The sequence below is a fragment of the Cynocephalus volans genome, chromosome 10 (assembly GCF_027409185.1).
Source record: "Cynocephalus volans isolate mCynVol1 chromosome 10, mCynVol1.pri, whole genome shotgun sequence".
NCBI classification, from domain to species: domain Eukaryota; kingdom Metazoa; phylum Chordata; class Mammalia; order Dermoptera; family Cynocephalidae; genus Cynocephalus; species Cynocephalus volans.
In genome coordinates, this window is record NC_084469.1 from 43,651,474 (window position 1) to 43,722,914 (window position 71,441).

The 71,441-nt window shown below is 49.9% G+C and overlaps 1 protein-coding gene across 1 annotated transcript; it reads left to right on the forward strand.

Annotated features, from left to right (window-relative positions):
- Positions 1–2,862: 2,862 nt before the first annotated feature.
- NT5M (5',3'-nucleotidase, mitochondrial) lies at positions 2,863–25,572 on the forward strand. Its single transcript, XM_063112155.1, has 5 exons — positions 2,863–3,120; positions 4,603–4,703; positions 10,969–11,029; positions 23,207–23,321; positions 24,748–25,572. Exons 1-5 carry the CDS (start codon positions 2,863–2,865, stop codon positions 24,888–24,890), a joined length of 678 nt encoding a protein of 225 aa, XP_062968225.1. The 3' UTR covers positions 24,891–25,572.
- The last annotated feature ends 45,869 nt before the right edge of the window (positions 25,573–71,441 follow it).

The following is a 71,441-nucleotide window of genomic DNA, read 5'->3' on the forward strand; positions in this document are numbered from 1 at the left end:
ATCTATCTATCTATCTATCTATCTATCTAATGACAATATCACACATGGAATGCCTTTTCCCATCCTTTAACTTTCAACCTATTTGTGTTTTTTTATCTGAAGCGTCTCTTGTAGACAACATATAGTTGGATCATGTTTTTTTTCTATATCCATTCTGCCAATATATGTCTTCTAATTGGGATATTTAATTCATTTACATTTAATTAATTAGCAATAAGGCAGAATTTGTGTCTGCTAGTTTGCTATTTGTTTTTAATATGTCATATCATTTTTGTTCCTATGTCTATTACTATTTTCTTTTGAGCTAGATATTTTCCAGTGTACCATTTTAATTCCCTTGTTTCTTTTTAATTGTAATAAATTTACCATTTTAACCTTTTTGTTTGTTTGTTTTTGTCTGTTTTTTGGCAGCTGGCCAGTATGGGGATCTAAACCCTTAACCTTGGTGTTATAACACCATGCTCCAACCAACTGAGCTGACTGGCCAGCCCCCATTTTAACCATATTTAAGTGTACAGTTCAGTGGCATTGAATACAATCACACTGCTGTGCAACCAACACCACCGTCTATCTGCAGAACTTTTTCATCATCACACACTGCAACTCTGTACCCATTAAACAATAACTTCCCATTCCCCACTGCCCTAAGCCCCTGGTAATCACTGTTCTGCTTTCTGTCTCTATGAATTTGACTATTCTAGGTCCCTCGTATTAGTAGAGTTATACAATAGTTGTCCCTTTGTATCTGGCCTTTTTCACATAGCATAATGTCTCCAAGGTTCATCCATATTGTAGTATGTGTCAGAATTTCATTCCTTTAAAACTTTTTATTTTTAATTGTGGTAAAATGTACATAACATAAAATTTACCATCTTAATTTCACTAAATTTCAGAATTTTAATAAATATGTCTTTATTTTCCTGGATGCTTTCAAGATTTTCTCTTTATTGCTAGCTTTGAGCCATTTCATTATGATGTGCCTGGGTGTAATTTTTGTGACCCACAATAATTTAAATTTTAAAAATTCCCAATAGTAAAATACTTAGGTATAAATCAACAAAACATTTGCAGAATCTGTGTACTGAAAACTATAAAATGCTGATGTAAGAAATCAAAGAAAACTTAGGAGAGATATACTGTATTTGTTCATTGGAATGCTCAATATAATTAAGACGTCAGATAACATCAAATTGATATATAGATTTAGTGCAATTCCAGTAAAACCCAACAGGACTTTTTTTTTTTTTTTTAGGTATAGACAATCTCATTCTAAAATTTATGGAAAGGCAATGAAACTAGAATAGATAAAACAATTTTGAAAAAGAAGTTGTAGGACTGACACTAACCACTATTAAGATTTACTGTGAAGCTATAGTAATCAAGACAGTTTGGTATTGACAAAGGGAGAAACATATAGATCAATGATACGGAATGAAGAGTCTAGAAATAGACCTACCCTGGTATGACTTATGGATTCTTTCTTTTTCTTGGCGGCTGACCAGTACAGGGATCCAAACCCTCGACCTTGGAGATTTTTTTTACAAAGATGGAAAGGCAACTCAACGGAGAAAGAATAGTCTTTTCAGCAAATAGTGTTAGAACAATTGGACATGCAAATGCAAAACATTTACTTCACACACATTAGTATAGCTAAAGAAAATAAATGTTGATGAGGATATGGAGAAATTGAAACCCTTGTGCATTGCTGGTAGGAATGTCAACTAGTGTAGCCACTGTGGAAAACAATATGGCAGTTCCTCAAACTATTAAACACAGATTTATCTTATGATGCTGCAATTCCACTACTGGGCATATATCCAAAAGAATTGAAAGCAGGGTCTCAAAAAGATATTTGTACACCCTTGTTCATACCAACATTAGTCACAGTAGCCAGGAAGTAGGAGCAACTCAAACGTCCATTGAAGGAAGAATGGATAAATAAAATGTGGTATATACATAAATGGAATATTACTCAGCCCTGAAAAGGAAGGAAATTCTGACATATGGTATAACGTGGATGAACCCTGAAGATGTTTTGCTAAGTGAAATAAGCCAGTCACAAAGTAAAAATACTGTATGGTTCCACGGATATTAGTCTAGGTACCTAGACTGGTCAAATTCATAGAGGCAGAATGTAGAACAGTGATTACTACGGGCTTAGGGCAGTGTGGAATGGGAAGTTAGTTAAACAAACGGGTACAGAGTTTCAGTTTGCGATGATGAGAAAGTTCTGGAGATGGATGCTAGAGGTGGTTGCACAGCAGTGTGCATGTATTTAATGCCACGGAACCGTATACTTACCAATGCTTAAAACTTCTCTTTCTCCACTGCTAAGGCAGAGAGGCTTTCCGAGTGCATATCACCCTGTTTTGGCTCCTTCATCCTATTAAAGGTAGGTCCCAGGATGGCTGGAACCATCTCGGTTTTGTTCACAGCCTGACGCAGTAAGTACTCAATGAATGTCTAATGACACAGGCCTGCTCCATGAGCGCGCTCGGGTCCTCCATCCTCCGCTGCTGCGTGGCAGGAGGTAGCCCAGGCCCAGGGTCCTGGGAGAAGACACTGGTGGAGAGCCAGAGAGCGTGGCCCTCCCGGGGACATCCAGGCCCCAGGGCTCTCTCGAAGCCACGCCCCCGGCCCCGCCTCCGCCAGGCGCGTGTCCCTTTAAGGGCGGCGCGGCCGTGTGTCCAGGTGGAGCGCGCGCCGCGGCCTCGCTGTGGGGCCGGAGCCTGCGCGCTCGCGCCCCGCGCCCCCCGCACGCCCGGGCCGGGGCCGCCAGGGGCTCCTGGGGGGCGGGGGTCATGCGTGCGGGCGGGGCCGGGCAGGGCGGAGTGGCCCAGGCCCGGGCGACCGCGAGGGGCCATGATGCGGCTGGGCGGCTGGTGTGCGCGGCGGCCCCGCGGCGCGGCGGTCCCGGCGGGGCGGCGCGGGGCGGCGGGGCGGGCGGGCGACCGCGCCCTGCGGGTGTTGGTGGACATGGACGGCGTGCTGGCCGACTTCGAGGGCGGCTTCCTCAGGAAGTTCCGCGCGCGCTTCCCCGAGCAGCCCTTCATCGCGCTGGAGGACCGGCGCGGCTTCTGGGTGTCGGAGCAGTACGGCCGCCTGCAGCCCGGGCTGAGCGTGAGCATCCCCCGCCCGGCCCCGCGCGTGACCTTGCGCGGGTCACCGCCCGAGCCCCGAGTGGTCCCCTTGGGAAATAGGTTCCCGGGGAGGAGCAGCGGCCACAGCGCGCGGGGGGGTGGCGCAGCCCTGCACTCGGGGACTGTGGCTGTCACCCAGGGCTTCTGAGAATGCAGGAGAGTGCGGAACAGAATAGACCTAACTCTCCATCTTCAGCTGGCTTTTTAATTTTGGGTACAGTTGGCCTCAAGTCGTTCGTTAACTTTTTTTAAAAAATAGAATAAACGTTATCAGTGAAGTCTCTTTCACCCCCATCACAGTCACGTTCTCACTTCCTCCTCCCCGTGGATGTGATGGGTGTTTCCACCGTTCTTTTTCCCCCCCTTTTCCGTGGAAGCATAGCCTCTGGTGGTATTTGAGGCCCAGAAAGGTCGAGTGACTTTCTGGGCGTCACGCAGTGAGTCGGTGGTCAAGGGTCACACTGTAAGGGCCACTGTTTTGTTGTGTGACCTCAGGTAGAGGACCTCATTCTGAGCCTGTTTTCTCATATGGAAAATGAGGATCTCATATGTAAAATGATTTTTGCTTTCAGTAAAAGAAGCAGAGTCCTTTTCTTTTTCTTTTTTTAAAAGTACTTATTGGTGTCCCAACACATAAAACATAAAAGCAGAGCTATTCTCGTTGATGTGAGGAGGAGCATGGAGCTCTCCCAGTTGTCATTTAACCCGCCTCCTCGTCCCCCTTATCCCTCACGACACAGCAGTGCACTTAAGGATCTTAAGTCTCTCCAGCTCTCAAGTTTAGTGACTACTGCATGGGAGGAGTTGGTCCACGCTCAGAGCCTCTGCGATGCTCCTGGCCATCTGAGGCAAGCCTAGCAAGCATGTGCTGGTCTGATGATTGCCACAGGTCCCAGAGAGTGCCAGCGGTGCCTTCCCCAGACTCAGCAGCTCTCTGCTGGATCCTTACAGAAGTCAGATCTCTCCTGGAGGGGGGCCTGAACCACACACAAACGCATGTGCTTCCCACGGAAAATACAGTGGCCTTCCTGTCCATAGGTCCATATCCATGATTTCAGCCAACTGTGGATGAAAACATATTAAGGAAAAAATAACAATACAACAATAAAAAAATACAAATAAATGATACAGAAGAACAACTATTTACATAGCATTTATGTTGTATTTGGTATTATAAGTAACCTAGAGATGATTTAAAATATATGGGAGGATGTGCATGGATTATATGCAGATACTACTCATTTTATGTCAGGGACTTGAGTGTCCAAGGATTTTGGTATGGGGGGGTTCTGGCACCAATCCCACCACAGGTACTGAGTGAGGCCTGTATGTCCTTGGGTGAGCATTTGGGGCGTGAGCAAGCGGAAAATGGAAGCCTCCCCACTCTAGCTGCTCATCCTCCCTGAGGGGAGGGCCATGAGATGTGGAGGACCCTGGAGGTAATGCTTCTCTCAACTTCTAGGAGAAGGCCGTCAGCATATGGGAGTCGAAGAACTTCTTTTTTGAGCTTGAGCCTCTGCCAGGGGCTGTGGAAGCTGTGAAGCAGATGGCCAACCTACAAAAGTAAGTTTGTCTTCCCGGCCTGGCCCGCCCCGTCTCTCTGCAGCCCTGCAGGGTCTCTCTTGCTCCATCCTCACTGAACTTGGTAGAAACCCAGCGGAGTAAAACCTGCATTAGTTTGTGGGCCGTGAAGCTGTTTTGATCCAGTAACTTGAGAAAATACAGAGTTTCATTTGATCTGGTTCACTGGGTGTTCAAAGCTCATTTATTCAGCAAATATCTGAGAACTGACCCTGTTAGAACTGACTGAGCTGGGCACCAGAAATTCAGAAATGAGCAAAACATGGCACTTGCTCTCAGGGAGCTTACAGTCCAGCTACGGCAGGCATCCAACAAAGAATCAGAGCAAGGTCAGTTGTAGATCGTGCCGAGAGCGGAAGGAAAAGAGGTGTGCTGAGAGGCCTCACTTAACAGGGGGGTTAAGGAAGGAGGAGGGGTGTTGTTTGAGATATTTCTGTTTTGTTCTAGTGAAACGAGAGGTTCTGTGGACTGAATCCCCCCCTCAGTAAGCATTACACACGGTCCCCTGAAAGCCATTAACCACTGCAGGTGATGTGCTGCCCTGAGGACTTTTTTTAGACAGCCTTATTGAGATATAATTCACATTCCATACACTTCACCCATCTAAAGTGTACAAGTCCGTGGTCTTTATATATTCAAAGTTGTGCAGCCATCACCACTGTCAATTTCAGAACTTTTTCATGACCCCCAAAAGGAGCTTCATACCCGTTAGCAGCCACTCCTCATTCCTGCCCTCCTGCAGCCACTGGCAACCACTAAGCTGCTTTCTGTCTCTAAGGATTTGCTCATTCTGGACAGTTCTTATAAATGGCCTCATACTATGCGTGGTTTTGGGGCCTGGCTTCTTTCACTCAGCCTCATGTTTTCAAGATCCACATATGTTGTGTCATGTATCATTTTTTGTGGCTGAATAGTATTCTAGCCATTGAATATATATGGTGCAGTGTGTGGATAAACTACATTTTATCTATGCATTCATCAGTTGGTAGATATTTGGGCTGTTTCCACCTTTTGCTATTGTGAATAGTGCTACTATGGATATTTATGTATTTGTTTGAGTACCTGTTTTCAATTCTTTTGTGCATATATCTAGGAAGAGAATTGCTGGGTAGTTCTATGTTTAACACTTTTGAGGAACTGCCAAACTGTTTCCAAAAGCAACTGTACCATTTTACATTCCCTCTAGCAACGTGTGAAGGTTCAGTTTGTCCACGTGATTGTCAACACTCATTACTGTCTTTTTGATGTTAGCCATCTTGGTGGGCGTGAAGCTGTATCTCATTGTGGGTTTTGATTTCTGCTTCTCTGATGGCTAATGATATTGATCATCTTTTCATGTGCTTATTGGCCATTTGTATATTTTCTTCAAAGAAATGTTTATTCAGGTCCTTTGCTCATTTTTTCAATTGAGTTATTTGTATTTTTTTATTATTAACTTGCAGTAGTTCTTCATATATCCTATATACAAGTCCCTCATCAGTTATATGATTTATAGATATAGTTTCTCATTCTGTGGATTGTTGTTTCACTTTCTTGATTGTTTCCTTTGAAACACAAAAGTTTTTAATTTTGATGTAGTCCAATTTATTTTTTTTCTTTTGTCTTGTGTTTTGGTGCAGTGGTCTTTGTGAAGGAAGTAAACAAGGTGATATGTTAGTGAGTGAATGGGAAAGGAGCTGTTTTGGGTGGGGTGGAAAGATTTCTCTGTGGAGCTGACATTTGACCTCAGACCTGGAGGGTGAGAATGAACAGGCCAGTGAAGAGTTAGGTCAGGGCATTCCAGGCCAAGAGAAGAGAAGGTGTAAAACCCTGAGACAGGCAAGGACTTTGCTTATTTGTATAAGATAAAGGAGACCAGTATGGCTAGAATTTAGTGAGTATGGGGGAGGGGGTGGGGTGATGGAGTGGAGGAATGTGAGGTTGAAGAGAGATTGACGTGAGCTTACTTAGTTTTTCAAATGTAGGTTTAGGGCATGAATCTGGATAGACATTTCTCCAAAGAAGATACACAAATGGCCAGTAAGTACATGACAATGTGCTCAGTATCATTAGTCAGTAGGAAAATGAAAGTCAAAACCACAATAAGATATCACTTTACACCCACTAGGATGACTATAATGAAAAAGACAGTGACAGTCATTGGAGAGGCTGCGGTGACTTTAGAACCCTCATACATGGTGGGTGAGAATGTAAAATGGGGAAGCCACTGTGGAAAATTCTGGAAAATATTTCCTCATAATCTTAAACAGAGCTGGACAGTTAGCTCAGCTGGTTAGAGCGCAGCCTTGTAGCACAAAGGTCATGGGTTCAGATTCCCATACTAGCCAGCTGCCAAAAAAAAAAAAAAATATATATATATATATATATATATATATATATATATATATATATTAAAAAAATTTAAACAGTTACCATGTGAGTCATCAGTTCCACTCCTGGATGTATACCCAAGAGATGAAAACACATGTCCATGCAAAAACTTGTACACAGATTTTCATAGCAGCATTACTCATATTAGTCAAAAAGTAGAAACAACCCAAGTGTCCACTGACAGATGAATGGATAAACAAAATATGTATATCCATACAATGGGATATTATTCAGTTATAAAAAGGAATGAAGTTCTAATTCATGCTGCAACATGGATCAACCTTGAAAACTTGATGCTAAACGAAATAAGCCTGACACAAAAGGCCATATATTGTATGATTCCATTTATATAAAATATCTGGAATAGGCAAATCCATAGAGACAGAGAGCAGGTTGGTGGTTATCAGGGGGAGGGGAATGGAATGTGACTGCTAATGGGCACAGGGTTTCTTTTTGGGGTGATGGAAATGTTCTAAAATTCGACTATGGTGATGGTTGTAAAACTCTGTAAAATAGTGAAATTCATTTAACTGTGCACTTAAAAAGGATGGTTATGATATATGAATTATGTCTCAATAAAACTTTTTAAAAATCAGTTCAATTTTTAAAAAGGGAAAAACTTGATACATTTATTTAATAATATGGATAAATGTCAATAATTTTGCTGGATGAAAGAAGCCAGAAAAAAAAAGAGTACATTCTCTGTTTCTATTTGCATAAAATTCTAGGAAATACTATTAGTATAGTGACAGAAAGCAGATCGGTGGTTGCCTGGGCCTGGGAGATGGGGAGGGGCAGAGGGGGGCAGGTGGGAGAGATTATAGAGGAGAAACCTGTGGGGGTGGCAGGTGTATTTATTATCTCGATTGTGGTGATCTGTGTTTCAAAGTTGTGTACGTATGTCAAAACTTAACAAATTGTACACTTTTAACACATGCAGTTTATCACATGTCAGTTGTACTGAGGTTTAAGAAAAATCAGTCTGGATGCTGGGTAGAGAATGGCTTGGAGGGGTCAGAATTGGCAGCTGAAGAGCCAATAGGAGGTGGTGCAGTAGCTCAGGGGGTGATGGTGCCACTTTGGACTAGGGTGAGGGCTGGAGAGAGGTTGATGGACTGAAGCATGCTTTGGTAGAACTGATAGGACATGGTGATGGATCTGATACTGGGGGTGGAAGAAAGGTAGGAAAAGGGGGTGATTTTTAGGTTTTTTTGCTTGAACAGCTATATATGGAGAGAGAAGTACTATTAACTTAGGAAAGACTGGGGGAGGAACAGGTTTTGGGATTGGGGGAATCACACATTCCATTTTGAAAATACTAAGTTTGAGGTGTATGAGGTGTCCAAGTGGCGCTATTTAATAGCCTGTTAAGGATATAAGCCTGATGCTCGAGAGCCTGGGATATACCAGCATATAGATGGTGTTTAAAGCCACAAGCCTTGATGATGTCACCTGAGCAGGGAGTGCAGATGGAGTGCCACCGAAGGCCTCGAACCAACCCCAAAGGCAGGAGAGGAGGAGACAGAGGCAGACCAGACTGGGCAGCTAGTGGGGAGCAGGTGCACCAGGAGCACGGTACAGAAGCCAGGATAGCAGCATCACAGGAGGGCGAGATGAGAACAATGCAGTGTGCCTTGGGTATGGGGACATGAGGGTCCTCTGTGACAAGGAGCAATTTCTGTGGAGTGAAGGAGACAGACTCCAGGCTGGAGTGTGTTGAAGTGGGGACAGGAGGTGAGGACATGGAGTCCACAAGTAGAAGCAGCTTTGTTAGGTATGTTATGTTGTGAAGGGAGCAGAGATACGCATCATAACTGGGGCTGGGGGGATATGTGGTCCAGGTTTCATGTGTGTGTATATTTTTTTCAAGATAGGAACTATCAGGACACTTTTAAATGAGAAGGACACTTTTTAATCGAGGAGGAGGAGAGAAAGAGGAGATATTGCAGGGGCAGAGTCCTTGTGACGGTAAGAGGGGACAGAATCGTGAGAGCAGGGAGGGATGCTTCTCCCTCTCATGCAATGGTAAGAGAGAAGAAAGTAAACCCACATAAAGGTGGGTTTCTAGATCTGCGGGAATGTGGGGGAGAGGGGACAGCATGGGGAGCAGCGCTGTGAGCACCTCAAAGGTGGCTGGAGTGCCTGGCTTTGTGTCATAAATTTAATTTGAAACAGGTTTAACTGATTATGTGTGGTTTTTTTCCTCCAGCAAATTCAGTTGTTTGGGTGCAGATGGGAGAAGTTGGTTACTTGGGTTCTTTCAGGTGCCTGGCAAGACACGCCTCTGTGGAGGAGGAGAAACGAAAGCAGAGTGGTCATAGTGATGACCGTGGAAGCTGGGCTAGGTAAAGGAGAAGATGCGCAGTGGGTGGCAAGGAACAAAGCAGGACTAGTGGGCTGCAGTGGGTTGCCTGTACGGATCAAGTGCAGGGTGTTAGAATGCATTTGCCAGAAGCCTCGTAGGTGGTGGCCAGAGAGGCAAAGCGTGACCTTGAGATCTGGGCAGATGCCATTCCAAGCTCTGGGCTGTGACAGTAGAAATATTGGAGATGGAGAGGGGAAGGTATTTGGAGGTGAGGGGGTTGGGAACTGAGAGGCACGGTGTTGGATCGTCACATATGCATGTACATGTGTGTGAACATGTATGTAATGTCACCGAGGAGGACGATAGATAAGGGATGGAGGGGCCGACGTGGAGCCAGCACATGGGTAAGGGATGTGAGGGTAGCGGCTGGCAAGCTGTAGGTGACGGCAGGCCATGGGCTGTGGCTGTGTGGCAGGAGCAGTGGACAGACAGTCTCCTCACCTTCCATCTCTGACATTTTGAGCGTGAGGAAAAAACAGCTGTCACTCAGAGGCATGCAGGGGAGGCAGACCCTTTGTGTGATGCCAGCTTTAGTGGAGGCAGGAGGAGAGAGCCCTTGAGGAGATGCTGAGTCTTTAGGGGATGGAGTGGCAGGTGCAAGGGGACAGCAAGGGCGGCCGAGGGAGTGCTGAGAGGTAAGCTGCAGGTAGGTAAGGAGAGGCACACGCTGTACCCGGGATGACTCAGGGACTAATCTGCCAAAGGGAAAGAGTCAGGAAAATGTAGCCTTCCACAGGCTCAGTCTGATGAACCAGTAGGTGCCTGTTCCAGAGACAGTTGCAGCTTTATGGGTGTGCTGGGACCAGGCAGTTCTGCTGGTGAGCACCTGGGGCCCTCTGGGACGTGGGGAGGAGCAGCAGTGGGAGGGAGGCTTGTCTGTCTGCGTCAGCTTCCCGGCCTGTCTTTTTTTTTTTTTTTTGCTTTTTCCTGATGAGAATTTTATTTTATTTATTTATTTATTTATTTTTAAATTTTATTTTCCGAGCCTGTCTTGAGGGGACTCACATCACTAGGGAGCTGAGCCAGCCTGGAGCGGGGCCCCTCCGTGTGCCCATGGCCAGAGCACTTGCGTTCGTTACCGCACAATGCTTTGCGTTGCATGCGGCCTGGTTCTCCTTGAAGTAACTCTAGACTCTGCAGTCTTTTAATGCTGTTCTTGTTGCCACCTGCTTCTTTCCCTCAGTTCTTTCCTATTCAAATTCCAGAGAGGGTTATCTGATTAGCCTAGCTAACCTTTTGGGTCTGGCTGTGCAAGCACTGCTGTAAGTCAGGTGCCAACCCCTGAGCTGGTTGCCTGTGGCTGGTTGGGGCCACACTGGCCACCCAGGGCAGAAACGCAAGGTGACATCTCTGGAGAGGAGACAATGCAGGGCAGTGGGCTTTCCCTTACCTTGGGAGGGCTCAGACTCTGAGTGGGTCTGGCCCAGGGAAGGCGAGAGGGCAGGTGGTGAAGGCCGTGAGCTGGTGAAGGCCACGGGGCCACAGGCTCAGTTTTCTTTCTCTTCTTGGCAGCACTGAGGTCTTCATCTGCACCAGCCCCATCAAGATGTACAAGTACTGTCCCTATGAGAAGGTAAGGCCTGCATCTTGCTTGGACGGGCCCTCATGTTGCATGTCACAGGTGAGGGCTGCTGGGCGTAAGGGCACGGACCCTCTTGGCACCGGGCTCTGCCAGCGGCTCCTGCTCCCACAGGCCTCCTCTTCCCCGGCACCAGCCTGGACTGGCCGGTTCCAGTGCGGGTTCTCTGGGGAAGGGCGCCCATCGCCATTTCAGGGAAATGTTGTCTGTCAGGTCCGCTAGGCCCAGGGCAGGCCTGTGAGGCTGTGGAGGGAGAGAAGTGTGTCTGGGAGGGCGGGGTCATGTGCACTTGAGAAGTCTCACAAGGGGAGGCAGCTGAGTCCCTTTTGCTGCACACCCACTTTGTGGTCTTTACTGAAGAGGAATGGAATTCTGTGAAATTAGGACTTTTCTGGAAATTGGGAACATGTGGTTGCCAAACCCAGAGGAAGGGTATGTTGCCCAGGAGGAGGGCACTCAGGCTGGGGTGATCAGGGCCTGGTCCCTCCCCTGGGGACATCCTGGCTGCTGTTCCCCAGCCTAGGAAAGCAGGATTTTGAGCCCAGAGCTTCCCCTCCTCGGGGGCTGTAGACCTTCAGGCCTGAGCTGCTTTGAGTGTCTTCATGCTGCCTGTCCTCTCTCCGACTCCGTGTGAGAAACTGGATGTGCACATTCAGCCAGCATTAAGTGCCTTCTGTGTGCGCCAGTGGGCAGGGAGCTCACACCGACCCAGTAGCCGTGCTGGTTTTATGCGAGCACCCACCGTTTTACCGCGCCCTCATGACACCCCCGTTGGTATTTACCCTGATGCCCTTTGAACATGCAAGAAGCATGTGTTTAATTAGACTTGGTGACTGAAGTGTCTTACTCATGGTTGGTAAGTGTGGCATTAGGAATGAAGGCCAGGTCCACTCTTTCTCATAGAGCAGGGACCCCAAAGTGAGGTCCCAGACCTGCAGGCTCAGCATCCCCTGGACGCTCGTTACAAATGGACATTTTCTGTCACCACCTTAGTCCTTCCCAATCAGAAACTGAGAGTAGCAACAAGTGGTCTTGACAAGGTGCCAAGTGAGTCTGATGCACCCTGAGGTTTGAGAACCTTGGTGCTAGAGTGACGCTTTCAACTGCAGTTGGCACTGGGTGTTCCAGGTAGTCGTCCAGCACTTGTTGGAGCAAGAGTAATACGATGGCTTTTGTTCATCCATTTCTGTGGATTGGAATATCACCTTTGTGCTGACCGTCCACCTGTGTAGCCTCCCCCCAGGACTGTGCTCTGAGCGCCAGACACTCAAACCTGATGTGTCTGTCCCTGGGTACCTGTTTCTCTTTCAATGGGTGGCAGTGCTGTCTTCCTCTCTGGCTGGAAGTTGGAGAGCCATCCTATGACACCTTCTTATTACCCCTCATGTCCTTGCGTCATGAGTCCTGTTTTTCTGTGGGTTCTGTTTCTAAAACGTACCTGGCATCTGTCTGCTTCTCTCTTCCCATTGCCACCACCTTAGTGTTTCTCCCCAGGGCTCCTGCTACCTGCTGTTTCAGTTCTGTGCAGAGCTGCTGTGGCCTCATGAGGCACACCACATCAGTCCCCTACTTTAAAACCTCTTCATGGTCTCCCTTTAAAAAATAGGCATACAAGCTCGTGTCCATGACCCACACAGCCTGCCTGCTTCTCCTCCCATCACTACGCTTCCCTCCCCCTGCTTCTGGAGCAGCTCTTGGCTTGAAATGTTCTTCTCTTTCCTGCGGGCCTGGCTCCTTCTTGTACCCGAGGCTCAGCTCAGGCGTCTCCCCCAGGTTTCCTGATAATCATAGGTAAAGTGTTTTCTTTCTCCACCTTGTCGTTCCACCTCCTGGCCCCCTTTTTCCTGCACAGCACTTACGACCACCTGAAGTGGTTCTGCTTCTCTTTCTATGGCTTGTTATTGGTCATTTCCCCACCAGATCATGAGATCTGCGAGGGCCAGGATTGCAGCCGTCCTGCTGGCTGTTGGTTCCCAGTGCCCAGTGCAGGGCCTGGCTTGCTGTGAGCCGTCAGTGTTTGTTGTTGGGTGAATAGATCCATTTGTTCAACAGAGTTATTAAACACCTTTTGGTAGTAATGCTTGACATTTATTTGGTGCCTTTAATATGCCAGGCACTATCCTTTCGTTATCGCTATTAAGACTTTCAGCTGCTCCCTGTGAAAGAGGAACACTCTCCTGATTGGACAGATGAAGAAACTGAGGCTCAGAGAGCTGAGGCAGCTCATTTACTGCCAGGGGCCTGGTCCAGACCTGGCTGTCCGAGAGCCATGTCCTTAGCTGCTGTGTGCTCCTGCCAGCAGCACACACTCACTGGCAAGGACTTGGAAACAGTGCACATGTAAGAGGAAAGGGATGTCAGTGAGGGCTCTTCAGTTGCAGGCAACATCAACAGCCTCTGGCTAACTTGAACAAAAGTAGGATTTATTAGAAGGATGTTGGTTTGCTCAGAGAATCAGGGAAACCTGAGGAAGCAGGCCTGAGACAGCAGAGGGGCCGGAACCCGCAGGTGGTCTGTCCAGAGAAGATGCTCCTAAGACATGAGCTCCACTGTTCTCCATCCTTGGGTTTCACTGCCCAAGGGTCACAGTCCCAGAAGAGAGAGGCCCATCTGCTGAGTGTGGGTCCATCCTGGGCTATGAACAGTGGAGCTCATGTTTTGGAAGCACCCCGATCAACCACCCTGGAGGCTGTGGCTGGTGGCAGACAGGTGGCTTCCCAGAGGAGAACTGGGGTGCTGTTGAAGAAGAAGGGGTGCAGTAATGGTGGATTTCCCAGCCAAAATAAACAAAAGGAAAAAAGCAAAAAAAAACCCCAAAACACCCCACATCTGCAATCCTAGCACCTAGAGATAGAAACACAGTTAACACTTTGATGTGCTTCTTTCTAGTTTTTGTTGTATTGAATGTAATATTGTATAAAAATATTTTAACAAAGCTTAAGTCTCATATGGTTTAGTATCCTTTTCCTGCTTAATATTATATTTTTAGCCTTTTTTCTGTCATCAAACACTCTTCTTCAGAAACATGATTGTTAATAAATGAGGCTTTGTATGATCATGTTCTTAGGATAAATTCCAAAAAATTGAATTCCTGGATTACACAAAGAGAGGTGGGATTCTGGTATGTGTTACTCAGGAAGTTGTATCTGTTTCTGCTGCACCAGCAGTGGTCAGAGTCCCCATCTCCCAGCGGAGGCCAGGCTGGGCCACACAGGTCAGCTGATAGAGGGAGTACCATGCTGAACACAGACACAAAGGTGCGAAATGTGGACTTTATTTGAGGAACTCTAGTGAATTTTGATGGCTGGTGGCCACAGGGACTGGCTAGAAAGTGGGGTTGGGCAGGCTAAGTGTGGTAGCTTATCCAAAGTCTCCCAACCACGCAAGATGGAAGTAGCCCCAAGTACCTGCTCGCCCACCATCCATGCCCTTTCCCACCTTCATAGACGGACACTTCTCTCCTTGGCTGGCAGTGGCTGAAGGCAGATGGGTGTTAGTGGTTCCTCTGCACCATGCCTGGGGTGGCATCGAAAGGCTGGACGCTGTCTTGGGACACGTGTGCACAGGACGCACACACTGCCTCCACAGCAGCCCCAGTCTGTGCTCAGGCTCCAGGCCACTCACAGAGTTCTGCCCTCGGCCCCTGTCCAGGAGCAGGATCAGCCTTGGGCATCAGAAGTGGGAGCTTTTCTCCTTGGTTCATTTCCTCGCAAGACCCAGTCAAAGGAGGGGGACCTAGTTGCTGTGAGCTCACCCTCTTTACCACATTAAGGGAGCCAGAGTTGGATGATGTTGAGATTATCAGAACCTTCTTTCTGATGGGGCTTGCTAACATTTTAAACTCAGATCTGCTTGCTGATAGCTGGCTATTATTGAGTTGGTAGTACATGCAGGCAAGGGCTCTCTCTGTAACATCCATTTAACCTTCATAATGGCCCCACCAAGTAAGTACTGTTATTATCTCCACTTTACAGACGAGGAAGCTGAGGCACAGAGAGGTTAAACTGCACGCCTGAGGTCAGCAGCAGGAAGGTGGGGAGTCAGACTCTGGAGCCTGTGGTCTGCTCCTCCAGACTGCGCTGCGTCTCTCCTCTAACTCCACCTGACTCGGAAGTGAAGTAGCATGATTTTTACCTTTTTTCCCCCAGAAGGAGATTAAAAATAAATCCACGGCAAGTTCTTCATGCACAGGCCACGTTAAAGTGAAATAAAACATGCTCCCTCACTTGGACATCTGGTGTCCAGATGACATGTCCGCCAGATTCTGTGTTGATTTCAAGAATAAATGTTGAGAATTCCCACCCCACGAGTGAGCCTCTTCCTTTAACCTCAAATAAAAATGTAGGCCATTTTTTGAACTTAAGGAGACAATGAATTGAATTTCTTCACACAATTCACACTGAATTGTCTAGCTGCTCAGCACGCGGACCTCTGCCAGACTCACGCTGAAAGGCCAGCACTTTCTCTTGCCATGTAGAGAAGCCACAGGTTCCTTAGGGACAGCAAGAGAGCCACACTGCAAAGCTTCAGCTGGTGGTGCCGTCTACTCTCCACCCAGGTGTCTCGCCCTGGGGCTCAGGGTGTGTTTTTGGCTCACACCAATATTTATAAAAAATTGGCTGTTCATGTTAATTGGTACAAGTTTCTTTTTGGGGGGATGGAAAAGTTCTAGAATTGGATAGTGATGATGGTTGCATAACATTGTGGATATACTAAAAACTACTGAATTGTACACTTTAAACTGGTGACTTTGATGGTATGTGAATTACATCTCAAATAAAAAAACTGGCTCTTCACATGGCTGGTAGTTGCAAAACTAACCCCACTCTTCTGATCACATCTGGTCATTTTATCATTGTAGTAGGGATTGTGGACAACGATACCGTTAAAGGGTCCTGGGCTGAACCATCCATCAGCTTTATGGTATTGTCTTCCAATTCATGTTATCCACCCCCAGCTCCTGTAGCCCCCCTCCCTGATTTGAGGCCTGTCCTAGGGTCTGCTCATCTGAGTGGAGCAGGACTCTGAGGAGGCCCCATCCAACATTTGCACAGCAGGGGCCATCTCTGAGCCGCGTGTGTGGTAATGGGTCTGTGAGCCACGCTCTGGAGAGGGTAGGGAAGTGGTGTAGGAGCCCTTGGCGTCTGCCCCTCTGTTCTTTTCCAGCATCCCCGCTTCTCCCATGCGCCATCTCTGTAATCCCTGAACTCTTTGCTGTCACCAGTGTTGGCTTCATGGCTTCTGCTCACACCCCTAGGTCTTGGAGAGCGGGCCTCTCTGTGGGGCTTTCCAGCAATTGTTTAGCTGCATGTGGTTTTAGATTCCATGTCAGATACCTTCTCAGATTCTGGTTTGGAAATGTGACGACATCATTTTACGTTTGGATTACTTTACACCCCCCTAGCTGAACTGTGTTATCCCCAGTGTTTTCAGGAACCAAAATGATAACCAGGCAAATAATGAGCAACCCTCCTCTTCCAAAACAGCCACCCATAAACCTAGCACACGATTCCTATTCACGTCCAGCCTTAGACTAAGAGGTGTTCCTCTGAGGCAAAGCTGAGCTGCACATACGCCCACCCCCAGCAGCGCGGTGCACCTGCTGCCCGTGCTGAGCCTGCACCTACCGGTCATTGTCGCTGGAGGCCGTGCATTACGAGGGGTTCACTCTTGGTGCTGTGCGCCCTGTGGTGTGGATAGTGGGGCCAGCTGTGCATGCGAGGGCAGCAGGTGTGTGGGAAATCTCTGTACCTGCTGCCCAGTTTTGCTGTGAACCTGAAACTGCTCTGAGCAATAGTCACTTTTTCAAAAACCCCATGGTGGGTGACATCCCTGTTGCTTCATATCCTCACTGGTGTTGGGTGGGGTCAGTGTTCTGGATTTCAGCCGTTCTGGTAGGTGTATAGTGGTAGCTCATTGTTTTAATTTGCATTTCCCTGATGACTAATGACATTGAACATCTTTTTAAGCAAATAGCTTAATATCTTCTGGGAGGAAGTGTTCAAATCTCTTGCCTAGTTTTTCATTGAGTTGTTTGTATTGAGTTGTGAGAGTTCCTTATATATTCCAGAAACAAGTGGTTTTTAATCAGATGATGCGTTTTGCTAATATTTTCTCCTAGTCTGTGATTTATCTTTTCATTTTCTTAACAGTGCCTTTTGAGAAGCAGTTTTATACCTTTTAGCTTTTATATTTAGGTTATGATCCAGTTTTAGTTAATTTTCTATTTTTATTTTATTATATTTTTAAAATTTTTATTGAAGCAAAATTGATTATACATATTTTGGGGGTTCAACATTGAGATATTTTGATCAATATTACTAGCATATATATTGTTACAAATCGTAATTATTCTTTATGCTCCTTGTCCAATCTCTCCCCATCCCCCTCTCCCCCCCTCCGACAATTACCCTAAATTTCTTCTCTCCTCCTGAAAGAATAATGATTACTTTGTTGATTTGTTGCCTAGGTGATCTGTCCAATGCTGAGGGGTGTGATCAGGTCCCCCAATATTATCATATAGCAGATGCTTCTTCTGTCACTCTGAAATGGGCTTTGTGGAGAGAGACATCCTCTTCTTTTCTTTATCTCTGCTGGTGATTCTCCTTGTGTCAATGCACTCCAGTGGCTGGTGGACTGTCTGCATGGTGGTTGTGGCATCTAGCTGCTTTTGCGGCAGCCATGGTTATTGTGTTGGCTGTGGTGGGCCACCCACATGGAGGTGGTGGTTTTGGCATGCTCCTTGGTGCTGGTGGTGTGCCTGGTTTTGGGAGGGGGGGTCTGGTCCCTGACTCTATGCCTTGGGTCCCTGGGCAGGTCCCAAGGCGCTGGCATGGTGTGCCTGGTTGTTGGAGGGGGTCCGGTCCCTTTCTCCATGCCTTGGGTCCCTGGGCAGGCCCCAAGGTGCTGGCAGTGTACCTGGATGTGGGAGTGGGGTCTGGTCTCTGGCTCCAAGCCTTGGGTTCCCAAGCAGGCCCCAAGATGCTGGCGGTGTGAGTGGTTGTGGGTGGGGGTCCTGTCCCTGGCTCCATGCCTTATGTTCCTTGATGGGCCCCAAGGCGCTGGCGGTGTGCCTGGGCTGGAACTGATGTTTTGTCCTTTGCTTACTTCTAACATGGGGGAACTTCCTGTGGGAACCAGTACTTGAGCTCTGTGGTTGAGCTAAATTGCTGCTTTGCTGCTGTTTCCCTAGGGAAGGCTTTTTGTGTAGTTCAGGATTTAATGGTTGACCTTATAGGTACTTCCAGCTCTCCATAGACCAGGTACATCTGGGTTGTGTAGAAACTCTGATCTGGTCCTGAGTTTTTTCATCAGACTGCACGCCATGCAATTCTGCATTCCCAACCAGTCTCCTCTGAGTGGTCCCGTGCTGATTTGGGGCAGATCGGCTGTCCTTGCTGTGTCTCAGTGTTCTCCCGGTGGGCCCGTCTCCCCCACCTCCTGTGCTCCAAACACTTCCCATGGGATATGCCCTGTGCTGGTCCCTTGCGTTGACTCACTGGCCTCTGAATGGCTCTACTTTTTCAGCTGTTCTGGCTCCTTGCTCCTGTGTGGGTCCATGGGAACCCTATTAGTGGTCTTGCTGTCCTGGGGGCCACCAAGGCCCTCTTCTCCCCTGCCATCTCCAAGTAACTCCATCTGAAGGGCACAGCTGTGGCTTCTGCTGGCTCCTGCTCTGTGTGCTTGTCAGCTCCAGCATTAAAGTGGCCGTTGCCCAAAAACGCTCTGAGCAGTTTTTTCTTTCTCTCATCGTGGTTTCTCCCACCTTCATGAACTCCACAGGTCTCTCCTCCTCTTCCCCTGAGCTCCAGCAGCCCCAGCTTGGCTGATGTTACATTTTTATAGTTGTAAATTGGTTGATTTGTGGGAGAGGGTGACGCTGGGGACCATCTATTCCACCATCTTGACTGGAACTCCCCCAGTTTTAATTTTCATATATGGTAGGAGGTAAAAATAGAAGTTTGGGGGTTTTTTTTGGCATTTGGATACAGTTGTTCCTCTGTTGGGAAGGCCATTCTTTCCTGACTGAAACATCTTGGTACCCTTGGGTCCATTTCTGAAACATCCTGTTCCTTTGATCTAAATGTCTGTCCTAATATAGATACTACACTACTTCAATTACTAGAGTTTTATAGTAACTCTTGAAAATAGTGTGAATTTTCCAGTATTATTCTTTATTTTAAAAATTGTTTTGGCTATTCTAGGTCCTTTGTGTTTCTATGTAAATTTTAGAACCAGCTTGTCAATCCCTACAAAGAGCCTGGTGGGAATTTGATTACAGTTGCATTGTAGCTATAGAGCATACAACATCTAATCTTCTGATCCATGGATATACATACACCTTCATTTATTTAGATCATCTTTAATTTCAGCAATTTTTTTTATAGCTTTTGGTATACTGGTCTTCCACATATTTTGCTAAATTTGTCTCTATTTCATGGTTTTTTTTTTTTTTGGCATAAAACCTATTTTTATTTTTTAATTAAAAATTCTTTATTGTGGGAAGTACACATAACAAAATTTACCACCTTAGCCATTTTTATCTGGACAGTTCAGCCTATTTCATTTTTAATGCTATTGTAAATGGTACTTTTTGTTCAATTGTAATTTTCAAATGTATAAGAATACATGTGATTTTTGTACATTGATCTTATATCCTGCTACTTTGGCAAATTAATAGTTCTAGTTGCTTTTTTGTAGATTATTTGGGGCTATTAAATTAGTTATAATAATAAGATTTATTTAGTACTTGCTACGTACCAGGCATTACTCTAAGTAGATTTCATTTTATTTCATCATTTCAACAACACTTTGGGGAAACTGAGTCTCAGGAGGCTCAATGACTGCACAAGTTCCTACAACTCATACACATCAGAACTACAGGGGTTAGGGGGACAGTTAGGGCCTGATTTGGGGGATAAGACCATAAGCTAGATCCTTTTCTTGAGTACTTTCTGTGTGCCAGGCACAGTGCTAAGACTTTCATGCACATTTTGCCACCAAATCCTCAGAGGAACCCATGCAGTTGGTACAGTTATTGTCCCTGTTTACCAGTGCTGGATTGGGAAGCTTGCTCGGGGGAAGACCTACTGATGAAGAGGCAGCACTAGTGGTCCTGGCCGCACTCTCCGGGTGACCAGGCAGGGAGCGTGGCTGTGCCACTCACATGACCCTCAGCAAGTCACCGACCCCCTCTGAGCCTCATTTACTTGCTCTGTACAGCACCTGCTCACTGCTGCTATGGTGTGTCATTTTCCTAAGGAAACACTTTATGTAGAGCTGCTCCATTTGTGGTTTGCAGGCTGGCACTCACCCAAGACAAGAGAAGCACAGAAACTAGGGGTATGTGATTGGAGACATTCATGGCTATTTGACATTAATGCAGCCTCCAAGCACATGATTTGATTTTATATCCTACGGAAATGTTCATCACAATGAATTGGAAGTTAGAAACACACAACAACACTGGTCCTTCTCCACAGATGGTTTGTGAAACACAGCACTAAGGGATCCCTGTGGACTTAGCATGAACGTGCATCTCCTTCCGTCTGGAGCCTAGGGGCGTCTGGCCCTGCCCCCCACCCTGATCCTTCTCTTCCCATGCCCTCATTCTCCGTGCTGCAGCCACATGGGTTTTCTCCTGTCTCCCAGACTCCTGAGCATGTGTCTGCCTTAGAATGTTTGCATTTGCTGCTCCCTCTGTCTGGAATGTTCTTCCTTGCCATTGGCATCCGGCACTTCTCAGAGAGGCCCTCTCTCCCCACCCCTGCCACAGCTCCTGTTCATCACAGAGCCCTGGTCCCCCTGAGCTTGTGTCTGTGGGTCTGTGTGCTTCCTCCCATCAGGATGTGGACTTGTGAGTCTCTCCTGTTCACTGAGAACTGTACCTCACAGGGTAGCGGTTGCATAGCTGCACAGATAAGGAAAATGCGCTGTCTTCCCAGGTTGTTGTGAGGCTTAGATAAGATGACAGGTGATATGTGCCCATGGGCTTGGTTTGCTAAAAATGATAGCTCAGGCCCCTGCCCCTGCAGTCCTCCTCCACACTTCCTCCCAGGCCCATCCCCGAGGCTGCCCGCCTGGCCTTCATGCCTCTTCTCTGTGGCATGGTACCTTGGAGGAGGTCCTCAGCCTCACCAGGTGGACAGTCCAGGTGTGGCTTGGTGACTTGGCTGCCCCTAAGCTGTTTTGTGAGGCTGGTGGCATCCTGTTATTTTATAGTGGGGGAGTTTTCTGAGAAGATGGCCAGCAGGTACCCATGGGGCTGCCCTCCAGACTTAGCCATGAGGTCTTCCAAATCAGCACACCCTCTCTCTTGGGCATGGCTGGCTCAAAATGACCCATTCCTTCTTTTCATGTATTTGTCAGTTGGTTTGTTCGGTAATTTCAGCAAGTAATCGTTGAGAGAGGGTCCTTATTCTGAAGGAACTTGCAATGTAATGGGGCAGAGAGGTGTGAAACAAGTAATTATACAAGTGGATAGTTACACTTGTGACCACTGCTGGGACAGATAACTGGAGTGTGAGGGTCAGGGAAGGCTGAGGGGACAGCTTTAGAAGAATGGGAGCTCCCTGGGCTAGAGAAGGGGTGTGTGTGCACATGTGTGTGTCTATGAGTGTGCGTGTGTGTCTGCGTGTGCGTGCATGCATGTGAAGGAACGTTCCAGTCAGAGGAAGTGGCACATGTGAAGCTGCTGAGGCAGGAAAAAGCTTGACACTGTCAAGAAATCTAGAGAAGGGCGGTGTAAGTGGGGCAGGCAGGTGAGGGAGCGCACAGGGAGTTGAAGCCAGCCTGGCTCTGCAGACTGGCCTGCTCTCTCTGCGCTGGCAGGTCACACGGTCCTGTGTGGCATGGGTGGCAGTCCACAGGCTCCTCTGTAAAGCCAAACTCCCAATGCACTGACTTCTCAGGGCAGTGGGGAGGCTTAGCACACCGCCCTCTTTACCTGGAGAAAGCCACCACAGCTCTCGTGTCCCATCCCCTCCTACTACATGGGGAAGAGGGGTCCCTGAGTGAGCAAGGACCTGCCTGGGGCTGCACAGCAGGACCACAGCAGACCACACTGAACGCTGGCTGGCATGTGACGGCTTCTGTGTGTTCTCGCAGGAACCAGAGGAGCTTTGGAAAAATGCACATCCTACCTGCCCCTCCTCTGCTTAAAGCCTGTCACTGGTTAAAATCCCTAGCTGTGACAAGGTCTGTGAGTTAGGGATGTTGGAAGGAGCTCTGGGCGGCTGGAGACCGAGCTTGGAGCTGGGCAGGGCCAGGTGATCTGGAGCCCCAGGCCGAGGATTTTATTGCTGTCCGTGAACCCCTCACTCAAGATGCCTGGCCCCCAGCAGCCAGGGCTGTGCCACTGCCTGGCTCCACTGGGCAAGAGTGGCCGGGACTTACTGTAGCTTCAGTTGTGGGAGGACGCAGCCCTGTAGAGAAACGGTGATCCCCTGGGGACTGGAAGTGCCATTAGGAAAGGGGACAGGATGCTGAGAGCCCTGCAGTGGCTAGAGGGTGCTCACCAGGCCCGTGTCTGTACCCTGCCGTCTCGGCCACCATGGCCACCGTGGCCACCTCAGCTTTCTGTGTGCCGGCCCTACAGCATGCCCTGCCCTCTCTCCCTCATCACCTGGAACACTCCATCTGCTTGCAACCTCTCCCCTTGCAGCTTGCGTGTGGCTTCTGCAGCCCCCATAGACTGCTTTGTAGACTGCCCCTTTGTATCCCATCACAGGTATTATGTGACTACCTGTTCAAATGCGTCTCCTCTGGGCTGTAAGCACCTGAGGGCAGGGCCTCCTCTTTGTCTCATGTGTTCTTTGTCCCTAGTGCCTAGCAAAGTGTATTGTACACACCGGGAGCCCACTCACATATGTTGCAGGAGTGCTGAAGAGAGGGCGTCGGTCAGTGGGCACAGCAGGTCACAGACATGACTCCCCTTTGCTCCACGTGTTTAGAGCACACTGTGTAGTGGTATTAGAGACAGGGTGCGGGTCAGATCTGGGTTTGGGGACATGGAAAAAAGGCATACCATGTCCCTGAGCATCGGCTTCCTGGGCTTTTAGTGCTGGGTTCTAGACTGGCCCCTCCCAGCCAATGCCTGGCTGTCCCCAGCTCTCGCTCTGCCCCCAAGGTCTGATGTCACCCCTCCACCCCACCCCGTCTGCTCACTTTCAGTACGCCTGGGTGGAGAAGCACTTTGGCCCTGAGTTTCTGGAGCAGATGGTGCTAACCAGAGACAAGACCGTGGTCTCTGCTGACCTTCTCATAGACGACCGGCCGGACATCACAGGCAAGTGGCCTGGGCAGGTGAGGAGCTGCTGAGGAGGGCCTCGAGCCTCATGTCCCTCTTCTCCTGAGAGGTGACAGCTCAGCTTCTTCCTGACCCCTGCCCACCCCGCTTAGTCACCAGATGCTCATCAGTTGTCCAGCCTTGTGCCAAGTACCGAGCCTCTTCCCTGTCAGGAAGACCAGGATCTCTTAGTGTACAGCCCTGGACGGGCACTAGGGGATTCAGGAGAATTGGGTCCCCAGCTCCAGGGTTAACTCAGTGGACGACCTTGGGTGAGTCACTTCATACCTCTTAAGCCTTGACTTCCTCATGTAAAATGAGGACTGGATTCTGCTTTGTAAACATTTGTTTTTAGCAGCAAACCTGCCTTTTTTCCAAAGCAGTTGGACTGAACCTCATGTGACAGGAAAGCAAATCATCACTTCTGTGGTTGAAGGTGGTTTGGGAACCATACTTGTCCCTTTTGTTTACATATGACCTCTTCCCAGTAAACAAACCAATTGAACTGGCTTACAAAGGAGAGGGGAAATTTATTAACTCACTTAACCGAAGAGGTTGGGTAGAAGGGCTTCAGGCATGGCTGACTCTAGGAGTTCAAACGGTGTCAGTCAACATTCGGTTTCTTTGTCCCCTGGCTCTGTTCGGCCTGGTTTGCCAGCATCCTGGTAGCCATTAATAGTTTCAGGCTTATAGCCTATTCTTTTGGACACCCCAGTGGGAAAATACAAAGTATTTCTTCCCTAATGACTTCTGGCTTTGGAAACATACTCATCTGTACACCAGTCACTGTGTCCAGAGGGTAGAATCCACAGGTTCACCCCCACCTGACCTCAGGGGAGGGGTCAGCACCCCCCCAAACCATGTGGTCTCCCAGGGGGATCCAGGGTAACAGTTGCCAGTGGGGGGCTGTGACCTTGAGGGGTCCAGAGCCTGCTCGGCTCCCTTTCCAACCACAGGGAGCAGGGGAGAAGCCTGTGCAGAGGAACTAGGGGTGCGGGGAGATAATCCGAAGGGGAATGGACAGGAGGGGTTAAAGCCTGGGGAGGCCCGAGGGGCCCATGGTCACAGCTGGTGAGCTGCAGAGCTAGTGCTGGCCTTCCCACATAGGCCAGCGCAGGATGGCAGGATGGCTGGGCATGGAGAGGGGACAGGCAGGGCAAGTGTGGGCTCACGCTCCTCCAGCAGTGCCGGTGGCAAAGGCCACCGTGGTCACTTTACTGAGAACTTACTATGTGCTAAGTACCTCATATGCAGCGTCTCTTTAATCCTCACTGAGACAGGTGCTAGTGCACTCATCAGCTTACAGACGAGGAAACTGAGTCTTGGGGAGGTGAGATGTCTACCTGAGGACACTTGGGATTCAGCCCAAGGCAGCTGCGTTTCAGGCTTCCAACCACTAGACTAAAGTGCTGCTTTCCCACCACAGGGGCCGAGCCAAACCCCAGCTGGGAGCATGTCCTCTTCACATCCTGCCACAACCAGCATCTGCAGCTGCAGCCCCCCGGCCGCAGGCTGCACTCGTGGGCGGACGACTGGAAGGCCATTCTCGACAGCAAGCGGCCCTGCTGAGCTGGACTGTGCTTTGGGCTCCCCACTGGGCCCCGATCTCAGGGCTCCCAGCTCAGGTCCTGTGGGGCTGGTGCTCTGGGCTGGGGGCTTCCCCCCAGACGTCCTGGCCAAGATGACCCCCTGCTGCATGTCCCCTCCCTTTCCCAGCCCTGCCAGGCCTTAACCTGATCTCGGGGCAGGGCTGGGCCATGGGGGCCCTAGGACAAAGACGTGTGCTCCCATGTGCTTGAGACTGACCTCAGTCAGCAGGCCCCAAGCCGCCAGGGGCCTAGGCCAGGCAGGAGTCGAGGCCGTGGTCCAGAGGGCCAGCAGCCCTCTCCACTCGCCAGGTAGGTGCCCTGAGGCATCAGGGGTACCGCCTTCCCAGGGCCTGCAGCCCTTCAACAAGGAGTGCTTGGAAGCTGAGGTGCTTCCAGGTGGGGATGAGCCCCTCACTGTCAGCCATGGCACTGCTTATTCTACCTGTCCTGCCCATTCTGGTCTCCCCACATGACCTGTCATGTATTCAGGAAGCGCTTGCCCGGTTCCTGTGGCTAGCAGGCTCTGTGCTGGGGGATGACAGTGGCCCTACCTTTGACCAGTTCAGAGGTTTCTTGCATCTCTGTCCCTGCTCAGGGCCCAGCAGAGCCGGCAGCCTTGAACGTTTGTTGAATGCATGAAAAATAAATGCTGTTCACGTGTAGACTGAGGCTGTGGCCTCCTCTGGCCCCTGCCCCATGACCCTCTGGCATCTGGCCCCTGGGAACCCAGCTGCACCAGTGAGAGGGCTGAGGAGGGGCACAGCCTCACCCCTGCCTTGCACAGGGTGCTGCGTGGGGGCCAGCGTGGGATGGGCCCTGGCAGCAGCACAGCTGGCAGCTTTGGTGGTCTCCCTGGCCCTTTCCACCCCACGTTAACTGGTGAAGTTCAGAACCTGGCCCCAGCCCCTCCGGGCCTGTGCAGCTTGGAGCAGGGTCCCTGTGCTCCACTCATCCTCTAAGGCCAAGTTCCTGGAAGAGCCCAGGAGCGTTGTGGGGATAGATGATGGTAGAGCCTCAGCTTTTGTTCCTTTTGGCCCACTGGGAAGTGACAACTTGAATTGACCTCCTCTCTGCTGCTCTCTTGAGAGGTTTGGGGGCCTGGGCCATGTTCTTGTCCTTGTGCCCTTCTACTTCCTGTTCCCCCAGCCGCTCTCCCCATCACTGCCCTTGAAGTGTTGCACACCCCTAATTTGTTCCACCTCTGGGACCCTCATGTCAGGCCTTTCTGCCTTTTGTGACAGGTGCTCTTTGGGCTGGCCTGGGAGGATGTGGTCAGGTGGGAGAAAAGACAAGGGAAAAGCACCCATGGCTAAGGCTTGGCTGAGCATTTTGGCATCTGGCTCTCAGGGTCTCACAAGCTTTGGCTCCATCATCCCAGGCTAGGGAGGAAGGGCTCCTCCAGGCTCCATCATCCCACCTTAGAAAGGAAGGACTCCTCTAGGTTCCATCATCCCAGGATGGGAGGAAGGACTCTTCCAGGCTTGGCTAAATGCAGATCTCCAAGGCACTACATGCCCCCTGCGCCCCACACTGGCTTTATCCCTTGCGGGAGGGGGGTGCAGGTCCATTGCAACTAGGAATGTATTTATGTATTTGGGGTTGCATCATGTGATCCAGAAAACGTCTGGCCCAGGCAGGGCAGTGTCCAGAGGAGTCCTGGCCACCCTGACCTGTGGCCTTGGAAGGAAGCCAGACCCTGGAACGCTGGCTCTCCAGCTGCTCCCGAGATCCTCCACTGCTTCTGATGCAAGGAAGCAGCTGCTGTCTAAGATGTCCCCTGTGAGGCCCTGAAAGTCCCTCCTTGTGGAAGGACGGGAACATGTGACATGCAAGATGAGTTACTTCTGACTTCCATGGCTGGGCTCTTTGCTCTTTTCCTCCCAGTCACCAGCAGGGACCTGTCCATCTGCTCCTCCACACTCCTCCATGCCCCATCTTATTAGAATGTCAAGTCTCAATTTACGGGGACTTTCCCAGTGCAGGACAGTTCAGGGCATGTAGGCTTTAGCTGCAATGGCAATGACAACTTCCCCTGGCCTTGGCCTTCAGGAGTGGGGTGGGCAGAGGATCTGTTGTGCACCTACTATGTGCCAGGGTATGTGCTAGACCCGAGGACACAGTGGTGAGTGAGACCCCCCAGCCCCACCTTGAAAACATCTCAACAGTAACTCGAGCAAAAAGCCACCTGGCTCATTTCCAACTTGGGGTCTGTTCTGCTGAAGACATTCTGTCGGAGTTTTCTCAGCCCTGTCTGCATTTCTCCCTCCCTCTTACTCCTGCCCAGTGAGTATCCCAAGCCCAGGGGTGGCTTTGTGCAGGGGTGCCCATGGGGACTGACGTCTGGTCTCTTGTGGTCCTTGTCCTGATGCAGGTGTGGCTGAGAGCAGTGTTCACAACCCTGGGTGAGCTGGGGAGGTGCAGCGGCCCCTTCTGTGCACACATGTCCGAAACACGCACTCGGGGGTGGCGGAGGTGGTGGGCCAGAGCCCCACTCACGGACATTCCCTCCTCGCCCCAGCCCGCCGCCTTTCTCTCTGGCTCTCTCTGCGTGCTCCGGGCCCACAAGGTCTTTGCCGGGCTGGGGCGGTCCCAGTCTTCTGCCTGTTCTGACAAAGCTATTGCAAGAACGTTATGCTCTGAATCCTTCAGGAGCCTGACTCTTCTGAAACCTTTGCTTTTAAACTGATGACTGCCGTGAGTTTTAAAGGCCATTTTAGAAACTCTCAGCACTACGAATTGCCCCATTAGTCCTCTGCTCAGCTATAATCACTCACCCCGAGGTAGGCCGCCACTTCAGCTGCATGATTAGTTTAAAGGAGAAAAAATCATTGCAGGGGCAAAGATGCTTTGGTCAGTGTTTTAGAACAGGGCCCCACCAAACAAGCAGCCCCAGGATGGCCGGTGATGATGACGGGCTGCCAGGGAGGCCGAGGTGCTGTGGCGCAGATGGAGGAGCCCCTGGTGGGGGCATGCAGAGGCCCAGGGGCAGGAGGGAGCTCGCTGAGCAGAGACTGATGGAGGCAGCAGGACGGGAGCTGTGGGAGGTGTCACCCAGGCCACAGCTGTGGGCATCGAGGGAGGTACCATCTGCGTGGGACATCGTCATGGTGACCTGGGCCAGGACCCAGAGCGTCATGGTCTTCTTGTCACAACTCATGTAATGGGTGTGAAGGTCACTTCTTTGGAAGCATGGGAGCCTGTGCTTTGCTTCAGAACTAGTTTAGGACGCCTGGAAAGGAAGTCCACCTCCCGATGGGAGAGCCGCGCCTGGTTCTGCCCCGAGATGGGGTGAGGTGTCATCTTGGCCACCTGGCTGTCCTTGAGATAGCTTAGCTCTTGTCAAAAGTCGCAAGTCACCCCTTTAAAAATATTGGAAATATTCAGGGCTTTAAGACCAGGATGTCCCCCAGGCGGAGAGCGACGGCTGAGCCTGCTGGAAAGGCGAGTGTGTAGGGCAGGTGGGAATCCCGGGCCAGCAACTCAGGTGTGTAAGAAATGCACCCTGCCTTTCTGTTCTGCCAGGTGGCAGAGGCGTCTTTCGGCCTTACTCCCCGCCTGCCCTTCCAGTGGTGGGGCGTCCGACAACAGGTTCTTGTCATGGTCTACCCACAGCAAAGAGATGTCCCTTCTCCCACCTGGCCCTTCAACCCCGTCCAGGGGTTCCGTGGGTCACGTCCTTGGGAAGGGGGCCCCTGGGAGGCTCTGTAGTGATGGCCACTACCACCCCACCTCACCCTTGCCCCCCGGGACCCCACCAAGGAGCAGGGCACACCTCCCTGGACCCCACAGACCTCTCAGGGGTTTGTTCCCTGTGCCTGAGGGTCTGGCCAGGGGCAGGCAGAGCTCAGGCCGCCTTCAGAAGGACCCAGTGTCTCCCTACTCGGAGCCATAAAGTCCCTGAGCCCAGAGAATCTTCATCTCATCTGAGAGGAGGGCAGCCCAGCCCTGTCCAGGCTCAGGGTCCCAGGTCCTCCAGCTTAGACTAGCTCATCTCGTCAACATGTGTAAGCTCTGAGCTCTTGTCCCAGAAAAGACCATGACAGTCCTTACCTGTGGCCACCAGGTCAGCCGAGGCAGGGCTGTTCCTGCTCCATGGAGGAGGAGGCAGGCCCACAGGGCGGGGACAGCCCACCGCACTGCATCTCATGCCGGGGCCTTCGTGCTTGCATTCCTTAGGAGGCCTTCCTTTTGGCCACGTGGCCTTTTCTTTAGACATTTACATGCAGGACGATGTGTGGAGACACACACTGGGTGTCCTTGGGTGGGGGCCAGAGTCCTCCTTGCTGGGTCCCTCCACTTCCCCCCCACCCCCTGGGACCCAAGGGGGTGGTCTGAGAGCTACTGCTGTCCCTCCCTTGGTACAGGTGAATAGAGTATCCTGTCCCCTCGGAAGGACAGATAGAATCACTGGCCAGCTCTTTGCTGAGCCTATTACATCACTTGCCCCTTTACCAGGCACTGGGGGATGTGAGGACTGAACACCACTTATTTCTTCCCAGGGGCACACGCCCCCTCGCTGCTGCAGTGAGGTCTCTTCTGCACACAGGTGGGCTGTTGAGGCGGAGGCTTGACCTCCCCTGCGTGCCTTACCAAGTGGAGGCCAGTGCATCCCAGCAGTGGGCAAGCTTCTGCCAAGCCCCTTCAGCCTTGGCCTCTGTGGAGTGATCTGAGTCCCAACAGGATGGGCAACAGGCTAACGGGTTGCACAGCCTGGGATGGCATATAGTCCATTTCTGTCACTTATAGCAAAACACCTGGAACTGGATAATTTGTAAGAAAATAAAATTATTGCTTACAATTTTGGAGACTGGGAAGTCCAAAGTCCAGAGAACACACCTGGTGAGGTGACTACAGCAATGCAGAGTGTCACATGGCTAGAATGGCAGAGCAGAGAGAAAGCTAACTCCTCACCCCTTCTTTTAAAGCCCTCAGAACCATGCCCACGGCCATTAAACCATCAGTGGATTAATCCATTCACTATGTCATGGTCCTCACAATCTAATCACCACTTCAAGGCCCCTCCATTCAATGATCATAATAGGATTTCCCACCCTCTTAACACTGGCCCAGTGGGGGCTAATTTTCTGATACACGGACTTTAGGGGACACAGTTCAGTCCAAGGCAGGTGGGTCCTCGCTGCCCACCTGCCGCATCTCCTTGGCACATGTCCCTTGCAACACCTTCCTTCCAGGTTCCTGACTTCAACTTACAGGTGTCTGAAACCAGCTCAAACCTGTTGATGAACAAAGCTCTTGTGCCTGGGAAGCCTGAGGGCTGCTCACATCCCGGGACCAAACAGTGTAACTCAGGCTCTCTGTCTCTTGCTGTCTGCCCCGTCTATCTTTTGTGTTCCTTCGGCTGGCAGACCCTCTGCAAACAGCAGAGAAGCTGGTACCATGTCCATGCCCTGAGTATGCAGCTGGGCTCCTCAGCCCACAGTGGGGGCAGAGGTTGACATCACAGAAAGAGCTCAGAAGTGGCAGTGTTGGTGACAACCCCACCAGCAGTGCCTGTGGCAAGAGTGGTGGCATGTCCTATGGTGGAGAGCTCGAGGCTCGAGGGCTAGGAGACTTGATCTAAAGCTGGAATGATCAGAGCTGGGGTTTGTGCCAGGGGAGTCCGGGTCAGTCAACAGAGCCAGAGCAGACAGCCTGGAGGACAGACTCGGGACCTGCTCGCCAGAGGAAACTTACTTGCAGCATTTGTGTAAACACCCAGAGGCACAGGTGTGGGGTAGGATGTGGCATGTCTATGGCAGGTGTGACAGTGACAAAGGCTGCTGCATTGTGAGCTGTGCGCCAGCCCTGCGAGGGGTGCTGAGAAGAAGCTCAGTGCTCCTGGTGGTGTGCATGGGGGGTGGGGTCCAGTGGCTGAGGTGGCCTCAGTTGCCAGCGAGGGAGGGGCAGGGTGAGGAGGAGGATGGAGACTTGCTGAGCTCCCGCTGCGTGCCAGGCACGTCCACATGCAATGGAGACAACACTGTGTAGACGACTCCTGGTAGCCCTCATTTGCTTCCCCTGCATTCCTGCCGTTCAGGCCAAGCTGCGAGTCCCACCGTCCCAAGGAGAGGACAGGAAGTCCATGGGGTAGGGAAGAAAGAGATGACCTGGGGTAAGTTCCCATGAGACAGAAAGTGGCCTCTGGTCTGGGACAGGAGGAAGAGAGCTTTGAGGGGCTGGAGGGGGGGCAGGCATAGCTGTGTGAGCGTGAGCTAGGTTCCTGAAGTGACCTCCACCCATGTTCATTCAAAGCATGTATGTGGGGGTGGGGTGGGGAGCAGAGGACAGAAACCCCAGCGGGCTGGGGGCAGCTCCACACGGCATGCGAGTGGTTGGGCCCATGAGCCCAAGGCCCCGCTCTCCCTCAGACATGGGAAGGAAGCATCCAGGCGTTCCTGCACCATGGAGGGGTGCTGATGATAGGTGGAGATGCTGGCCAGCAGCTCTGGTGGCCAACCACCCAGCAGCGGGGCTCAGGGCTGAGGCCACAGGGTACCACCCAATCTGGGGTCAGATAAGAGCCGCAGCCAGACCTCGGAGAATCGAGCCCCAGGGGAGCTAAGGCAGGGCCTCCCCTGGCTGGGCCCACACAGCAGGCCCCTTGCCAGCCCTACTGCGGGACTCAGCTGTGGGAGCAGGCAGGGCAGAGGACCATACCCCAAAACCAGGACTCTGAGCAGAAGCCAACTCCTGGATCCAGATGTCCCCACGGCAAGGAAGAAAACAGGGGAGACCTTCTGAAGAGCAGAGGAGATGTGAGCCCCTCTAGGGAGTGGGAACTTTGAACTGACTCAGTGCTTCCCCAAAAGAGCCTGAGTTAGACCAAAGACCACTTTAAATGTAAAGCGACTGAGTTGGCTTTAACTAGCAGTTTAAAAAGATAGTTACTAGTTGTAGTTAACAAGGAGGAACACTTATTTGTACGTCTGAGTTTTAGCTTGTGCATTTGGATCCTGGTATACATGCAGCATCTCGTCAGTTCTTCCTGCACCACTCAAGGTGGGGTCACCCCCAGGAAACCAGGGCTCAGAGAGGCCCATGACAAGCCCCAGGCTACACAGCAAGCAGGGCTGGGGTGGGGAGCTGGCTCCCAGATCCTGCAGCAGAGGGAGGAGCCTGCAGAGTGGGTCCGGGTGCTGCCATCCAACCACTGCGCAACTCACTGCCTTCTGAGCCTCGGTTTCCTCTGCTGAAAAATTAGAGTTGGTCAGCTTCCATCAGAGAGGGTTGAAGGAAATTGAGACATTTATTCCAGAACGTTGCTGCTTAGTCAATGAAAATGACTTACTCTTTAAAGCAAGGTGGTGGGCTCTGTGGTGGGAGCTCCAGATTGGGGGCCGGGGGTTCTGCAGGAACCTGGAGATTCCTTCCAGGGGCACTGTCCTGGCCTGGCCACCAGGTGGCAGCACAGCCCCCCTTCAAATCCAGAGTGAGAGAGAGGGTGTGTGTATGTGCAAGTGTATCTGTGTACGCACATGTGCCTGTGATGGAGATGTGGGTGCATAGGTACAGGCAGCTGCAGAGGAAATAAGGTGAAGGGCCCAAATTCTCCAAGTGCTCTCCTTTCCCTCCTGGAGCAGTTTTTCCCCTTCTCCAGGCTGAGGACCCCCGTGCAGTCTGCAGGGTGCGAGTCAGTGGGAAATTTTCTTGTCTCCAGCCACAAATCTCAAACACCCACCACCATCAAGACCTTAAGAAGGCCTGATGGGTAAAGTCATTCTGCTTCCAAGCCTGGAGTTTGTGTAGGTCCCAGCTAGGTCCTGGCTGTCCCTACAGCCCACCAAGGTCTCCCTTTGTGCTGAGGGTAAAGTGGCCACTCCTCCAATTGGCACTCAAGGAAGAGCCCTCATGACCGGCCCATCCTCCATCCTCAGATGCCCTGGGCTTCTGGGAGTCACTGAATGTGTTTTGCCTGTGTCGCTGTGCCTGCTGTTGGCTTCTCTTTAGCACAGAGCTTTCTGCACCAGCCCCAACTCCAATCTCCTTCTGTTGGGGAGTCAGGCTGCCATCTCCCCACACCACCCATGGGAATGCAGGGCTGGCTGGGTCCACATGGAATTTGCAGGTGTTACATTTATGTAGAGCTGCCAGGCCTGGGGCCTTAGCCAAGGTTTTTTGGAGAGGGAGAGGCTGGGCTGAGCCACAAGCCACGTCCTCAAAAGACTGACCTTTGCTTCTGGGCTCTTACAGTCCCCTAAGCCAGTTTATGCTGGGGCTGTAATGAAATGCCAGGAAATAGATGCATAGTAAACAAATTGCCTCTCCAGTGAACATCTCTGCTCTGTTGGCAATTTGGGTGAAATAGAAATCTTTGGTCCCAAGGATGGTGCCTAAAAAAGGCCAGCAATAATCAAGATATTAAAAGGTTAGAGAGAAATGGGGCTGAGGAAACACAGGCTGTGATGAAGTCAGGGAGTCCAGCCCTGGTTTTCCGTAGCTTGCTGGCTGTTTTCCTCTTCAGTAAAAGGACAGGTTGAGCCGATGATGAGGTTGCTGGGCAGGAACTGCAGTCTATGCATATGACCACTGGATGGCGCCAGAGGACTGGCTCTGGCTGCTTGGCGCCCTCGCTGTGTCCCTGGCGGGGCCTTCTCTGATGTGCCCTGGGGCCTGAAGTCACCTCCTGGACCAGACCTGCCCCATGCTCTGGTTCCATACTAGTGTCCCCAACAAACAGCATCTCTTTCTGACCCCGTGCACATTCTAGAAGCTCCCATGGACAGGGCCTGGGGAGCTCAGCCACTGTTGGCCCAATGATGGATAAATCACATCAACCATTACTCTGCCTAAAAGAGCAAGGGGCATTTCGGGTTCCAGAGGGAGCCTCAGAGGGAGGCTGAGGTCCTGCATGGGCCTGGTTAGGGGAGAATGCGGGGACTCACAGACCTCTCCAGGTCCCTGTTCCCTCGGTCCTGGGGCCCCACCGACAGTGTTATTTACCAGGCACTCCACGCACATTGTAGTTCAATATGGCGACCCTCAGGTGTGTTGTACTGGCTCACAGCACTTTTTCACTGGAACTTTAATATCCTTCTGCTGCAAGCCCTTGGGAGACTGGCACAAGACAGCTGGCGGCTGTTCTGGTTGGGCAGTAACCGAAAAATGTCCTGCTCTGGGATTCAGTCCCTGTCCTCTGCAGGACCAGCCCTGCTCACACATTTGTGCCACCTCCTGGCCCCTGGGGTGTTTGAGTCCCTGACCCCTGACTCAGTAAAGCACATTACTGCTTCCTTAAACGCTGCCACTTCACTCGCCCTGTGATCCTGCTCCCACCCCACAGCCCCAGCCCCAAATCCCCTCTTTTTCCTCCCCAGCTATTTCAAGTCCATCCATCCTTTAAGGCCCTGCTGGCCTCTTTCTTGCTCCAGAAAACCCCTGCATTCTGCTCCAGCCCCCAGGACGTTTCTCTCTTCTGACCTCCTATTGCTCTTATTGCCTGAACCTCGCAGACCCTAGGGGAGGAGTTGACTGTCGAGTGCAATGGAAAGAGAGTCAGGAGAAAGGAGGAAAGATCCAGCATTTATTGGGCATATGCCAGACCCTTTATTACATCATTAATCTTTCCAAGTGACTATGAGGTAAGGTCAAGATAGACTTGTTTTAATTTCATGAAGATGGACGCCAAGAAAGCGGAGCCCAGGTTCAGTTTGACTGCAATGCTGCAGCGTGGAGCTTGACAACCAGCACCTCGCTCGGAGGCATACGAAAAATAGAAAGGGATCAAGTGGCAGACTGACTCATGCTCGAGTCTCCCCCGATCGTCACAAATCCCTCAAAAGGACAGAAAATAAATATTTAAAATTCGCAGCCACATTGAAAAGCAAGAATGGTGCCCTTAATAAACCGGAAACTGTGCCAAAGGCCTTAAAGGTGGAGGGGGCTGGGACGGATGGAAGGAGGAAACTGTTTGGGAGGGGCAGCTGCGGCAAAAGGTGGGGGACTACAGGTGCCAAGGGGTGGATTTGGGGAATCAGCGGGCCCTGAGCCCTGATGGGATGATTGTTTAAGGTACCTCAGTAGGAGCCACAGGTGAATTTAACCCTCTTCTCCACCACCAAACACATACACACACACACACACACACACACACACACATGATGATTGTTTAAGGTACCTCAGTAGGAGCCACAGGTGAATTTAACCCTCTTCTCCACCACCAAACACATACACACACACACACACACACACACACACACACACACACACACACACACACACACACACACACACACACACACACACACACACACACACACACACACACACACACACACACACACACACACACACACACACACACACACACACACACACACACACACACCCCTGCCGAGGCCCAGCAGAGAACACAGGTCCCTATGTATTGGGGGAGTAGCAAGGAGTAAGTGTGGGTGCTTGGCTTAAAGAAGTCAGTGTCCAGAAGGCTGACACAGGGAGAAGGAAAGACTCCAAACACAGAACACTAGGTGTTGTCTGGTGGCACATTCTGCTACCCTAGGAGTGGAGGCAGGCCGTGGGAGAGATGGGATACCCGCAGACAGGCTAACAGTGAACGTCACATACAAAGATGAGCACCATGAACAACGGGCAGGAAACACCTACACAAGAGAATTGACACCCAAGGAAAGGGAATTAATGAAATCAGAGCAAACATTTAGAACAGGTATAATAAATATCCTTAGAGAGGGATGGAATATTGGATCCTCAAAAAGATCGACTGGAGAATCTAGAAAACTAAAAGCAGGTCACTGGAAAAAATCAACAAATGGGCACAGCTGAAGAGCAAATAAATAGGTTGGAGGACTGAGCTGAGGACTTCTAGAATGTAGCATGACAAAACAAAGAGAGGGAAAGTCCAGAATAAATGTTAGGAGACATAGGGATGAAGTCAACATTTCACTTTCTAACCAAAAGGACACAACAAAAAGAACACAGGAGAAGAAAGTTCTCACAGCTGAGATTAATAACATTGCAGAACTCTGACAGCACCAGTCAGGATGAATGAAAAGAGACCCTCGACTGCATAGACATGGTGAAATTTTAGAATACCAGTGCTATGGACTGAACATCCTCGAAACTCATTGAAACTTAATCCCCACTATGACAGTGTTGAGGGTGGGAAATCTTATCATCATAATTGAAAGGTGGGGCCTTGAGGAGGTGATTAGATTGTGAGGACTCTGCCCTTGTGAATGGATTGATCCATTCGTGGAGTGATGGATGTGGTTCTGACCGCTTTGTAAGGAGAGAGAGTGAGAAGCTTAGCTTTCTCTCTTGCTCAAGCCATTTTGTCATGTGACACCTCACCTTGCTGTAGAGCCACAACCAAGAACAAGGCCCTCACCAGATGTCTTCCCTGGACTTTGGACTTCCCAGCCTCTGAAGCTGTAAGCAACAAATTTTGATTCCTTATAAATTACTCCATTTTAGGTATTCTGTTATAAGCAACAGAAACTGACTAATACAAAATGGGGATTAAAAAAATTCTAAATATTTACAGACAAGAAGCAGACTCTTTGCAAAGGAATGGAATACCAGAAGCCAGAAGAAATGAAACAATTACCTTCAAAATCTGAGTGAAAATAATTTAAAACTCATAATTCTATATGCAGCCAAATGTAAAGATAAAAACATGTCCTGAGACATGCAGTGTCTAAGGATGTTTAGCACTGATGAAAATCCTTTTTGAAAGAATTACTAAATGATGTGCTCTAGTAAGAAGAAAAATTACCCTAAGAAACGAAATATAAGAAACAATAGTGAGCAAAGAAATCAAAAAAAACTTATTAAATATAAGTAAGTGTTTATTGCTTAAAAATTAATAATAATCTGGAACTAAAATCTTAGATATTATCAACAGTGGAGTTCAGGAGTTCGTGGAGCAGAGGAGAGTTGCTAAAGCTTTTGCTTTGTTGGTGGGTGGATATAGATTCTGATTAATTCTAGATATTGGTAAAATAAGATTAAGTGTGTTTGTGAAAATGTTGAAGGATTTCCAGAAAAATAGAAATAGAATGTATAAATTGTAAACTATTTTGGGGAAAAACTCAAATGGAAAAAATGAAACTGATCCAACAAATATCAGGAAAGAGATAAAAAAAAAAATCCAAACCAAAACAAAGCATGGAAAGTAGAAAGCAAAAGGTAATATATCAGGAATAAATTTAAACATTTCAATAATCACATGCAATAAATGTGAATGGGTTAAATTCACTTATTCAGGAGAAAATCTCCCTAGACAAAAAATAAAATTCTGTCTTCAAGAGACATGTACCAATCATCATGACCCAGGAAGGTTCTAAATAGGAGAGTGGAAAAAAGATATACTCAATAAATCCTAACAAAAGAAAATCAGTGAGGATAAATCAATCTCAGATTGAAAGAGAAAATGTGAAAAAGGAAAGTTGGATTCATGTTGCTAAAACAGATGATCTACCAGCAAAGTAAAAATTATTGAATATGATGCCACTAACAACATAGTTTCAAAATGTTCAATACAAAAGCTAGTAGAACTATAAAGAGAAATGGATAATTTCACAATTATAGTGGGCAACTTTAATATCTTTTTCAGAAATAGGAGCTGGATGGTTAGCTCAGTTGGATAGGGCATAGTGTTATAACACCAAGATCAAGGGTTTAGATCCCCATCCAGGCCAGCCACCAAAAAAAATTTAACAGATCAAGGAGGCAAAAATAAAGATCTAATAAATTTCTTTTTTGAACTGTTCATATATAAATATTCTAATATATAATATATATATTCTAATATATATATATATTTGAGCAGTTCAAAAAGGAATTGTTATTTTCAGATATACATGGGCTGGTCATGGTATTGAAATATTGAAAAAGAAGAGTTAAACTAGTTATTTTATAGACAATGTGATTATCTGCTTAGAGAAGTGATGGAGTTTGGATGTTGTGTCCCCTCCAAAACTCATGTGGAAATTTGATCCCCAATGTGGCAGTGTTGGAAACTGATTGAGTCATGGGGGTGGATCCCTCATGAATGGATTAATGCTCTCCCTGGGGGAGTGAGTGAGTTCTCGCTCTGTTAGTTCCTGTGAGAGCTAATTGTTTAAAAGACCCTGGCACCTTCTCTCTCTCTTGCTTCTCTCTCTTGCTTCCTGTCGCCATGTGATCCACTTGTACCAACGGGCTTCCTGCCACTTTCCACCATGAGTAGAAGCAGCCTGAGGCCCATGCCAAATGCAGCTGTTCCAAAATCGTAAGCTGAATAAATCTCTTTTCCTTATAAATTACCCAGTCTCAGGCATTTCTGTTATAGCAACACAAGACGGACTAATACAAGAAGGTAAAAAGAACTAATGGAAGAGTTCAGCAAAGTTGCTGCATTATAAGATGAAGGTGCAAATGCCACTGCTCCCCTGGCAGTGGAAATGGGAAAGAACAGGACAGATGTGAGAGATGACTTTTGGAAGGCAGGACAACAGGCTGTGAGAGGCAGGACAGGATTACAAGGGGGGCCTCTTTCGTCTGAGCAGGTGAGGGCTGGGAGGTGGTACCTTTGAGAAGGTTGCAGAGCAGGTGAGTCTGGGCTTGCCAACATTTGAGTGCCAAGCATCTCCTAAGTGGTGCATATAAATTATCTCATCTAATCCTTGAGATGGATGCTATTAACAGACCCATTTCACAGATGGAAATCCTGAGAGGTACACAAGTGTAGTGAATCATAGCAGGGCCAAGATGTGGACTTTGGTCCATCTGAGGCCAACACAGTGGCTATTAATCTTTACCCCATATGCAGAATGTCAGTTACCAGAGATGGGTGCTCCTAACCTTGTTCTGGGTCCCCTTCTTGGTAGGGGAGTCAAGGGATTTTATCTGTTTCTCAAAGAAGTGTATAATCTAGACAGTATTAAGAAGCACTGCCTCACATGTTGGGATACATTCAGGAACTGGAAAGTCTGGATCTGAGAGGCGGGCATGGGAGAGGGTGTTGGCCCCAGGGCTGATGGCCCTGGAATAGCCTGTGCTGGCCATTCTGATGTTCCCACGAGTCAGGAGAGGACATCTGGTTCCACTCAGGCTCTTAGAGAAAGATGAGAGAGACTCTCCTGGAGCTCATCTCTACGCCAACCCTGTCGTTTTACAAACACGGCCTGCAAAGCCCAGATTTGAGCTGATGTCTGAGGGCAGAAGCAGAAAGGTGAACTGTGAGGGCCAGCTCGTTCTAGGTGCCACATGCTGGCACCTTCCTGAGGTTGGGGCCTACATAAGCAAAGGACAAGGTGACCGTGGGCGGTCTTGGCCCCACAACGCTGGCCTTGAAGACCCTGACTCGCTCCCCTGCAGGGATTCTGACTCAGCTACCTCTTGAGGCCCCGGGAGCCCCAGGCCAACATGCCAGCAGCGAGTGAACACCTGGACAGGTGCACCTGAGCAGATCAGCTTGGGGACCTCGGCACTCCTTGTGGACACATGGGCTCTCTTCACACCTCAGTCTTCTGGTTCTGGCCACCTGAGCCCCTTTCCCACAGGAGCCGCTAGAAAACAATTTCTGGTCCCACAAAGCTGAAGATCAGGTCCCCGCTGGTGGAGACCTTGCCGAGTAGCTGCCACTCTGTGAATTCGGTGACATCATGAGCTCATTTCTGTCCAGCTGCAATTTGACATCTGCAGCCCGTCCATCTGCCCATTCATTCGCTCTGCGGACGGTTGTTAGCCCATGAAGCAGGCCTGGTCACTGCATTCCGGACTTGGCCCCGGAGCTCCCGTGCGGCAGCCTCCCGCCCGGTCCCGAGGAGCCAGCAGAAGCCATGCGGTACCGCCCGGCCTCCTCTGCTGAGCTGGCCGCTGGGACCCGCAGTCCCTGCCCCCGGGGGCTGACAGCCAGGCAGGGAGAGGGACCTGCAGTTATCACCACTGGTCAGGTAGTCGAGTTCACTACTGCTGAGTGCCACCCCCGTCCCTGCTTTCTCACACCTCACACGGTCCTGCCTGACACCAAACTCCACATGCCGCGACTTCAGATGCATCATCCCGAATGCGCCTTGCCACCAGCCTCATGGCAGCCCTGGGTCAGCCACCCTGCTGGGCTTCTGCCCTCCCTCGTCCCCGTCTGTCCTCCCTAGCCTAAGGCAGCTCCCGTCCCTCCTCTGCTCAAAACCCTCCCATGGCTCCCACCTCACTAGAGCAGGAGCTCAAGTCCTGGCCACCCTCGTGTTGTGCCCAGTGGCAGCCTTTGCACCTGCTCTGCCCTCTCCTCCTCTGATAGCAGCTCTAGGTCTTAGGTCTCTCTCCAAAAGCAACTTCTGTTCCAGCTTGTCCACACGCACTCCCCACCCCCACCGCCCCAGCCCTCCCTGCCGCCCGCGCTGCACGGGCCTTATTCACAGCCGGCGCCTCTCCTGGCACACAGACGGCAGCCTTGTCCCCTTGCTTTGGCTCCCAGCTCTGTTCTGGCACAGCCTGGGGCTCCAGGGGACTCAAGAGGTAGCCAAGTCAGAATCCCTGCTGGGGAGCAAGTCAGGGTCCTCAAGGCCAGCGTTGTGGGGCCAAGACCACCCACAGTCACCTTGTCCTTTGCTTCTGTAGGCCCTGAGCTCAGGAAGGTGCGGGCATGGGGTGCCCAGACAGTTCACCTGTCTGCTTCTGCCCTCAGGTGGGAGCTCGGTGAATACTGAAGGAGGGAGCAGGAGGAATAGGCTAGGCAGGGGAGGTGGCGGTGATGTGTGAAGGGCAGGGGGAGATGGCCTTGGAGGGACCAGAGCAACGCCTGGGGCTGTACGTGCAGCCAGGGGTGGCAGGGGGGTGGCGGGTGGTGCGGCAGGTTGGGGAGGAGACTGACGTGGCAGGGGCTCCTTGTCGGCCTGTCTCCACTGGGCTCCCACCCTGTGGCCCCAGTCGGTTATGGATCTTGGGCCATCAGCCTCCTTTTACAGTGACCTGCGCACACCCTGTTCCCCTGGGTGACTTGTAAACACCTTCAAGGTAACAGCGGCCTTCCTTGGCCTTGTCTGCACTCCACACAGTGAGTATCTGCAGGACAGATGAATAAATAGCTGCAAGAATCAACCCACCAGTCTCACAGAGAGGGAAAACACAGGCTTAAGTGAGGTCGAGGGACCTGTGTCCTTGCTTTAGCCCTGAGCTCCAGAGAGGGGTAGGGCAGCCCTTGGGTGGGGCTTCTGGAAGGTAAAGGGTGTATTTAAAGGAACCAGGGAGGGAGAAAGAGAAAGTAGATCTCCATGGCTCTCCTGGGAGGAGAAGCATCTTGAAAACGTGGAGGGCTTTCTGGAAGAGGCAGACCCAAGGTAGCTGCTCGTCCCACTCCCCCGGGGAGCTTTTGACTCAGTCCTCCTGGAACTCAGAGATCCAGCCCAGGTCCTGCTGGGCCTGGACACTGTACCCTGTTTTCCTTCTTCAGTGGCTCCCTTTCCCGGTTCCCAGGCTGGGAGGAAGCCACAGGAAGCGGTCGAGGCAGCCGGCCCTGCTCGGGCACAGGGGATAATTCATCAGGCTTTGCCCTTTCCTGGAGCTCTGCATCCTTGGATTGAATATTCAGGCCAGCTCCCTGACTTAGCTCCTGCCTGCGTCTGAGCAGCTCTATTTTTAAAGCCCTGAGGACGGCTGATGAAACATTTAAAAGGAAACAAAATTTAAAAAATTTAAAAGCCTGGTGCCAGCTGTTTTGGTTGGAAAGCAGGATGACGTCTGTGTCCTGTCTCTGCCCCCCAGGAGAGTGGAGCTTATTGCAGGGAGCGCCCAGGGGCTCAGGGGACCCAGGTCAGGCCCTGGCTTTGCCACTTACCCCCTGCATGAACTTGGCCAAGCCCTTCCCCTCCTGTGCCTCAGTTTCTACTTTGTGAAAAGAGAAATTTCCCACAAGATGATTCTCCCTCATTAGACTTTGCGTGATTTAAGAACTTTCCCCCTGCAGGGGATGGGTGTGGTGGGGGCGGGCTCCCGGTTCTGTCCACCATCCCCTCCTTCTCTGCCCTTTAGCTAATTCCCCTAAGAAAGCTCCACTTTTTAACCAGGAGGAAGGGCCCTGGGCAGGCCCCTTGCAGTGGGTTGGGGACGACTTAGGGATGGGAGTCAGCAGCCCTGCGTCTTAGTCTTGAATCCACAGCTCACATGCAGTGTAACCTTGTGCAAAGTATATAACCTTTTGGGTCTCAGTTTCCACATCTGTTAAAGGGGGTGGCAGTGCCTCCCGGCTCACTTCACACAGCCACAGTGTGAATCCCAGAATGCGATAAGTGTGTGTGATTGACGACACCTGGAGTCCCTTCAGTGCCACCAATTTTCATGTACTGCAGACCAGATACTAGCAGCATGTACAGGTACCAGAAAACACATTGTTGATGTGTGGTGGGGCCAGGTACCTGGGCAAGATGATTTCTGAGCTAGTCCTGGCAAGGAGCAAGCGGCTTGAATCATGCCAGGTGCTGGTGCCTCCCAGTCTCCATCTCAGGACAGAGTTAGCTCCTGGAGGATGCAGCAGACGGTTCACCCCCATGACCTCCTCCCCTGCAGGGTGTGGTGGCCACAGTGATATCTCTGTCCCACACACACATCCTCTGCACATGGCCTTGTTTCTCCCCTCGAATCTGGTGGACATGTGACTCATGTAGGAGCAGCAGAGTGTGCAAAGCAATGTCTGAAGTAAGCACAGAGAGGGTGGTGCAGTTTCCACTTCATTTGCCAGAACATCAAGTGAGTGGTGCAGCTGCCCAAGGTCACCATGCTCTGAGGAAGCCCAACTAGTCCATGTGGACAAACATCAAGAGAGATGCCTGGCCTGCTTGCAAGGGCTTGGGGCTGCAGTGGCAGGAAAGACTGCTCAGCTGACCCTGCTGGAGTTCCTCACCCACAGCCGTGTGAGAAATAATAAAGCATGTTGTCTCACCTGCTAAGTTTTGGGCACTTTGTTATGCAGCAACAGTAACTGGCTCAGAGATGGTCAGCACGGTGCGGGGAGCAGGCTTCCTTCAGAAGTCTTGGCTGTGGTCCAGAAGAGTCGAGACTTTGGAGTAGAGTAGCTTGGCCACTGGGATGAGTGCAGAAATGGCAAATGCCACTTCCCAGTGGGAAGGCCGGTATGTGATTCTCTCCTCTGCCTTGACAAACTCTAAAGCCTCGTTTTGAGATGGGGGTGTCATAATATGGTGGGTCTTCTGTTAGTCTGAGTGGGTTCCTGAAGATCTGCAGAAAGAGAGACCCCTCCCATCAAGCCAAACCTTTGTGGTGGTAGGCCATTGAGATTTGGGGGTTGTTTGTTACTGCAGCATAAAATAACCTCTCCTGACTGACACATGATAAAAACAAGTAATAAGACCTCAATGTTCCCAATTTTATTGTTGAGAGTCTGGGTCATCGTGCACATTCAGTTAAATGTTAGCCCTTATCATAATGCCAGTTCCTGTGTCTTAGGTGGGTTTTCCTTAAAAGCAGACCCTGAGAGAATAATGCAAGTTTATTTGGGAAATGATTCTGGAAAGCACCAATAGGGGAGTGAGGCAGTGCAGTGGGGAAAGAGAAGGGACCCAATTACAGGGGGCAGGGATGAGCAGGTCACTATGGCAGACAGCTGGGGTTCAGTCCTTCTGAGGAGCTCCAGGAGACTGTATTCAACATGCTTCAGGTTTCCCTGGCCCAGAGGGTACGGAAGCTGGGGATTTACCCAGCAGCTCCTGTTCATTAGTTTGGGGCTGCTCCTGGGGATGTCAGCTGCCAGGACTTGGGCTTGCCCTGGGTGGTGCTAGAATGTTCCTGGGCCAGGGTAGGTTTGCAGCAGGGAGCTGGTGAGCACAATGGGTCATGTGGGAGAGGGATCCTATCTTGCAGATGAGGAAGTGAGGCTCTTGGGAATCTGCCTGTAGCAGAGCTGGGGCTCAACCTCTGGCCCACCCGATTTCCAGGCCTGTGTTCTGGATTGCCAAGGCTCTTGGTGGGAAAAGTACAAAACATCAGGCTTGGTGGAAAGAGACTGCATCTCTTTTGCTGTGACCAATAGTTCTGCATCTGCAGAAATGTCCTGCAGGGGAGTAACCTGACACCAAGGCGGGCTCTTAGGAAGCCCCATGGGCCACCAGCTGGACTCCAGGCCATGGGTTTGACATGGGGAGCCAGGCTCTAGGCCCAGCTCCTCCCCCAGCAGCCCTGCACTAACCACAGAGAGGAGCCGCAGGCAGAGGCAGGCAGAGGCAGGCAACACCGCCCCATCCCTGTGCTTCCCCGACTGGCTGCAGAGAGGCCCAGGCAGTGGCGGGTGTGGTGGGGAATGTGCGTAACCAACACTGGACTTTGAAGGAACATGGCCAGAAAGAGTCTGGATTAGGAGTCAGGCAACTCCTGACCCTGCCACTGCCTTCCTTAGCTGTGTGACCTTGTGCAGAACACTTTACTTCTCTGATTTTCAAGTTCTCATCTTTAAAATGAGAGGTTTTGGCTTCACTGAGCAGGAGAGCCTTGTGCTAAGGGACTGGCTTTGGAGTCAGCCAGACCTGGGTTTAAATCCTGGCACTGCTGCATGATCTTAGGCAGGTGACTTCTCCCCACCAAGCCCCAGTTTCCCCATCTGAGGAATGAAATCATGGTGTGTTGTGGGCCTGGCACAGGGCTGGTGCTCTGCAGCCACCCAGTATTCTTCGTGTCATGGATGACCATGAAGGTTTCAGCTCTTCTACCATTGCTATGTGACCCTGGGGAAAATGCAGGACCTCTCTGGGCCTTGGTTGTAATATCTGACCCTGCTTTGCCCAGAAGTTTTTCACAGAGCAGATGACATGTTGGGTATGATGTGAAGCTTTAGGGCCACTGAAGAAAGAAGAGGGGCAGCCACGGCATTCCAATCTGTAGGGCCATCTGCGTGTTTGATGGGCAAAGCTGCCAAGGTCCAGTGATGGAAGGGAGGCCTCGAGATGGACTGTGTGGCCCATGCCAGTGCCTGGGGCACACTCTCCGCTGTCCTCTGTCCCTGGAGTCACTTCTCCTCATCTCTGTTTGTTATCAACCTCTGGGCATCTGTTCATTTATCTGCCCACCCTTTGGACAAATTTGGTTAGTACCTTCCAGGCCCCTGGGGGAGGAGGATTCAAGTTGAGGCTTCAAAGGAACATATCACTGAATTGGGGAAAAAAGCATATAAACAAATAACTCAAGGCCTGGAGATTTGTTTTAATTTATGGAGTATAGAGCCCTGTTGAGAAATTGCTCCCATGCTGTGAGATGCTGTGCAGTGCCCAAGGGAGGGACCTTGTCTGGTCTGGGATGAGTTTGTGCCCTCCTGACTCCCATGGCCATAAAAGGCTTTTGGATTTCAGGGCTGGAAAAGAAGAGGGAACCTTTATTGAGTATTTATTACAGCTAGGTATTCTAAATGCATTACATGGTACAAGTCATTGGATCTGCAGCAACTTGATGAGGAAACGTCCACAGAGAGGAAAACTTGCAGATGTTCTGTGGAAGTGATTCAGTGTGTTCATTCATCTTTAGCCACACAAAGTTCATGAGATCCGCAGTCGATGTTTATTTTTTGGTTAAGAAAACAATACAAGCATCCAGCACAGTGATGACCACCATGACACTGCTGGAAATGCCCCAGGCTCCTGAGCCAGGGTAGTGGGCTGAGGGCTTCAGCCACACACCCCCAACTTCCACATCCAGCCCAGCCACAACCGAGCTGCTGCTGGAAGCCCCCTGGGCTCCCCTGCTGGAATGAGGGGATGCCACGGGCCTCAACCATGCCCTCCCTTCCTCCTCCCCCCTCTATCCTATTCCCCCTCCCCCTCCCCACAACTGCTCTGCAGCAACATCTTAGAATGTAAATAATAATAATAATAATAATAATAAATTAATTAAATAAAAAGAAAAGACCTGGAGATATTCCCAAGAGGGCTCTGATGGAGATGGGGGAGGGCAGCAGTGGAGGTCTGGGCTCACCAAGATTGAACCAGATGGGGCCATTGGGCCCTTAGAGACCAGGGGGTGAATGCCACTGGACATTCAGTGTGGTCTGAGCAAGGGGTGATGGCAACTAGGTTCCCTCTCTTGAGGGTCAGATTTGACCCACGTCAATGAACCAGGCCAAGTTCTGGCTCATTCTGCGGGTCTGAGAAGGGAGGACACCCCAGCACTAATTGGTTCTGACTTCAACCAACCTTGGGCGAGTTGCTACTCAAACCACATTTAAAATCACTTTACAAATAGAGTGGCGTGAATGAAAACAAGAACACAACATACCAAAAGGCAGAGGATGCAGCAAAAGCAGCACTAAGAGGAAAATTCATAGCTGTAAATGCTTATCTTACAAAAGAAGAAAAATCCCGAATCAACAATCTAACCTCACAACTTAAGGAACTAGAACAAACCAAACTAGGCCCAAAGTTAGCAGAAGGAAGAAAATAATGAAGATTAGAGCAAAGATAAATAAAATAGAAAATACAAAAATGATGAAGAAAATCAATGAAACCAAACGTTTGTTCTTCAAAAAGAACAACAAAATCAACAAACCTAGATTGACTAAGAAAAAACGAGAAAAAACTCCAATTATCAAAATCAGCAACAAAAGCGGGGACCTTCAGAAATAAAAGGATTATAGGGGAACGCTGCAAACAATTACATGCCAACAAACTGGACAACCTATGTGAAATGGACAAATTCCCAGAAATACCCAAATTACCAAGACTAAATCACAAAGAAATAAACAGCCTGAATAGACCCTTGACTGGCAAGGACATTAAAACAGTAATGAGAAACCTCCTGACAAAGAAAAGTCCTGGACCAGATGGCTTGACTGGTAAATTCTGCCACACATTTTTGAAAGAACTAAAAATCAATCCTCAAACTCTTCCAAAAAATTGAAGAGGAGGAAACTTTCTGACTCATTCTGTGAGGCCAGCATGTTACCCTGATGCTAAAGCCAGACAAAGACACTGCAAGAAAGAAATAAAACAAAAGCTACGGGCCAATATCCCTTATGATTATTGATGCAAAAATCTTCAACAAAATGCTAGCAAACTGAATTCAGCAGCATATGAAAAGGATTATTCACCAAGATCAAGTGGAATTTATGCCCGAAACACAGGGATGGTTCACAATATTAAAATCAATTAATGTAACACGTCACTCACAGATTGAAGGAGAAAAAAAACACATGATCATCTCAATAGATGCAGAAAAAGCATCTGACAAAATTCAAAACCTTTCATGATAAAAAATAAGCAACCCAATTAAAAATAGGCCAAAGGACTTGAACAGACATTTCTCCAAAGAAGATATATAAATGGCCAATAAGTATATGAAAAGATATTCACACCACTAATCATTAGGAAAATGCAGATTTAAAACCACAGTGTGATATCATCTCATACCCTTTAGAATGGCTATTATCAACAAGATGGGAAATAACAAGTGTTGGTGAGGATGTGGGGAAATTGGAGCCCTTGTGCATTGCTGGCGGGAATGTAAAATCGAGGTGCTGCTGTGAAAAGCAGTATGGTCGGTCCTCAAAAAATTAAACATAGAATTAACTTATGATCCAGCAATTCAATTCTGGGTATATACCCCAAAGAATTGAGAGCAAGAACTAGAAGAGATATTTGCTCATAGCAGCATTATTCACATTAGCCAAAATGTGGAAGCAAGCCAAGTGTCCGTCAACAAATGAATGGATAAACATGTGGTCTATCCACACAGTGGAACATTATTCAACCTTAAATAAGAAGGAAATCCCGACACGCACTACAACATGGATGAACCTTGAGGACATTATGCCAAGAGAAATAAGCCAGATATAAAAGGACAAATACTGTGATTCTACTCATGTGAGGCACCTAGAGTAGCCAGATTCATAGAGACAGAGGGTAGAGTGATGGGTGCCAGGGGCTGGGGGAGGGAAACTGGGAGTTGCAGAGTTTCAGTTTTGCAAGATGAAAAAGTTATGGAGATGGATGGCGATGTTGGCTGCACGACAGTGTGAAAATAATTCTAAAGAACTGTACACTTGAAAATGCTTAAGATGGTAAATTTTATGTTATGTATATTTTACCACAATAAAAATGTATATATAAAATAAAAATAAAGAGGCCCTGCCTGGCAAACTGGAGGTTGCTGAAGGCTGTCCTGGGGTGGCTGGTGTGACTGGTAGCTCGGGAGACAATGGCACAAGGAAGGTTACCTTCCCATGATACGAAAGGTAATGTCATAAGGGCCACTTTGAACAGCCACAAAGAGCTTCTCAATGCGCTGCAGGGTCTTGGCAGGGTGCCAGCCACTCAGACACAGCAGCCTGGCTGCAAAAGTGCCACTGGGTGCAGGGGAGCAGGGTGAACCCTCGGAGAGAGGTGGTCTCCAGGAGAGGGGCAGTCCCAGGGGAGGGCGGGCATCCTCCCCCCACCCCCGCACTAGCCTTCCTCATCTCCTCCCATCACCACCCTCAGCCCCCAAGGCTGCCCTGTTCTCTCCACTCCTGGGGGCGGGGGAACCTGAAACTGGCCCTTCCAGCTAGGCTTGGGGCTCTGGTGAGTCTCCCTGAGCTGTGCTGGAGGGGAGGGGACCCTGATGCCTGGACTCCTGGAATGTTGTTGCCAGAAGGTGCCTTGGGTCTCAGAACCCAACCCTCCCATTTTGCATGGGAGGAAATGGGAGTCCAGAGTGGGGTGGGTGAAATGTTAGGAGATGACTCAATAAGGAGATATAACTGTTAAAACTCTGTAATGTGACCATAGCTACGTATAAAAGGTATTTTCAGTATCAAAGAGGCTGATGGAGTTGCTGTGTCTGATGTGTTACCTGCAAATAACAAGAAAGAATGGTGCAAGTGGTTGGAAAAGTCCAAACTTTGTGGCAAGGCTTGAGCCAGCTCAGCGATGTCTCTGAGGTCCTAATTCTCTCTGTCTCTGGTTCTTCCAAATGCCCCATGTTCAGTCTCAGAAGGAGGAAGCAGTGGCTTTACCCAGTGTTCCTGGAAAAGAGTGACTCCAAGTGGACCACTCGGAACTGAGGCCAGGGGTGTGTGGTGTGCTAATCAGCTTAGGCTGAATCATGGGCTTTACCCGGGATCCAGGTCTGGAATTGGATTCACCAGAACCATGTTGATCCCAAGTGGAACCAGAGATTATTGAGAAGGAAGAGGAGGGAAATAGATGCTGAATTCAGTTCTGAGCACTGAATTTTAAGAGAGATTGTAATAAATGGAAAAGGATAATACAGGTAGACATGCTTTTAGCTGCAAGTAACAAAAACACACTGAACAGTGAATTTTAAAAAAGAAAAAAAAAAAGCAGCAGCAACAGCAGCAGCCTGGGGGCGCACAGTGGCTGGCCCTGGTTTGATGGCTCAGTGGTGCCCCACAGGCACCCTCTGCGTTCTCGCTTCTCCACTCTTAGGTGTTTGCTTTCATTCTTTCAGTTGCACAGTGACTGCTGTAGTGCCAGGAATAATGTCTGTGTTCAAGGTGGAGAGAATGGAAAACAGAATTGAACCTGCAGGCTCCCTTCCTGTGTCATCCCTCTTGCCAGGATGCAGAAACCTGTCCAGAAGCTTCTGAGGAGACTTTCATTCAGGTCTTAGTCCAGAACTGGGTCTGATGGCCACTTCTACTTGCAGATAGGTTGACCAGCCATCTCGGTTTGCCTGGGACTAAGGGAGATCCTGGGATGTGGGATTTTTCTCATGCTTAGACCAGGAAAGTCCTGGGCGACCAGGAAAGTCCTGGTCAACCAGGATGAATTGGTCACCTCATTGCAAGGAAGCCTGGGAAGGTGAGTTTGGGGCTTCCCAGGCTCTGCTGTGGGAGGTTGCAGGGGCAGTTGGCCGTGGTGGGTTTGGGGTTGGTGGTGGTGGGTTTGGGGTAGCCATCAACAATGTCTTCCACAACCAACCAGAGTGGTGAAGGGATTTGAAATCAAGACATAACATGAATGAATGAAAGGACTGGGTCTGGGTCTGGTTAGCCTAATGAATACCTTGTCTTATATTTTGGATATGTGTTGCAAATATCTTTTCCCACTGTGTGGGTTGCCTTTTTCCTTTCTTAATGATGTCTTTGATGAACAAACATTCTTAATTTAACATAATTTAATTTATCATTTTCCCCTTTTTATAGTGTCCTGTTTAACAAATCATTGCCTTCTCCACGATCATGAAGATACTCTCCCATTTTTAAAAAACAGCTTTATTAAGATGTAATTCACATGCTATACAATTTACTCATTCAAAGCGTGCAATTCAATGGTTTGTAGAATGTTCACAGAGTTGTGCAACCTTCACCATAGTCAATTTGAGAACATTTTCATCACCTCAAGAAGAAATTCCATATCCATTAGCTATCACACACCTATTCCCCCATCCCTCCATGACTCCCAGCCATAGGCAACCACTAATCTACTTTCTGATCCAGATTTCCCTATTCTGTACATTTCTGATGCATGGGCTCATACAATATGTGGCCTTTAGTGCCTGGTGTCTTCCACTTAGCATGTTTTCAGGTTTCATCCATGTTGTAGGATGTATCAGGACATCATTCCTTTTTATAGCTTAATAATATCCAACCATATTGATATGCCACATTTTGTTTTTCCATTCATCCTTTGATGGACACTTGGGTTGTTTCCACATTTTAGCCATTGTGAATAATGCTGCTATGAACATGCATGCACAAGTTTCTGCATGGACATATAGTCCCCGTGGTTCCTAAAGAGCTTTAATGTTTTACCTTTTGTGTATAGATCTTTTGTCCATCTAGAAGTTATTTTCTGTATATGGTGTGAGGTTGGGATCAGATGTATATTTTCCATGCAGATATCCAGTTGACTTAGAACCATTTACTGAGAAGACCATCCTTTTCCAACTGCACCTTATCATAAATTAGGTAACCTACATGTGTGCATATGTCTTTGGACTTGATTCTGTTTTCTTGGTTTATTTGGTCATCTTTGTGTCAATAGCACACCATCTCACTGAATAGAGCCTTGTAGTAGGTCTTGATATTGCTTTGTACAAGCCCTCTAGTTTTGTTCTTTTTATTCAAGATTGCCTTGGTTGTTTTTGGCCCTTTGTATTTTTGTATACAGCCTGTCAATTTCTACAAAAAAACTGCTGAGATTTTGACTAGGATTGTCTTGAGTCTACAGATCAGTTTGGGTACAACTGAGATTGTTATAGCATTGAAACTTTCATTCCAAGAACATCATATATCTCTCAGTTTATTTATGTCCTTGTAGTGGATTGAATTATGTCCCCGCAAAACTCAACTGAAGCTTGAATTGTGTCCCCCAAGTTTTAGGTATTAAAAACTTAGCTCCCACGGTGACTGTTAAGAGGGTGGGAAATCCTATTATGGTAATTGAAAAGTGGAGCCTTGAAGAGGTGATTGGATTGTAGGACTGTGTAGTAGTGAATGGATTAATAATGGTGGTCAGGAGTGTGGTTCTGAAGGCTTTAAAAGAAGAGGAGAGTCTGTCTTTCTGTCTCTCTGCTCTCTCTGCTTTCACCAACTTGCAATGTGAGACCCCTGGGTCACTATTGCCACCACCAGATGGACTTTGGACTTCCCAGCCTCAGAAACTGTAAGCAATAAAAGTTGTTTTTCTTTATAAATCATCCAGTTTCAGGTATTTTGTTATAGCAACACAAAAAGGACTAATACAGTCCTTTAAAAATTTCTCTCAATAATGTTTCATAATTTTTAGTAAGAGGCCTTACATATCTTTCATCAGATTTATTTATAAGGATTTTTTCTTTGTTTTTGAGGCTATTATAAATGGTATCTTTAAAATTTTCTCGTTTGGATTTCAGTTAGACAGGAGTAATAAATTCAGGAGCTCTATTATACAACATGGTGATATAGTTAATAACAGTGTATTGTACACTTAAAAATTGCTAAGAGAGCAGGTTTTAAGTATTCTCACCACAAAAAATGATACATATGAGAAGTAATGCGTATGTTAATTAATTAATTTAACCATTCTACTATGTATACGTGTTTTAAAACATCTTGTACACCATAAATACATACAAGTTTTATTTGTCAATTTAAAAAACAATAATAAGAGAAAATTTTTGTTTGGATACTTGTCTTCAAAAATCTGAAAGGCTTTTATGTGGAGCAGATCCATTCACTGGTTCATCACCTCCTCACCAGCTCGTGGAAGGAAGACTGTCACCCCATTGCACACATAAAGAGACTTAGGCTTGGAGGCAGAGCCAGGTCTGGAGATTGGGGCTCTCTGAGGGCCAGCCTTGCACCTTCTATGCTGGCCCCAGGGTGGGTGTGGTGGGACCTGTGCCTATGGATGGGACCCTCTAAGGTTCTGTTCAGAGGAAAAATTCTATGAGTCCTGGATTCAAGGTTTGAATTTGTCAAGCTCAACCCAAACCCAAATACTACTGAATCTTAACTTTTTTTAAGTAAACAAATGAATACAGCTGTCCCCCCTTATCCATGGTTTTGCTTTCCCCAGTTGCAGTTACCCGTGATCAACTGCGGTCTGAAAATATCAAATGGAAAACTCCAGAAATAAACAATTCCTAAGTTTCAAATTGCATGCTATTCTGACTAGTGTTCTCAGATCTCTCGCCTTCCCACTCTGTCCCCCTGGGGATGTGAATCATCCCTTTGTCCAGCGAGTCCACACTGTCTACACTCCCCACCCAGTAGTCACTTAGTAGCGTCTTGGTTATGAGTCACCCTTATTTTACTTCATAATGGCTGCAAAGTGCAAGAGCAGTGATGCTGGAATATTGCTACAATTGTTCTGTTTTATTATTAGTCATTGCCTTACACTCTTACTGTGTCTAATTTATAAATTAAGCTTTATCATAGGTATGTATGTATAGGAAAAAGTATAGTATATGTAGGGTTCCACACTATCTGTGGTTTCAGGATCCACTGGGGGTCTTGGAGCATATCCCTTGTGGAGAAGGGGCTGCTACCGTGTACCGATCAGACCACAGCTGAATACACAATTTCCTGAATCTGCAAAACCCACGCTTCACAAAACTTTAACCATGGTCTGTGTGAGGATTAAAAGTCATCACATAATTCACAAACAAAACTTCAAGTTTTGCCTAAAACCTCCCAGAAAAAATGACTTAAATTATGTGGCCAAAGCTCCCCCACGAGCTGTGTCTGTTTATGTGTCTAGAACGACTGGATCTCTCTGCCGGGACGTGTCACGGGCCCCTCCATCTCAACGTGGCCACAGCTGGACTCACACCTTCCCCTGTCCGCTCCACACTGGTCATGTTTCTGTGTGACTGGCACTTCTGAGCATCCTTCCTATGGGGAATTTCCCACGTGGAAATGTGCTTCTCAGAGCCCCTTGCACCTACACATACATACGTGATCTACACACGTGTGCCAGTTGCTCAGCCTGAATGAGACTTTGCAGAGCTACAGGAGCCTCTCGGGTGGGGTGACTGTCTGGACACAGAGGCAGCATCAGTGTAAGGTGCTGCATCTGGCCCAGGCACTGCTGGTGTGCTCTCCTGGGCTGGGATTTGCATAGAGCTCTGGCTGCAAGGCCTTCCTTCTGGCCCTCCCCTGCAAGCTCGCTTTATCCTCTAATAAATGCTTCACATGCCTAAACTGCCTGGTCTGGATTCTATTGTTTGCAACAAAGAACCTTGACTGATTTATACCCCCTCCCCAAGCTTGCTCCTCCTCCACATTAGTAAACAGCAACGCCATCCTGCACTGTGCAAGCCTGGAATCCAGCAGTGTCCCTTGTCTCCTCTGTCCCTCCCTCCATTCCAGTCCCCAAGTCTTACTGATAACTCCACTCCCTAAAGAGCCCTCGAGTCTGTCCGCTGTCCACTCCCAGGGCCTGTCTTCCAGCCCAGGCCATAAGTTTCCTGCAGCCTCCGCATCTCAGGTCATTCCCACATTTTCCACCTGTACCCTGCAGCGACCTTCCGGACAAGCACACTAGGCCTTAGCTCCTCAGCAGGGCTGATCACGTGTGTTTGCCCAGCTGCAAACACTCGGGGCTTGTCCACCCCCTACTTATGGGTGCTGTGGGGGAAGCCTCGCTGGCTTCCCTCTCCCCAGGGAGGCCCACCCTCTTGCTCTCTGGGAAACAATCATTCTGTCCTGCATTCAGGCTCTTGCATGAGCTGTTCTTCCAGCTGGAGCTTTATTCCATCCTTTCCTTCCTCCCACTCTGCCTTGGCCCTAGCGCTCAGCTTCTGGGGAAAGTCATTTCCAACCCTTCCTCTCAGGGTGGTCATCTCTCGCTCAGGCTCTTACAGCCCCCTGTGCTTCCGGGGGCTGTTCAGCAGGATGGCTAGCACTCCGATGTCACCACTTAAGCACTGTATGGCCTTGGGCAAGTTACCAAATCTCTCTACCCTTGGTTTCTTCAAGTTTCTTCATCTGTAAAATCAGGTGAATATGTTATCCTTCCTGATTCAGCCTTCACCCTTCACCTGGCTCCACGCCCCTGGACACTGACCCTTCAGCTTGCATTTCCCTGTCCTCTGGTGTCCCCGGGTTCAGCCAGTGGGAGCGGCATCTCAGGATCAGAGGATGGGAGGGAGCAGTCAGGGTGTCTCTTCCCAGCCCTGCCCTGCTTCAGGGCAGCCCTATGGGTGATAACAGCTTCCCACCATCACTGCCCTTTGGGGACCTCCATGACTCTTGGTTCTCTCCCTCTGCCTAGGACAGTATAATGTAAATATGTCTCCTTGGAATCATCTGGGTGAATTCTGTTTCTGGCTGAGGATTCAGTAAAAGCACTTGTGCTGATGCTCTTAGCACTGTGTCTGATGCACCAAGATTTAGCTCTTATTACTTTTCCTCCAACATTGCACCCATCAGTCTCTTTCACATGTGATGATTTTCTCATCTGCTTCTGCCAGCAGACCAGATCTGCAACGCAGAGATGTTCCCTGCTATATTCCCGGCTCTCATCACGGGCATTTGATGAGTTAATGGTCCTGTTTGCCTGTGTGCAGTCCTGATGTGGTGTTAGGAGTACGAGAGGCAGGAATGCCCACAACCCCCCCCCCACCACCACCCCTGTGCAGATGTTCAGGTTGCTCACTGCAAAAGTTGCCTGGACTGGGGGGCAAGGAAGGCCAAGATCGGCCTGTTCTTCCTCCCAAGCTGTACCTCTGAGGAAGAGGAGTCTTTCCTGATTTGCTCAAAGTGGCTGCCTGAACTAGTGGTTCCTTGGGTCTTCACTCCCCGGACAGAAAGCTTGTGATGGCCAAACCTACAGGAGACTCCATCGTCCTGCCTGGGTTCTTCCTCCCCAGCCCCTGAGCACCTCCCTTTTCATGGGTTGCTCTCTGCCTTCTGGGGAGCCAGCAGCTCTCCACGAAAGCACCCTGCCTTGAGAGAGAGAAGACTGCAGAAACCAGCAGGGACAGGGTCTCAGCAGCCTGCACATCAGAGCAGCTGATCTTCCTGGTAAACAGGGGCAGACAAAGGCGAGTGAGCAGCCAGGCCCAGGAGAAACCAGTCGTGGGCGGCTGTGGAAATAATGACCCAGCTGCAGAGTGCATGCACTCCAAATGGACTAACAGGCAATTAGCAGAGTGCCAACCCTGCTACAGCCTGAAGCCCATTACACACTTTACCCAAATCCTGTCTTAAAGAGCTCTATTTAGAGTCTGCTTAATATAAATAGTTCCTTAAAGAGGAAAAAAATCCCAATGATCCAGGCAAAGAGAGCAGTTCTTAGCGGGAGTTTTTAATAAGTGGGCTGGAGAGTCAGCAAGTGCTGTTGAGACGCTCTGCAGGTGGAGAGATGGAGGCGGTGGAGTTTCAGTCCAGCCTGTTCTGGTTTGCTCTGTTCCACGGCCTCCACCTGCCCCCCAATCTCTTTCATATTGGGAGTCCAGACGGGCACCACCATGGGGTGACCTGTCTCCTCCTGTGCCCAGAGTGGTCAGATCTGGTACGTGCTGGGGACCTGAAGCAGTCCCTGTAGGCTTGGATCCCGCATGCATCTGGGCTGCTGGCCTCAGCCCTGAACCTGGGGTTCCTTTTCTTCGCTGCCCCCCTCCCTGGTGAGGGGAGAGTACGGCTGACATCTTCCCTCTGTGTAGTGCCTTAGGTCAGCCCTGGCTGCACACAGAATCACCAGGAGAGCTTTCCAAATGCTGAGGCCTGGGCTGCACCCGAGCTTCTGACCAGTTGGTCTGGAGTATGCCCCCAGTGTGGGGTGTAAAAGCTCCCCAGGTGGCTCCACATGTAGCTAGGGGCTGCGGCCTGTTGTCCCCAAGGCCTATCCTGTACGTGTCCTCTCTCATAGTTAGCCAGCCCCTTGAAGTCTTGGGGAATAGACAGGTGGGTGACCTTGTTAGACCCAATGCTCGAATGAGACACCTGGGCAGCTGCTGAGCCTCCCCAAGCAGGGGTTCTCAGGTGGGTTCCTGGATCAACAGCTGCAGTGTCACTGGGGAATGGTTACAAATGCAGAGTCTCAGGCTCAGCCCCAGACCTGCATATATACATATCCATTTATGTAAAAATATAAATGGATCATACAGAAAGCCTGTGGGTGGGACCCAGCATCTTAACAAGCCCTCCAGAGGATTCTGATGCACTCGCAAATTTGAGAGAAATTTGAGAGTCGCTGCCCTAGAATAATAATAGAATGATCACTGCAGCTCAGTGCTTTTCAAACTTTGGCATGGACACAAGTCGTCTGGGGATTGCTTTAAAATATCGATCCTTCTTACCAGCCGGTCTCCAAAAGAAAAAGGAAAAAAAAAAAAAAAAAAAAGTAGATCCTGATACAGTCAGGCTGGGGCCAAGATTCTGCATTTCTACAAGGTCCCTGGTGCGGCCGCTGGTCGGAGGACCACACTCTGAACAGCAAGGCTGTGGATAGACGTCCTGAGTGTTTCTGTGTCCAGGCACTGGGCTAAGCCTGGACTCGGATCATCTCATTTCCTCTTTCCGGATGATCTTCCCAGAATCATCTAATTTCATCTCATGTTATCTTTATGCTCTGCTGCTAAGAGATAGGTATTTTTATTTCTGAAAAGTTTGACTGAGAAATACAGTCTTCCTTTAGTGTCCTCAGGGGAGCGGTTCCAGGACCTCCCTCAGATACCAAACTCCATGGATGTTCAAGTTTCCTGTATGGAATGGAGCTGTATTTGCATGGAACATACGCACCTCCTCCCATATACTTTAAAACATCTCTGCATTACTTATCATACCGAATACAATGTAAATGTATGTAAATAGTTGTTATACTGTAACTTTTATTTGTATTATTTTTTTATTGTTGTATTGTTATTTTCTGAATGTTTTCCATCTGCAGTTGGTTGAATCTGTGGGTGTGGAACCTGTGGATATGGAGGACTGACTGTTTTGACATACCACCCAGTGCACCCATTTAAAGCACAATTCAGCAGGGCAGGCTGGTAGCTCACTTGGTTAGAGCATGGTATCATAACCCCAAGGTCAAGGTTCGGATGCCCACACGGGCCAGCCAACAACAGTGACAAAAAAGTGGCTTTTAGTATATTCACAGAGTTGTGTGACCGTCACTACTATCAGTTCTAATTCTCTGTCTACCCTGCATGCCCCCGGCTCTAGGAAACCATCGATCCACTTCCTCTCTCCGCAGGTTTGCGTGTTTTGGACATTTCATATAAATGGATCACTTGGTATCTGTCCTTTTGGGTCTGATTTTCTTCACTCAGCACTACATTTCCAAGGTTGATCCGTGTTGCAGCATATGTCAGAACTTCATTCCTTTTTATGGTCAAATAATAATCCATTGTCTGGAAATAACTACTTTTTTTTTTTAATCCATTTATCTGTTGATGGAAACTTGGATTGTTTCCATATTTTGGGTATTATGAATCGTGCTGCTGTGAACATTTGTTTACAGCCAAAGATGCAGAGCCTGAGGCTGAGCCACCCGGGCAAGGTCACTGACTAGGACATGTGGGTGCCCGGCAGTCTGAACCACAGTCCCGTGTACTTTCTACCTCCCTGCTGCCCACCTCAGAGGCCCAGGTGCCAGCAGCAGGCGAGGTGGACCAGGGCGTGCTCGTTTCTGTGGGTTTCTTTTGGGGACTTAGAATCAAGACTCCGGGATGTGGGTCTTGGCTGGACACCTTCTGGGGAATCTTGGGCAGCTGGTAAGCCTGAGCCTCAGTTTCCCCAGTAGACAAATGACGTGTCTATTAAGGCCTGTGTTCTAGGAGGGGATGAGGATGGGAAAAGCCAAAGGGGCCGAGAGACTCATCACGGCACACAGAGAGGGGGAGAGAGAGGGAGCGTCTGGGTGTCAGGGCGGGTGCTAAGCTTTTCATCTCCCTCCACAGCCACTGAGCCAGCCTCAGGGGTAATTGCCATCATTTCGAGGCTGGGTAATGCCAGGCAGATTACAGAGGGAGAGGCTCCCTCGGGTTCAGCAGGAACATTTGGCACAATTATAAATGTCAGCAGCTGATGGCACACCGAGAGCTGGGGATGAGGGCGCAGGTTCCCAGCACCCCTGCCCCGGCCCTGTCCCCTCCGTGGGGCCAGGCTGGGCCAGGACAGGAGCTGCCAAGGCTTTGCACCCCCGGGCCTCCCCCAGCACCCCTCAATTCCTTCAGTTCAGCTCTGCTCAGGGTTCAGACTCTGCTAATGCTGCTCAGTGTGTGCCCTCGGGCAAGCTCCGTAACCTCCCTGAGCCTCAACTGTGAAATGGGCGACAACACATCCTCCATCCTCTGCTGTGAGCATCTGCTGCCGTCAAGCCCTATTTTAATCCTCCCCGTGACACTATGAGGGAAACGCTTCTATTATCCTTATTTATGAGGACAGGAGACTGAGGTGCAGAGAGATGAGACCCGTACTGCACCTCAGTTTCCCCATCTGCGAAGTGTGGGGGTTGGATCAGAAGAAGAGATCTCTGAGGGCACGTCCAGCCCTCACAGGCTCTGACTCTGACCTGGGGCAGGTAGGGACTGGGGGGTGGCAGGAGTTCCGGGCATTGGGCAGGGCAGGAGGGGCATGGGGACGGAGGCTGGGAAGGCTTATTCCAGAGTTGGCTGCTCTGCGTCCATCTTTCACCTGATGCTGCTGGAAGCCTGGGGGTGGACCTGGCATCTGGGATCCCGGCTGGGGAGAAAATGGGAGAGAAGGGCCACGATGACCAGGCAGCCACACAGGAGCCACAGTTGCTACGCATGCAGGAGGACCGGGGTGCGGTGCAGCACCTCCATCATCCATCGTCCACATCCATCCTCCACCCTCCACCCGCCACCCTCCATCCTCCAAGCTCCATCATCCATCCTCCATCCTCCACCCTCCATCCTCCACACTCCACCCTACACCATCCATCCTCCACCCTCCACCCTCCATCCTCCACCCTCCATCCTCCATCCTCCACCCTCCACCCTCCATCCTCCACCCTCCATCCTCCATCCTCCACCCTCCATCCTCCACCCTCCACCCTCCACCCTCCACCCTCCATCATCAATCCTCCACCCTCCACCCTCCACCCTCCACCCTCCATCATCAATCCTCCACCCTCCACCCCTCCACCCTCCACCCTCCATCCTCCATCCTCCACCCTCCACCCTCCACCCTCCACCCTCCATCCTCCACCCTCCACCCTCCACCCTCCACCCTCCACCCTCCATCATCCATCCTCCACCCTCCACCATCCATCCTCCATCCTCCACCCTCCACCCTCCACCCTCCACCCTCCATCATCAATCCTCCACCCTCCATCCTCCATCCTCCACCCTCCACCCTCCATCCTCCACCCTCCACCCTCCACCCTCCATCCTCCACCCTCCATCCCTCCACCCTCCACCCTCCACCCTCCATCATCCATCCGCCACCCGCCATCCTCCATCCCTCCACCCTCCACCCTCCATCCCTCCACCCTCCAACCTCCATCCCTCCACCCTCCACCCTCCACCCTCCACCCCTCCACCCTCCACCATCCACCCTCCACCCTCCATCCTCCACCCTCCACCCTCCACCTTCCATCCCTCCACCGTCCACCCTCCACCCTCCATCCTCGACCCTCCATCGTCCATCCCTCCACCCTCCACCCTCCACCCTCCACCCCTCCACCCTCCACCCTCCACCCTCCACCTTCCATCCCTCCACCCTCAACCCTCCATCCTCCATCCTCCACCCTCCACCCTCCACCCTCCACCCTCCATCCCTCCATCCCTCCATCCTCCACCCTCCACCCTCCACCCTCCACCCCTCCATCCTCCACCCTCCACCCTCCACCCTCCATCCCTCCACCCTCCACCCTCCATCCTCCACCCTCCACCCTCCACCCTCCACCCTCCATCCCTCCATCCCTCCATCCTCCACCCTCCAACCTCCACCCTCCACCCTCCACCCTCCATCCCTCCATCCCTCCATCCTCCACCCTCCAACCTCCACCCTCCACCCTCCACCCTCCACCCTCCATCCCTCCATCCCTCCATCCTCTACCCTCCACCCTCCATCCCTCCATCCCTCCACCCTCCACCCTCCACCCTCCACCCTCCATCCTCCACCCTCCACCCTCCACCCTCCACCCTCCATCCTTCCACCCTCCACCCTCCACCCTCCACCCTCCACCCTCCACCCTCCATCCCTCCATCCCTCCACCCTCCACCCTCCATCCCTCCACCCTCCACCCTCCATCCTCCATCCCTCCATCCCTCCATCCTCCACCCTCCACCCTCCACCCTCCATCCCTCCACCCTCCACCCTCCATCACTCCACCCTCCAACCTCCACCCTCCACCCTCCACCCTCCACCCCTCCACCCTCCACCCTCCACCCTCCACCCTCCACCCTCCACCCTCCATCCTCCACACTCCACCCTCCACCTTCCATCCCTCCACCCTCCATCCTCCATCCTCCACCCTCCACCCTCCATCCTCCACCCTCCACCCTCCACCCTCCACCCTCCACCCTCCATCGTCCACCCTCCACCCTCCATCATCCACCCTCCATCCCTCCAGCCCTCCACCCTCCACCCTCCACCCTCCATCCTCCACCCTCCACCCTCCATCCTCCACCCTCCACCCTCCATCCTCCACCCTCCATCCTCCACCCTCCACCCTCCAACCTCCAACCTCCATCCTCCATCCTCCACCCTCCACCCTCCATCCTCCACCCTCCACCCTCCACCCTCCACCCTCCATCCCTCCAGCCCTCCACCCTCCACCCTCCACCTTCCACACTCCATCCTCCACCCTCCATCCTCCATCCCTCCATCCCTCCACCCTCCACCCTCCATCCCTCCATCCCTCCAACCTCCACCCTCCACCCTCCAACCTCCAACCTCCAACCTCCATCCTCCAACCTACACCCTCCACCCTCCATCCTCCATCCTCGATCCTCCACCCTCCACCCTCCATCCTCCATCCTCCATCCCTCCATCCCTCCACCCTCCAACCTCCACCCTCCACCCCTCCAACCTCCACCCTCCATCCTCCAACCTCCACCCTCCACCCTCCAACCTCCAACCTCCAACCTCCATCCTCCAACCTCCACCCTCCACCCTCCACCCTCCACCCTCCATCCTCCATCCTCCATCCTCCATCCTCCATCCTCCACCCTCCATGCTCCACGCTCCACCCTCCATCCTCCATCCTCCACCCTCCACCCTCCACCCTCCACCCTCCATCCTCCATCCTACACCCTCCATCCTCCACCCTCCATCCTCCACCCTCCATCCTCCATCCTACACCCTCCATCCTCCACCCTCCACCCTCCACCCTCCATCCTCCACCCTCCACCCTCCACCCTCCATCCATCCATCCTCCACCCTCCACCCTCCATCCTCCACCCTCCACCCTCCATCCTCCATCCCTCCATCCTCCACCCTCCATCCTCCACCCTCCATGCTCCATCCTCCATCCTCCACCCTCCATCCTCCATCCTACACCCTCCATCCTCCACCCTCCACCCTCCACCCTCCACCCTCCACCCTCCACCCTCCATCCTCCATCCTCCATCCTCCACCCTCCACCCTCCACCCTCCACCCTCCATCCATCCATCCTCCACCCTCCACCCTCCACCCTCCACCCTCCACCCTCCATCCTCCATCCCTCCATCCTCCACCCTCCATCCTCCACCCTCCATGCTCCATCCTCCATCTTCCACCCTCCACCCTCCATCCTCCATCCTCCACCCTCCACCCTCCACGCTCCATCATCCATCCTCCACACTCCACGCTCCATCCTCCACCCTCCACCCTCCATCCTCCACCCTCCATCCTCCACCCTCCCCCCTCCACCCGCCATCCTCCATCCTCCATCCTCCACCATCCATCATCCACCCTCCATCCTCCATCATCCACCCTCCACGCTCCACCCTCCATCCTCCATCCTCCACCCTCCACCCTCCACGCTCCATCATCCATCCTCCACACTCCACGCTCCATCCTCCACCATCCACCCTCCATCCTCCATCCCTCCATCCTCCACCCTCCATCCTCCACCCTCCACCTTCCTTCCTCCACCCTCCATCCTCCACCCTCCATCCTCCACCCTCCATCCTCCACCCTCCATCATCCATCCTCCACCCTCCATCTTCCATCCTCCACCCTCCACCCTCCATCATCCACCCTCCACCCTCCATCATCCACCCTCCATCATCCATCCTCCACCCTCCATCATCCATCCTCCACCCTCCATCCTCCATCCTCCACCCTCCATCCTCCATCCTCCACCCTCCTTCCTCCACCCTCCATCCTCCATCCTCCACCCTCCATCCTCTACCCTCCATCCTCCATCCCTCCATCCTCCACCCTCCACCCTCCACCCTCCATCATCTATCCTCCATCCCTCCATCCTCCGTCCCTCCATCCTCCACCCTCCATCAGTCCTTCTTATTTTTTTCATGTATGTCAAAGTGATGAACAGGTGGGTACTTCACCCCTAGTCACTTCAGCATGTACATAATTAACTGGAGGTCAATGTTTGTTAATAGTTTTTTTAGTACTTATTTACACATAACTAAATGGACATATTTGAGGCAGCCGTCAATGAGTGCTGATGAATGCATATATGTGTGCCGCTCAGGTCCCTCCACACAGAGCACCCCCTGCCCCAGGAGCCTCACCCTTGCTGCTTCCCATCACTCCCCTTACCTAGAAGCAGCTCCTGCTGACCTTTCCTACCATTGCTTAGTCCCGTCTCTTCTAGAACTTCATATAGATGGGGCCATGCAGTACTTTTTATTATTTTTTTTGGCAGGGCAGGTGGCAGGGGTGGAGACTGGCTTCTTCTCTAGTATTTACCTGTTCATCTGTTTATCCTTTGAGCTGTTCCCAGTTTTGACTATTACGAATAAAACTTTCGTGAACATTTGTGTGTGAGTCTTTGTTTGCATTTCTCTCGCATAAATACCTAGGAGTAGAATTATTTGCTTTCCTTCTTTAATATGATCAAAAAAAGAAAGGGGGGGGGTGGTGAGAAAGAAAGAAGGGAAGAAAGGGAAAGAAAGGGAGAAGAAAAAGCAGAAAGCCCAGGTAACCAAATTGCAGACGCTGTGAACAATCACTGTCCCCTTCTCAAAGAAACTGCGACCCCAAGGACAGTCCCTGCAAGCTGCGGAGGAAAGCGAGGCACCGACACAGACCTGGTTCAAATCGTGGCTCTGCCACTTGTAAACTGCAAACAGACTGCAGGAAAGTTTCTTGACCTCTCTGAGCCTCAGTTCCTCCTCTATAAACAGGCAACAATGACAGCAGCCAGTTTAGGGCTGTGGGGGGAATTCCCCAAGAGAAGGGCTATACACGGCCCACCCAGGACTTGGCCCACAGGAGGTGACAGCTAAACAAGCCCCTTTCCCCACCTTCTTAATCCTATTTGTCTTTCAAGACTCAAGGTCTGATGTCTTCCCAGTGAAAATCTAGGTAAAAATGAAAAGTGCCAATACTCATGGGATCCCTTTCACGGACTCACATGGCTCTGAGTGCTTTGCAAGTATCAGCTCTCTGAATTCTCCCAACAATCCCATAACGTTACTCCTTTATTGTCATGCCTATTTTATAGGTGTAGAGAGATTCAGTGGTTTGCCCAAAGTCACACAGTAAGTGAGTGATAAAGCCAGGATTTGGACCCTCTTTATGCCTGTTCTGGACATTTCATATAAATGGAATCCTACAATATGTGGCCTTGTTTCTTTCTCTGAGCATCATGTTTCCAAGGTTCATCCACATGGTGCCATGTTGTAGCATGTATCACAACCTCCTTTTTGTGATTGAATAATAATATTTCACTGTCCGGATTGTATGCAACACATTTTGTTTGTCCATTCATCCTGTGATGGACATTTGAGTTGTTTCCACATTTTGGCTATTGTGATTAGTGTTGCTATGAATATTGGTGTATGAGTTTTTGTTTGAGTACCTGTTTTTAATTCTTTTCGGCATATACCTAGGAGTGGACTTGCTAGGTCATATGGCAATTCTGTGTTTAATTTTCGAGGAACTGCTCTACTATGAGCTGGTATTGAACACTCTTGGGGTTGTAGCTGAAGACAAAGATGATGAAGTAGAAGATGGTTTTGCAATACCCATGGGGATCTTACCAAAATGAGAACTCAGTAAAAACAGTGTCAGGAAAATAGAAACAGTTTAGTCCGGTTCTCTCCTCTCTTATCAGGTAGGACATGGTTCAGCACATTTTAGCACATCTGCTGTGAACAAGTCATATAAGAGTAGTGTAACTGCACATGTACACTTACGTAGTCCTTGTCTTATTGCCACTATTATGTACTTTTGATATAAAAAGAGACAACTGCTCTGAACTGCTGGTCAGCAGAGCAGGGAGAGCTGGGCAGAGCTTGCGACTGGAATAAAGCATGTCTAGAGTGCCTAAGGCTGCCAGAATCTTCTATCAATTGCCCAATTCATGCCCTGCACAGGATGGGGCAGAGGGATCTGTGATCCAGCCTGGCAAACAGCATCACTAAACTTTCACAATCACTCCACTGCCAAGCCAAGTCTCCTTACCCAAGCTTGGTCATCTTTTTGAGGCCATCTGGGCCCTTTCCCAAGCTTCCCTCCCCTTCCCTCCTTCTTCTTGGCAGAGAGTCTTCTGAGGCCTGACCCTGCAGGGATCTCTTCTGGGCATGGCATGGGGGTGTCAGGACTCCTTCTGGTCCAGTCCTACCTGTAGCCAGGCCAGGGGTGTTTGCAAATAGCAAGCAGACTTGAAGTGGGATCCTACAGCATCTAGCTGGGTTTTGAATGATCCTGGCTTCCACTGATTGAGCACTGGTAACCCCTTTGTCAACCACACGTGGGGCACGTTTACCCACATTATCTCATCTCTCCCTCAAGACAACCCAGTGGCAGGCACATCTTACAGACGGAAGATCACAGGGCACCAGAGAGGCCATTTGGATAGCAAGTGGCAGAGCTGGAGCCCAAAGCCAGGCCTGCTGCACTTGGAAGCCCACTCCCTGTGATGCTGAGCCCAGCTTTCTGGAGCTCCACTGGGGGGCAGAGGCAGAGGCAGCTGTGGAAAGGGGTATTGGTTTCTCTGTCTACAAAATGGGGCCATAGCTCTCCCTAGGTGCTCCTTAGGGTCCTTGTGGGGATCCAGGCTCTGATAGACAATGGCTGTCATCACTGACAGTAAGCACCTCTGCCCTAGCACCAGTGCCCACCTCTGCCAGGACAGATGCAGCCAATAACTCCCAGGGAAGCTGAGCTCAGGAAGAGATTGCTCAGGGGACGCACAGTTCTGTGCTGTGATAGGGCTGGTCTGAGGGAGGGAGCCCAGGGAGGGACTCAGGATGTGGCTCTTGGAGAGTGGGGAGGGGCAGGCAAGGGGCGGGACTTCCTCACCCTGGGCCTTGGCCTTGGGCTAGGGTCTCCCAGGAGCAGCATCTTGGATTTTGTATGAGCTGCCTGTATTATCTAATCACCAGTGAACTATTTTTAAAACACACCAAAGACCACACAAATATTTGTACACCATATTCTTGGCAGTACTATTCATAATAGCCAAAAAGCAGAAACAACCCAAATGTCCACTGATGGATGAATAGATAAACAACATGTGGTATATACATATAACTGAATATCCTTAAATATCCTTAAAAATGGAAGAAATTCTGACATGCACTGCATGGATGAACCTTGAGAACATGATGCTAAGTGAAAGAAGTCAGCCACAAAAACCTACATATCATATGACTTTATTTATATGAAATGTGCAGAACAGGTGCTATGGTTTGAATGTGTCCCCCAAAGTTCATGTGTTGGAAACTTAATCTCCAGGGCAACAGTGTTGGGAGGTGAGGCCTAATAACAAGTGATTAGGTCATGAGGGCTCTGCACTCACGAATGGATTAATGCCATTATAACAGGAGTGGGTTAGTTATTGTGAGCATGGATCTGTGATAAAGACAGGTCCAGCCCCCTCGTGCTCTCTCAGGCCCTCTTGCCCGTCCACCTCCTGCCGTGGGATGAGCCAGCAAGAAGCCCTCACCAGATGCAGCCCCTCCACCTTGGACTTCCCAGCCTCCAGGACTGTGAGAGAGAAATTTCTTTTCTTCACAAATTACCGAGTCTGTGGTATTCTGTTATAGCAACCCGAAATGGACTGAGGCACTTGGGAAACCCATAGAGATGGAAAGTAGACCAGTAGTTGCTAGGGCTGCAGGGTGGCAGCTTAGGGGCTCTGAGATGATGAAAATGTTAAAAAACTGACTGTGGTGTTGGTTGCACAAATGTGAATATTCTAGGAATCGTGGAATTGTACACTTTAAATGCATCAGTTGTATGGTATGTGAATGATATCACAATAAAAGTGTTTAAAAAATAAATCAGTCCTGGTAAGTTAGCTTAGTTGGTTAGAGTGCAGCCTTGTAACACCAAGGTCAAGGTTTGGTTCCCCTTACAGGCTGGCCGCCAAAAATACATTCATGCATTCATAAATCAAAGAATTGCTAACTTATCCCTCTCCTGCCTACTTTCTTCTGAGAGAGGGAATAGTTTACAGCTGTCCCTTTCTCTCCCTCAGGCTCGTCTCCTGCTTCATTTATTTGTGCAACACAGACCTTGTTAGATGCTGGATCCCTGCTTGCAGAATCCCCGCCTGGCACTGTACCCTCGCAGAGGTCCTTGGGCCAGGCCACACACTGTCTGGCACACCTGCCCAGGGTGATCTCCTACAGGCCCATCTGGCAGCCCCCAAGGATCCTGAACAGGGGCCTGGCCTGGCAGAGCTGGGCTGGCTGGGTCAGGGAAAAGGTCTGACTCATCTTTGTGTCCCAGATAATATGAACAGAATCCCATCAGAGCTGCAAGGGTTTAACATCTCCATTTTGCAGACGGTGAGGGAAGGGTGGCCACACCCAAGGCCTCATTATAAGGAGGCAGTAGAGCTGGGCAAAAGGGTGAAAAGTCTGGGACACTTCAGACTTCCTTCGGTGGCTGTCCCCCACTCCCCTTCCACCTTCAGACCCCTGCTGTGCCCTCCCCTCAGCAGACCTCAGTTTAGAGCAGACTCCCTCATTTCCTCCCTTATTTAAAGAGCTACAACTCCTGAGAGGTATTTACCTTTTGAGAGAGAGAGAGGGAGAGAGAAGTTTCATCTGCTCAGATTGTGTGTCCCAAGCACAGGAGTTAACTAAAGACATTCCTCCCCAATACACACTCTCGTTTGGTCTGGAAGATGGGAAAAAGTCATTGAAATTCTCTGTTGATCTGCCTAGAACACCAGACTCACCACCCTAAGTGAACTCCCCCACCCCAAAGCGAACTTCTTTCAGGGACCTTTTGCTCCCAGAGCTCCGTGGCAGCTGCAGGAGAGGAACACGGCTTGCTCCTCCAGGGATCCCGCTCACTGGGTGGGGTCCCAGATAGAACCGTGGGGAACATCATGGCCAGTTTGGGGCTTAGGCAGGACAGCGACCTGGGTGTCAAACCCAGAGCATCTGTGCAGGGGAGGAAGTAGCATCCCTGATGGGAGCCCGTGTCATGCAGGGGGCAGAATAATAGGTAAAGTAGCGAGGGTTCTGGGATTTAGGGGTCCCCTTGTAGGAGGCAGGAGAGCTACAAGGACAGAAAGGGAAGAAACTAGATGGATCCTGAAGTGCCGGCTTGGAACTGGAGGCCTGCGTGTGAGCTCATATGCACCGGCAGGTACTGCACTCAGCACACAGGCCGCTCCACTGGGAGTGCCTGGGAGCAGCCCTGCCCCAAGAGCATGGAGGACATCCCTGCCCAGATCTTGGTGTCTAGCACCGTCCTCCAGCAGGCACCTGGAGACATGGCTCAACCCAGGGCCAGGTCGGGGAAGGTCCAGAAAGAGCCTGGAGCGTGTGTTGTGCCATCGAATAAGATGGCTTTCAAAGAATGATTGGAACATGTCAGAAAGATACAGGAGCAGCCTCAAAAGGGGCTCCCGCTGGTCGAATCAACTGTGACCATCAAAACAAACAACTGTAATAACAGATTGTAACCAAACGGATGAACAGGAAACCATAAGTCCTAGTAGATATAAGTAAATAAATGAGTACGTTGAAAGCGTGATGAGCAACGGACACACACATCATCTCAAAGCACAGCCGCCCTTCGTGCTGGAGAATTGCACAGCCTCAACCAGCCACGGATCTAAATGTTCAGAAAAAATAATAATAAATAACAATCCGACAATGAAAATAATACAAATAAAAAGCCCAGTGCAGGGTAACAACTATTTAGATAGTATTCACGTTGTAGTAGATATTATAAGTTATCTAGAAATGATTTAAAGTACATGGGAGGATGTGCATAGGTTATACACAAATACCCCAGCATTTTATATCAGAGACTTGAGCATCTGCAAACTTTGCTGTTTAGGGGGGGGTCCTGGTGTTGTCACAGGTAAACACCTGCAGGGTCCTTGTCTTTTGTGTATGCCGAAGGAAACACGAAAAACTGTGGTTTGAGCCTTTTAACAGAAAAGAATTTTGGGGGTGGCGGATTAGCTCAGTTGGTCAGAGGGCAGCCTTATAACACCGATGTCACCAGTTTGGATCCCCTTACAGGCCAGCCGCCAAAAAAAAAAAAGGAGAGTTTTTATTTTGGGTTGTGCAAGCCAGGAACCACCCATGCCAAGCTCCTGGAGCAGGCGGGAGTTCCAACTTGTAAGGGTCTAGCTATTTTTATGCACATTCAAGTGAGGATGAGAATGCATGTGCATGGAGGCGTCATGTATGTTACACACGTCCCATGTTGTCTGGGGGGTGGAGATCTGAGGATTAAATGAAGCGGGGTTGGCCTGGTGTCTTTAGAAGGTGAAACTAGGGGCAGAGTTGAGACCATTGTGCAAGCTCCAAAGGTTTGGAGCTAGTTGCTGTTCCACGGGGGGTTGTTATTGCAAAGTTGCTTTCTTGCCCAATCGGTACTGTTGCAAAAAGGAAGGAAGGAGAAAGAGTTGTGAGGGCAGGAGGGAACGGAGGGGTCGCTCTCGATCACGAAGCAGGGGGGGCTTGGATGCTCTCATGGGGAACCCACCATTCACAGATACGGGGAACAACCAGACCTCCCCACAAAAAAAGCTTATTCATGACGAGGGGAATGTCCACCAAATATTAAGGCTGTCGAGGCCAAAAAGAGATTTGTAAATTTTATTGGGAGCCAAATGTGAGGAACGACCTGGGAAATAGCATCCGACAGAGAAGTGCTCAGAAGTCTATTATACATAATGCAGGCTTAATAGACAGGAAGGGCTGAAGACAGAAACAAAGAGCAAAGCCCGGATCGGTCATTTCAAGGTAACTTTGCTTGTAAGGTGTGGACAGGGAGACACAACGACAGTTGGAAAATCACTGATTAGCTAACATCAGGCGACTTCAGGCTGTCTCTTTTGGGTAAGGCTTAAAGCAGAGGGAAGCTCATGAAAAGGCAGGGGCGAGGGGCAAGGGAGATATTGGTTAATGCACCCAGAGAATGAGTACGCTTTACAGCGATGAGCACACACAGTCTACTGATGTGATCATCATATATTGTGCACAAATACTGATGGTCAACTGTACCCCACGAATATATATAATCCATTACATTTCAATAAAAAATAAATAAATGAACCAGAGGCCACTGCAATACTGAATTGTATGTTTATTTTTTTCCGGATCTTGTAGAAAAAGTTTTTTAAATGTGTGTGTGCATCCCTAAATAATATATAGTTTTAATTTGCTTATTTTTCAGTTTTATGAAAATAGTGTTATCATTTTTCTGAGTCCCTCATATCGTTGCATCAACTATAGTGTATTTGTTTTTACTGCTTCATAATATTCCATTGTGTGGATATGCCATAAACTATTTTTTCCTTTTTCTGTGATTGGACTTTTGGGTTGTTTCCAGTGTTTTGTATCACAAAACATGTAGCCATGAACTTTCAAGTACTTGTCTCTTGGTGTACATGTGCAAAGCCTTCCCTAAGGTTTTAAAACCCAAGAGAGCCAGCTCTGGACTTGGTGCTGAAATATTTAAATTCCCAAGATAATGTTAATTTGTTTCCCAAAAAAGACAACCAATTTACCCTCCTACCTCTGCCCTGTGGCTCCCATTTGACACATACATGTTTGCCAATCTGGTAAATGTAGAATGATTTTCACTTTGATCGCCATTAAAATGTTCTTTATTACTAAAAAAATAAATTAAATAAACTGGCCTGTTTGTGAAATTGGCTGTGACCTCTTTCTCCTGACTTCTTGGAAGGGAAGACCACACCTAAGTGATGTGGGACTCAGCAGGGGTGACTCCGTTTTGATTTTTAGTCTGGTCTGTTGGGGCCTAGTGCAGGAACTTAGCCCAAAACAATGGCCTCCAGTAATTTTTATTTAACAGGAAAAACAGTAACTTGACACTGGAGAAGCCTGAGGACACCATCTAATCAAGTGATCCCTCCCGGTTTCCCGCTCTGGGGCTTTGCTCACCTGCTCACCTGTCCTGCCACCTGGAATGTCCTCTCTCCTCTCCCCCTGCTGAAATCCTGTGATTCCACAGCCACCTCCTCCACGGTGCCCTCTCTCATTGCGCCAAAAGTAACTTTAGAATCGCATTTCATTCATTCACTCAACACTATTACACTCTACCGCATGCTGAGCAGGAGGATAATACTGGGATATGGGGAAATCACGGAGCTCACAGACCACAGGCAACAATGGGCACATAACCTTCCTGGAGGAGGTGCCACTTGTGTTTTATGGCTGGGCTGGCGCTAAGGCAAGGCAGGGGTGGGGATATTTCAGGTGGAAGGTATTGCAGGCCCATGGGTGTGAGTCACCCCCAAGTCTAGGAGCCCATGATGGGGGGTGGAGGAAAGAGATGCAGCAGGGGAGAGGTGTGGGCTGCTGGGCCTCTGTCAAAGGGTCAGAATCCCAACCCAGGGTTTATGTGTCACCAAACATTTTCCTATTAGGCCAAGCACTTGGTGGCTTAGAAGCCCATTCTGCTGTGTGACCTAGGGGAACACCTAAACTCTGTCTGCTTCCTTGTCTGTGACGTGAGGGACCAGGCTGAACCACGTGTGGGTAAACTAGCATCCCAGAATTCTACCTCTGGAAGGAAGTACATCAGTGTCTCAAGGTCAAAGGGCCCCAGGGCCAGGCCCAAGGGCAGTTGTCAGGAGT

What these genes read in the sequence shown, in the direction of transcription:
- NT5M (XM_063112155.1), top strand. Translation starts at nt 2,863, where the DNA reads ATGATGCGGCTGGGCGGCTGGTGTGCGCGGCGGCCCCGCGGCGCGGCG. An exon ending in GCCTGCAGCCCGGGCTGAGC is followed by an intron (nt 3,121 to 4,602) that starts GTGAGCATCCCC and finishes CTCAACTTCTAG; the next exon opens with GAGAAGGCCGTCAGCATATG. An exon ending in AGTACTGTCCCTATGAGAAG is followed by an intron (nt 11,030 to 23,206) that starts GTAAGGCCTGCA and finishes GCTCACTTTCAG; the next exon opens with TACGCCTGGGTGGAGAAGCA.